We start from the raw sequence: 72089 nt of genomic DNA on the forward strand, positions 1-72089 counted from the left end.
TAAACTGTCATGCCATTTAGTCCAGGGTATTCTGTTCCTTTTACACAGCGCCCTCGCAGGTTGGGAGGGAGATCTAACACCAAGAATCATCCGATCTCTGTCACAGTACCCCATGCACTTAGCACACAATGTTGTGATTGTGAGTATGGATACATTAATAGCATATATTTAACAAAGTCATTTTTCCTGATCATATAATTGTGTTGTAAGTACATGTTACATGTATGAAATACATGGCAGCCCATTCATAGGATTGCATAGGAGTAACATCTAAAAAAAAAACATTGTTGTTTTGTAATGCTTTTCATAGCCCTGAAGATAATTTAAAAATGGCCACAAATTCATAATGAATGGAAGTGGAATAGCTGCTAATGCATTGGAATTGAGAGGAATTTGTGGCCATTAGTGTAACTAAATAATAATAATAATGTATTTATTAAAAGCAAGAAAGGTCTTTTTTCATAAACAGTAAAGAGCAAGACAGCACAACCAATACAGGTCTTGCCACTCTTAATGGCGTCAATGGATGTTCCTGGGTGAGCTGCAAGGTGTCAGTAGATGTTGTCTGAGCACACAAATCACTTCGTACAGCAGATATACAGTTAACTTACATAACTTCCATGCCCATGTGTGGCAGTGTAGTACACGTGTGTGGAATAATGGGTTGGCATGGAGTGGGGGATTATGCCCTGTCAAAACATGTGAGAATGTGGCTGGAGTCCTGAATTGAATAAGTGATTACATGATTAATGAAGGCTTCAGCCACAGGTGTATAAATAGGGTGATCACGGGTGTTAGTTAGGTAAATTTTGGTGAAGGTGAGGGTCTGTGTTCTGTCGGGGTTTGTTTACGTTTGTAAGTGTTTTGTATACCCTTTGGTTTTGGCCCTTGTGCCTTTTGTTTTGTTCCAGTGTTTGTTTAGTGTTTATTTGTTATAATTAAAGTGTGCCTTTGCGCTTTGAAACTGCATCTTCTGTGTCTGAGTCTCCCTTCCTGGTCGTAACAGCCTGGCCAGTGACGCTGTCCTGTCACACCATGTTTGGTTTATATTTCCCTAGCATGATACATGATACACAGTGCAAGACAAAACAAGCATATTTCAAGCACACTGACAGTTAACATCTGCTTTCCCTCAAGATCAACAGAAACTGGATAACAAAAAGTTACACTAAGTACAGGATAAATCACAGAAGGTTCCGGACACCAAGAAAAACTCCTGCACATCCATCATTATATGAACCTAGATAATATTCTTGTGCAACCTTTCACTGACCCCCAGAACAGATAAGAGTGTGTTGCTAATCATATCTGTCTGAACCCTGAGCATCAATCACAGACAAAGAGTTTCAGTGATCTCCCATGTCTTACACCCTATTAAGGGTACATGTATCTGTATAAAACCTTACATAGTCTCCAGTAAGTAATAATGTTACAGTGAAGCTACAATGAATGATGTGTATTCTTCTATTCTAAAATGTTTATGTGCTTAAACTAAAACTTGATATTCTGTATTATTGAAAGCTTTAAATGTCTCTTGAGGCTAAACACAATTTAGGTTGCATTTATCAGCAGTCAAAGATCACTAGTAAACAATTGTCATGCTTGACTCATACCATGCCCACACTGACATTCACACGGGTGCTTTTACAACTCACAGGTGAAGGGCATGAGAATGTGTTGCTTGGTTTAAATCCATGACAGTACATATGGGACCCAATTCACAAACTGTTTTTATTCTTGTTAGTACCATTTCTGATTTAATATCAGTGTTAATATCCTTCAGCAATTGATCTAATCCACAAAGGTCAGTCTGCTTGAATTAGTGCCATTAACACTTTTTCTTAATAGCGCTTAGTGAACACAATTGGCGCGTTCCCATGTAATTATATACTCTGTGCAATCCACAAAGCTGTAAAACAGCATGCTAGCCCCTTCTCAATGGAGCATTATTAAAACCAAGAGAGGTCAACAATGAGGTATTAACCCCTGTAACGGGGGGGGGAACTGTGCTAACTATTTGACGCATGCGTGGTACTTCAGGAAGGGGGTAGCTGCCTCGTAGATCCGCCTGTCAGTCATGGCAGTGACAAGGAGATGTGGGGAAGAGGGTGTGTTGGCTTTCCCTCTCTCTGAGTGGCTGAGAGGAGGGCCTTGGGGGATTGCTCGGCCCATAAGAATTGCGCTTGGTTATGCATTCGGGTGGCCGTGATTGGGAATACACAGAAACGCTGGCTGAGAAGGCCAGTGTAAACATAGACCAGACAAGTACGCCAGTGGTTGGAGTGAGTGACCAAAACAGGCAAGCATGGCTGAGGAAGACAGCCCGCCTTAAACAAGTAAACAAAGAATTAAAATAAATAATTACGTACCCAAAGGGACGTGTGTAGTTATATGCGGAACTCTGGCCACCCCAGTGTATAGGGAATAGCCGAGTGTAGGTCGGAGACCCGAACTGACCGGCTTAGCGGCAGTGGGGGCACTGCATAAGCAGCACCTTTATTTTTTAGTTTTATTACTGTGTTTTATTTTCCTTTTTTTCTTTCGCCTTTGGTTTTCATCATTAATTATTCATTATTCATTATTTTTGAGCATTTTGAGTGCGCCTGCAAGTACCTGTATTGGTATTACTGTGGACCTGACTACAGTTGTCGGTACTTAGGCCTCTGCGGGCTAAAAAAATTATAATATAACTGCGCACCAACTTCTGTCTCCCATGTGTGTGAGTTAATTGCCCACCACCCTTCCACAACCCCATTCTTATACACAGGGGTAGTAGGAAAAAATCATACACAGCATGTAATAACACATTTCAGATTACTGTTGCTTGTAACTCATGTAGCAAACTTAAAATGTGCTCCCCTTTATTTATTTACATTTATATAGCGCCTTTAGCCATGGCACTTTACAACATTATAACAAAATGGTACAATCAAGAAAAGTGGGTGAAGAAAGAGGGTAGGTTTATTGGGCTAGGATGGTGGACACAAATTTGTTGCTTTAGGAGAGCAGAGGGCCAGATGCTAGGTCAGGGCTGGGGCAAGCAGGGTCATAACAGGAAGTCAGGGACATGGAGTATCAGTAGAATGGGCTAGGGAGAAGAGATGAGTTTTGAGGGAGGAGCAGAAACTATGGTGGCTGTTTTATGTCAAGTGGGAGTTTATTTCAATGAAGGGAAGCAAGAAGGGTAAAGGAATGAAAACAGGATTGGGCACAAGGCGAGGGTGGGACTGAGAGGGACTGAGAGGGACATGAGGGAACATAGCAGGTGATCTGTGCAGCCAGATAAGGTGGGACAAGACCATGGAGAGATTTGTACAAAAGGGTAAGGAATTTGAACAGGCATCGATAATAGACAGGGAGCCAGTGTAGCTGGAGGAGGAGAGGGGAGGTATGGAAGGAGTGGGGGAGGCCAAGGAGGAGCGGTTACAGTAGTCGAGGTGGGTGAAGATGAGAGAGTGGACCAGAAGTTTAGTAGCAGAAAACGAAATGGAGGGGCGTATTTTGCGGACGTTGAATAGGTGAAAACGGCAGGTGCGTGTTATGGCCAGAAAAGGAGAGGGCAGAGTCGAAGATGACGCTGAGGTTACGAGCAGAGAGGGATGGAATGAGGGGCAAGGGAGGGAATGAGATGGTGGGGCAGGGTGGGGGAAAAGAGGGGGAGGGGAAAAAAAGGATTTCAGTTTTTGATGGGTTGATGAGGAGGTATCGGTTCGCCATCCAAGATTGGATAGCAGCCAAGCAAGCTGATATACGGGCGGCAAGGTCGGGGGTAAAGGAGGGAAACAAAAAGAACATCTGGGTGTCATCAGCAAAGAAATGATTGGGAAATTAAATGAGAAAATAAGAGCTTCAAGGGGTGAGGTGTACAGGAAGAATAGCAGGGGCCCGAGTGTGAAAGAATGAATGCACAGATATTTATATAAAAATCAGTGACATACTTTAACATACTCAGAAATATGTGAACCATATATAATGAATCATTTAATTAGCTTTAACCCTTTTAAAAAATACTACAGCCTCTGATAGTTACACCAGAGCTTGTAATCAACTCAAACTGTATAACTTGGACCAGGTATTTTTTATTTTTTTTTTAAAGTCAAGTCTATAGATTTGCAGTGCTGTATAACTTAACAATATTTCTATCCTAGCAGTAATGAATTTTAACAGCTCTCAAGCTGAAATGGAAAGGCCTTTAATCCGATGGGACCTGGGCATTATTGTGCTGGTTTCAAAGTCTTATTCTGTGGTTTCCTTCAATAATTTATTGGCAATGTAGAGCAGAACTGTTGACAACACTAAATTCAGCCAGTTTAGAGAGGGGTTTCTGTGGAATATTCTATTGGGTTGCAATGTTTGGTTTACCTCCAGTTGTGTTATGAGCCAGGGTTAATGTGTAAGAAAGACTCAAACCGAGCAAGGGGCTACCTTATTACAGTGAATATTTATACTTTAACAAAACCCAGCTTGCCCTCATTTTTTTAACATTTCTATTATGTCAATTCATTTCTTTAGGTTTGTATATGCAGTTTTTAAAGCACCTCTCCTCAAAAATTGTAATTGAAATATCCCACATGGTTGTGTAATGTTTCTTACTCTGACATAATGTTTTCCTGACCCCAAGCAAAGCCACAGTGATCCCGTGCAAGCTGACCCCTTCGCGATCAGGTGGGTGTGCACAAAACTCAGGGAGAGGTTATTGACAGACAGATAGGCTAAACATCCCTTCAGTCACGCAAAGGCCTTCTGCAGCGCCTGCGTCTAAAACAGCCACTATTTACATCTGAAATCTGCTTTTTGTATCCCTGGGACTTCACTTTCAATTGTTATCCCAGGGGGGGACGATAAAAGATTTTGAATTTACAGTGACTTTCTTCAGGACATTTTAAACACCTGATATTTAAGATATGTGATTCCTAAAGATTTTTTTAGCAGTTGATGCTGTATAAATAAGTAACTTGGTGATTCTCTTAACTGTTTAAATTGTGTACCACAGATGTATTAAGGTTTGCCATGATGTTTTGTTGTTTGTCTATTTTATTCCCCCCTCTGGAAATTTGACAAATCTTACCATGTGTCTGGGATCTAAAAATTGGGATCTGTTGAATAGTGTGGGTGAACTAAAGTAGCTAAACAGTTTATTAATCTCATAGACAAAACCATGTAATTGACTGCTCAATGCTTTTCATCTGCAATCTCAGAACTGGAGAGCTACTGTATGTCACAGTAAAATAACAAAATCAACATTATTTGCTATTAATATTGAAATGAATAAAGTGCCATTACCTAGGAGCCCTGGTGGTTATACGTTTGGTTTGCTGCAAGCAGGGAGACATAGTCTTGAAAAAATAAATAAAGAATATATAAATATAATAATTTCTCAGAACCTTGTAACCCTGGTCTACTGTAATAACATGCTTATTTTCTGTTACATTGTTTTGGCACTGGATTTTGATGATATAAGCCAGTAGCATCTGTTGTACCACACCTAACATCCATCATCTCTGACTGTTTCAACAGAATGCCATGACTGTTCCAGGAGAATGGCTTGGGCCATACTTAATATTTGTCAGTGTCTCCTTTTCGGTATTGTTGTTTCAGCTTGCTGGTATGGATTTAACATCCATTACTTAAAAACCACTGCAGTTAAAAGTCACTGACCCTTAACATGCATTTCATCAGAAGCTTGTGTAAAATACATTCATTTAAATCTAGAATGGTGTATCATAAATCCTGGGGGCGCCCCTTAAACAAACAATTACTCCTATTATTTAGAAATATATTAGTAATATATTTTCAAGTCACGTAACATACTGTATGCATTTTATATATTTGAAATCTAGAATCACCGTACCAGTCGTGAAGTTTTATATTTAAAATGCATGGTCAGTTTATTAGGACCTGTACCTATTATCAGGTCTGACCACAGTTTGCCCTGATCACAGACACAGCATGGCACAGACTCCACAAGGTGGTGGGAGCTGTCTTGAGGGGTGTTAATCCAGTCACTCATTAATACTTCACGCAATTGGTGCTAAGGGTTAGGCAGAGGATTGTGATGATGAACGCTCTGTTCAAGTTCATCCCAAATGTGCTCAATTGGATTGAGATCCTGGGATTTTGGTGGCCATGGAAGATGCCTGAAGTCTCTGTCCCCAAGCCATTCATGCACACTTCTAGCATTATTGTCTTGAAATCAGCCATCAGCATTAGGGAACAAGGGCAGCATTGCTGGGTGGACTTGATCCACAACAACTCTTAATTAAACTACAACATTGGTTTGACTTTCTAAAGTAATCAAGGGACACCGGGTATACCAGAAGACAATACGGCAAAAGACAATAAGTTATTAGTGAGGGTTTTAGCATAATCAGCTTATCTTTCTAACAGCTAAATATCTCAACTCAGCTAATCAACAGTACACACACATGGGGACTGGAGGCCATGTACTGTACCTTATCTGCATTGTTCAAAATGAGAAAATTCCACCTGCTGATCATAAAACAAACACCTGTTCTCATGTGTTTACAGAAGATTCACGATATTTTAGATACAACTTGTATTAAAGCATGGGGATAGAATGATTTAGCCCTTTGAAGGGTAACAAGTTGAAAATGATTGCTTATGGATTGCTAATAAAGGCTATACATAATATTTCATTTACTGTATATACAACTTAACTATAGATGCAATACCGCATCTGTGTAATATGGGGGACCCAAATAAACAGAGAAAAGGCTATGTAAAAGAATGTGATAGTGGCACCCAAAGTGAATTCTTAATAAAGCCTTGCCTAGCTTACCAGAGACAAGCTAATGAATTAAACAAGCGTAATGCACACACTGCTGACCCCTCATTAAGTGTATTTTAGTTCTTGAAGAGTTGCTGTATAATCCCTTAGTGATGCAAGTAAGTCAATCATATGCATGTGGCTAAGTTTACATCGACTGCTGGCACCCAGAATGAAATGTTCTTTTGTACAATTTTGATACCATTGTACTGCCATCGTACTATACCTTCTAGATTTTGATACCATCGTACTGTCATCGTAGTATACTTTCTAGATTTACAAATTCAAGGACAAATGCAATAATTGGTATTTTACTGAGATAGAAATACACTTCAGAACAAATAATGCAAGGGCCAATGAAACTTGGTATATTAAAAAATGTCAACCAGCAAAAGCACACAGAGCTACATTAGTGCCTCCCCACGATTGTGAAAAGTACATTGTTATTGAATAATCTCAGAACAGAGTAATCTGTTTATACTGTTCGTTTTTTTAGACATATATCAATTATTAAAACGATATACAAGTTGATGTACATCTTTCCAGACTGGGTGATAAATCACTGAAATCTTAGCAACGAGTGGAGCTCACACTTAGAAGTGTGCTTAGAAGGAAAACCCCCCTCTGTTAGAAGGAAACCTGCGGTGGCCCTGGCGGGAAGGGTGCCCCCACTCCGCTAAATGCTTGGGAAAATAAAGTACAGGAGCAAGGTGTTTTGTTTGTTTGTTTGTTTTATAAACAGTTTTAATGGGGAGGAAGCTTGTGTCCCTACATTTATGTTAACTTTAAAGTGGAGTTCGGGGGCAGGAGCTGGAGTGGCTCTCCTGCCTATTTTCCTCCTGCCTATCAAAATTATAAGAAGAACATAAGAAGAACATAAGAAAGGGCCATTCAGCCCATCTTGCTCGTTTGGTTTTGGTAGCTTATTGATCCCAGAATCTCATCAAGCAGCTTCTTGAAGGATCCCAGGATGTCAGCTTCAACAACATTACTGGGGAGTTGGTTCCAGACCCTCACAATTCTCTGTGTGAAAAAGTGCCTCCTATTTTCTGTTCTGAATGCCCCTTTATCTAATCTCCATTTGTGACCCCTGGTCCTTGTTTCTTTTTTCAGGTCAAAGAAGTCCCCTGGGTTGACATTGTCTATACCTTTTAGGATTTTGAATGTTTGAATCAGATCGCCGCGTAGTCTTCTTTGTTCAAGACTGCCTATTTAAGCCACGTGACATCTATGTTCCTTCTCTTGTGTTTTGCTTTTTTGCATACGTTGCTGGAAACCTTCCTACCGGATTCCACTCAAAATGTCTCATTAATTTCTCTGATGGACCGTCTACTTCTAATGCAGACCTCTACCCAGCAACCAGACCTGCTGCCCCGGCACTACGGAGATCGAACTCTTAAAAACCCTGCACAACAACAATATCAACATCCCGTCTGGAAGTGAGCATATGGCATTGCTCACAATAAACTGAACCTTTATATCTGCTATATCCATGTAGCTGCAGCTCCCAGAACAGGCTGCAGCAGTCCCTCCTCTCCAGTCATAGTCGTCGCCTACTCTCAGCACAGAAACGCAGCAACCAGAAGACGCACCCAAACTTATCCTTCAGCTTCAATTGTAAATGAAGCCCATGCTGCTCAAATGTCCAATTCATGTCATTTTGATTATTATTATTTGTTTATTTAGCAGACGCCTTTATCCAAGGCGACTTACAGAGACTAGGGTGTGTGAACTATGCATCAGCTGCAGAGTCACTTCCAACTACGTCTCCCCCTCGAAAGACGGAGCACAAGGAGGTTAAGTGACTTGCTTAGGGTCACACAATGAGTCAGTGGCTGAGGTGGGATTTGAACCGGGGACCTCCTGGTTACAAGCCCTTTTCTTTAACCACTGGACCACACAGCCTCCGGGATGTCTGTACATAAACACAGCTTCGGTTGCGTATATGTGCTTTGTTATGTAGGCAATATATACCCATTTAGTTAAAAAAAAAAAAAAAAAGATACTTATCGATATTTATCGTTTCAGTTTTACAGTTTTGTATGTACATTACATAAATGTATATAAACACATTTATTTTCAAATATTTATTTCATTTTTTACAGTTTTTTGAGGATTTTTCATTTTTTCAATTGTTTGTCCTTTCATTATAATATTTATGTTGTTTTTAATATGCCGGTCAAATTGACCGGCCATGGTTGTTCTAGGTATGCCTATAAACACGGTCGTCCTAGTGTTAATAGAACACCAGGCAGATATTCAAACAGTACAAGAGAGTCTAAGGTTGTTTGAAGCAATTTCCTCAGCTATAAAGTGGGCCAATAGCAATGCTTTTTTCATGGGGGACTGAGAGTTCAGCAGAACACAAGGTTTACCACCAGGGCTTCAGTGGAATCAGGGTGTGTTCAGGTACTTGGGAGTGTCCTTAGGAGGAAAGGGGGTGGCAAAGAAGAACTGGGACGGAGAAGTAAACCAGGTGAAAGGCGGTCTGGAGAAGTGGTGCTGGCTTCTGACTAAGTGTTGGGCATTAATAATTTAGTCACTTCCACAGATATCCCTCTCTGTCTCTGTTGATAGAAGTACAGAAAATGTTACTGGGGGCTTTCTGAGAAGGACTGAACTGGATAAAGCAAGGGGTGCTGTATTTGCCTGTTAATGGATATAAATAATTGAGTAGTAGTGTTTCGACTCCAGTCTTTACAGAAGCTGCTGTACACCCCTGAGTCTCTTCTTAAGGGTTTTTGAAGGTTGCCAATTGAATTCATTTAAAAACCAAGCTTGGAAAACCTCTGAATCGCTAGCAAGTGAGTTGGGAATCAAGTCAGGTACAGGCGTATAGATACACACCAGAGCTGCCTTGTCCAGGGAGGGATTGCAGCTGCTGAGGCAGGTTTTTACAGGGGACGGTCAGGTGGAATCTCTATAGTCTTCTGGTATGTTTGATAAAATAAGGCAAACTAATTATGTGTTTGTATGTGAGGGAGGAGTATCTGTAGATCTGGAGATTTACTGCAAATGTTTTTAAATTGTTTTTGTATTGTGTTGCTGATCCTTGTGTCTAGTAAGAAAAAAACAAACAAACAAACAAAAAAAAACAACTTCACTTACCTGTTGTATGGGGACTGGAGGCCTGTGGTTGGAAGTGTCCTGAAAAACAAAAAACCAAAAGAAAGATAAATCAAGAGTACTGTTTACATAGTTGGTTTGGAAGGGTGCACACTTCCAGAACAATGTATTGCAGTACTATTGTTAAGATAAACTTTAAAATGAACAACAGCTATTTTAATGTGCATGTTTTTTGATATGCAACGGTTTAGGTAACCTGAGTTGGGTGTCGTGGTGTGGTCCTCCATCTTGGCAGGAAGTGGGGAACCAGCCATGTTCGTGAGGGAAGCTTTTACTGACTTCCCTGGGTACTGACTTCCTGTAGTCAGAGCAGTACCTGTAGAAGATATTGAAAGGGGGGTAGCTGATTTTAATTAAGTTTCCCTCTGCTTGTTTTAAAGCATAGTTTTAATGCAGATGCCAGATTAATATTTAGTTATATATATATTCATTGATTTATGTTTCTTTTTGAATACTTTGATATCTATTATTAATAACTGCTTGCTGGTTTGTTTCTATATAACCACCTGCACAATGGTTTATTCTGGGGGAGGGGTAGGTCTGGAAGGGTATAAAGGCTGTTAGTTTGGTCAGTAATGATCTTCCTTTTGTGTAGATCAGAGGGCAGTTTTACAGCTCTGTGGTTGGACTCAGTCATTTGAGTTAATACCTGTGATTAGATGACTGTAAATAGTTATTTTTGACTTTCCCTTTTTCGTTCTTCAAATTGTTTGATATTTTGTTCAATTAGCTTTTTGTTTATTATTGTACTTAAATAAAAATAATTGGTTTTGCACCAAACTTCTCTGTGATCTGTGTGCTTCCCTGCAAATCAACACCAGCCGCTGGCTGCACTCTCCAACATTGTAAATTGGGTAATTTTAATGTTGCATTATAATTTTTTTTACATATAAAGTTATTTAAAAAATCTATCTATCGATCTATATCAGTACAGGTACAGGCGTATATATATACACACCTACACATATACAGTATTAGTATTAGTTAATACTGTAAGCTATCAAGCAACACAAGTGGTAGAATTTTCTTTACCTCAAGTGAACCTCATTTTCTATGGACATATGAAGATACTTGTCAGTATGTTTTACAGTATGCCACAATTATAACACTTTGCACAATTGTAACCATTTTTTAAATGTGTGAGCCGTTGTGACGGAAATATAATGAGTTCTGGTTGTAAATCTCCCTCTCGACCTGTGAGGATACGAAGTAACGAAAGGGAAAGGCTTTGGACAGGTTGTCCTGACAGTTCATTCTCTGGGTCGGGAAGTCAATCAGCCTGGAAAAAGACGAGACTCCAGTGCGAGAATGTATTGACCTGGAAGGTAAACGAGGTAGCAGCTGCAGGCAATAGAGTCAGCTGTAATCGTTTACCAAGGGGTCATGCATAATCACATAAAAGGGGCTGGAGAATTGTAAATCTTTTCCTTTGCTTGGGTTTTTGTTACGAGGAAACTGGAAGGACCAGGAGATTGCCCAAAATAAATAACGAAAGGAGTTTGTGAGTGTTTTGTTTGTTTGTTTGTCTGTTTAGTAATTGTCTGTGTTTGTTATCACTAGACGGCTAAACACAGATCCAGAGCTGTCGAAAAGGCCAGCACGAAACCAGATCATCACTGCACTACCGTCACGAATAAACATTGTTATCAGCACTTGTTTCACTAATAGCACGTATTATATTGTACTTCACCACAAGCACTGAGAGCACTCACTTTGGAACAGTGATCATGTGTGTCTAATTGTGTGTGTTTTGTACCGTGTCTATTATTTGCGGGGCTGCAACCCTTTGTTTCATTACTGTGCAATACACATTGTTGTGTATTGCCAGCTCTTTATTATTTACTGGCGGGTCATCAGACCATTGGATTATAAACCATTAAAACAATGGAATTACTGTATCCGCACTGCACCTCCTATACACCTGTTACCACTTACCACTTTGCCACAGCCATCTTTAAACATTATGCGTTTTTTAATATTTATTATATTACATAATGCTTGGAATTATAGTGTCTGTGTTTAAATAATAAAGAAATAAGTCCAAGGCTAAGAATCATTATCATTTTCATGGGAACATGTAAAGAACAAAAGTTTATAAGATGGGGATTTTTCCTACAAGTGACAAAAAATAGAATATTTACTATGGAAGTGATTTTACCTTTATGGAAGCTATATTGTATGGAAGTGCTTTTACTTGATGGAAGTTATATTGTATGGAAGTGCTTTTACTTGATTGAAGTTATATTGTATGGAAGTACTTTTACTTTATAGAAGTTATATTGTATGGAAGTGCATTTACTTGATGGAAGTTATATTGTATGGAAGTGCTTTTACTTGATTGAAGTTATATTGTATGGAAGTACTTTTACTTTATAGAAGTTATATTGTATGGATGTGCTTTTACTTGATGGAAGTTATATTGTATGGAAGTGCATTTACTTGATGGAAGTTATATTGTATGGAAGTACTTTTACTTTATAGAAGTTATATTGTATGGAAGTGCATTTACTTGATGGAAGTTATATTGTATGGAAGTGCTTTTACTTGATTGAAGTTATATTGTATGGAAGTACTTTTACTTTATAGAAGTTATATTGTATGGATGTGCTTTTACTTGATGGAAGTTATATTGTATGGAAGTGCATTTACTTGATGGAAGTTATATTGTATGGAAGTACTTTTACTTTATAGAAGTTATATTGTATGGATGTGCTTTTACTTTATAGAAGTTATATTGTATGGAAGTACTTTTACTTTATAGAAGTTATATTGTATGGAAGTGCATTTACTTGATGGAAGTTATATTGTATGGAAGTGCTTTTACTTGATTGAAGTTATATTGTATGGAAGTACTTTTACTTTATAGAAGTTATATTGTATGGATGTGCTTTTACTTTATAGAAGTTATATTGTATGGAAGTGCATTTACTTGATGGAAGTTATATTGTATGGAAGTACTTTTACTTTATAGAAGTTATATTGTATGGAAGTGATTTTACTTTATGGATGTTAAATTGGATTGTATGTCTCCCATCCTTCAAAGAAAATTAAGAACAAAGGTATTGACATTATTGATGTTTTTTCCAAATTAGTGGCTGTATCAAATAACCACTATTGACGTGTTTGGTGGTTTTCCCTCAAACTGATGTGTGTCTCATTACATTGGACAGTAGTTCTAATATTTCCTACGGGGACACATTGAGCACCTAAAGCATTGAGAAAGTCAATTAAAGGACAAATATTGGATTGGAAATCGACTCTACAATCTTGACTCTGTGACGTTGTCACGTAAAACAGCAAAAGAACGTCCTTTTGTCAGCGCAACTTTCAGGGCAGGGTCAATCGCTTTCTCATGATAAAAATAGCTGTAAAAACCCATGTAAACCGGAGTAGGAATCGTGCTTGTGGCTCACAAGGTTTCAGCAGTCAAGATCCCGTTCTACTGAACTTAATCTCATGTAATCTCCAACAGAAAGGCCGTATAAAACATAGACACACACACACACACACACACACACACACACACACACACACACACACACACACACACACACACACACTGTACATTTATGGACTACCTCAACACTAGAACCGCCTCGGTTATACTCATACCTACAACCGCTGGTACATTTTAAACAACATCACTATTAAATGCAAGACAAACTATCGGATACAACTCAAAAGTTTTATTCAAGCACATCATACCAAACATCTGCACAGTATTTAAATGAACAATTAAACATAAAGGGGTTTATTTCCTAACATTTCAACAGTTATATGCACATCAAAACTGTAAAAACAAAAGTAGTTTTTAATCTAAAACAAATGTCCCTGCTATTAAGTATGTCCTTCATCATTCACTATGTCTTCATAAATGTATTCAACCACTGGGTCTACTTCTGAAGAGATAGTTCCACACCCCTAATGGTCACTTCTATGTAAGCAATAAGACAGGGTGTGGGATATACTCTAATATCCACACACCCCGGGTGTGTATAAGTCATGAGGCAAAGCCAAGTGAATATTAGAGTATATCCCACACCCTGAACTGCCTTATTGCGCTTATAAAATGGGTAAATTAAAAAAACTAAATTAAAAATATTTTTTTTTTTGTAAAAACATGTTTTAATTAACAAAAAAGTAATTTTTATTAAATATTCTTACGCCTCTGACCTAAAAAATAGTCCCTTAAAACTTAAAAAAATAAAACCAATAATGTATTCATTAAAACATTATTATTATTATTATTATTATTATTATTATTATTATTATTATTATTAATAATAATAAACATTGAACTGATTAAAAACAAGAAGCACTATTTATAGATGTTAAATTGAACACTGTCATTGAAACTGCAGCTTTGAAGATTTACAGGCCCTTTTTTAGATGTTCATTCTAAACAGTAGGTGGAGCTGCAGCAAGCGATTTCGAGCAACATCATGCAGACCTTCTTTGCCATGTCTGGCCATATTTAGTTGCACATCAAACACAACAAACCTTTCTCACAAGACCTGCGGAAGTGTCAGGTGACAGTGTTGGGGAAGATTTATTTATTTATTTATTTTTCGTCCTTTGTGATCTGGGAGTAGTGATAAGAGGTATCCATGCCAGATTTGCGGTACCATTTCCAGTGGCAACAAAGATGTTTTTGATATACTTGGACAGTGGCATAAAAAAGAACACCCGATGCCACATCTGTGTATCTTTTTTCCTTTTTTCCTGTTCTTTTTCTATGTCCAGAAGCTGTGCTTCAGTAAGTTTGATGCCTAGCAATATTATTTTTTCATCCAAAATCTCATCGGGTTTGGTTTCCCAAAAGACCAAAATTGATATACCATCTTTATTGTGAATTAATATGGCTACCGTTTTTTTTTCAAAATTTTATATTAAATGTGGTTAGTCGTGTTTATTAATACAAATTCTAGTGGCGTATGGATATTTACAAGTGATTTGCCCCTTTTTTAAAAAAAGTTTCAATCCATGGGAATATGCTGTAATATTCACACCCCCATGTGACCTGTTTTGACCAATCAGGATACAGTATTTGAAAGACCCATTTTATAATTATTTATATGTGTGCATTGACTGAATATTTTATTGGAAAATAAATAGAATAAGAAACTAAAATAACAAATCCAAGAGTCTTTTCAGAAGCAGTCCTGGTGGTTGACATTAGTTAACAAACCCAGTAAAAGCATGTAATCTGATATTTAACAGATAACAAATGAAATATTCTGAAAATAGAGACAGCATCTCTTATACACGTGAAACACAGACCAGTTTATATCCCGTGTACCAATGACTATACACCAACATTAACACACGCAACATACAACACATAACACACAAAATACACACAGGGGCGGGCACTTCGTCACAATTACCCATTGTGCATTTCCATTCAGAAGGTCTCAAACATGCAGTTTGTAAAGAAACACACATTATAGTATTTTCATTTTAAAAAAGATTTCTGATATTACACTTGATTCAATAAAATTCTCAGTTTGCTTACCTTCCTTTGTCATTTCATCCCCAGCAGTGTCTTCTGGGTGAAAGCATGTTATTATTTATGGTAGCTGTCTACACCACTGAAGGCACTACCTTCAGATTAAGTTATTATTATTTATTTCTTAGCAGACGCCCTTATCCAGGGCAACTTACAATTGTTACAAGATATCACATTATACTGATAATATATTATTTTTTACATACAATTACTCATTTATACAGCTGGGTTGTTAGTGGAGCAATCTTGGTAAAGTACCTTACTCAGGGGTACAACAGCAGTGTCCCCCACCGGGGATTGAACCCACGATCCTCCGGTCAAGAGTCCAGCGCCCTAACCACTACTCCACACTGCTGCTATTAGCAAATAGGGTGAGTATCCCTTATGAAAAAAACATATATGTTAAAAATATTAATCCATATAAAATAAATATAAGGATTGCAGACTAAAATATATTTTAAATATATCTAAACAGTACATAAAAAGGGGCCAATTTCTATATATGAAAAATATAAGGATCATACTTTTCTACCATATATTAGAAAGATATGTTTGTTCCTGAGTGATTGTTCACAGGAAATGACCTGGGAAGTGCAAGACATTTTAAAAGCATGTCTTGCAAACAGAGATTTCTTTAACCTAGTCTGGTACCAGATTTCATGTGTATCTTGCATTTTTGAGAAACTATATGGAACTGTTTTTTTTTTTTCGCAACAAATACTTAAAGTGTGTCTTTAAGCAATGCCTTGTATGCAGTTGACAGGGTATGGATTACTACTGTACTGTAACACATGCTAGTAAAAGTGACTTTATTTCAGTCAGGTAGGTCACAGACTAATAACTCATCTATAGAAGTATTGCCGTCAAAAACACTCTCGGGACCATTAACATTACTTAATAATACCTTCAGCCTACGACGCATGGTATCAGCTTACTCTGGTCCATCGACTGCAATTAATTAAATGAAGCGTGAATATTTGAAATTGAATTAATAATGTGTGAAATTCAAAACTGCTTAAACAACGACACATTCTCAAAAAGGCGTCGAGATAATCTATATAAAAATTGTGACTCCTATCTTTGCATCCCACTGACAGTCCTTTTTTATTAAAGTGTTTTTGAAGGAAGAAGATTATAATTCCGTACATTTGACCTGTTATGTAAATCACATAAGTGCAGTTTTAATTTAAGCACATGTTATGCCAGACGTGTATTTTCATTTACTTGGAGATAGTCTGTTACCCCTACACTTCCTACTGTAGGTACAAGTGTGTGTGTGTATGATCAAAGCATGTCATTGGCTGCGCAGCAAGTCAGTCATTAGAGGAAGCAACTGTTTGGTTAATGACAAAGAGTGAAGCAGATTCCGGACATACTTTCAAAGCGTTTCCTCCAAGCTTTATTTAACTCCTATTTATTTTAAATCCCACATTAATATTAAAACAGGAAACAAAAAATAGGGCTCTTGTGTACCAAGGCCAAGGGGTTGGAGAATTGCTGATTTTAGGTTGTTTATTTTTTTTAAAGGTTCATTCATGGGACTGGAGCAAGGGCTGCGTGGAGGAGAACCAAGTAGGAGAGAAGTGCTTTGTGACTCAGAGATTGCTTTGAGAGTACATGGTTTTCCCCTTGGCTTGTGGAGAGCCATCCTCACGGAGGTGAGACCGAACCAATCGGCCTCCAAGGCTGGGAAGCAACTGATATTTCCCCCAAGGGAATGGGAAAACGAGAGAGAGTTTGATAGGTTTAGCTGCGGGTCCCCTTTGGCTTGCGGAGGACGAGGCCAGCGTGGCTGGGCCTCTAAGGTTCGGAAGTGAGCTCCACTTCCCCACCAGAGGGAACTTGTTGCAGAGGTGGAGCGGCATAAAGAGGATGAGATTGTAGTGGAGAAGGAGGGGAGGATGGGGGAAAATAAAAAATGCAAGATGGAGAACAAGTTCATGACCTGAGGTTTAAATAGGGATTTAGCGAGTGTTATTGGCAGGATGGAATGGGGGGGGGGGGTTCTGCCCCCGAACCACACACAAGGTTACAATTATGTAATTAATATTCATTAACATATATTTATAAAACATCAAAAATGGCTCTGTTGTGTTGAAATTCATTTTTACATCACTGGTCTCAGGTATCATTTTTCAAAGCTCAAACAGCTATAGTCCGATTCTCCTGTTGACAGGCAGCATCTTCCTCGAGGGCATTTTACCGATCAAGTATTGGTTTATTTCCTTGTACACTTTACCAGTTAAAGTTGTCACTTAATTTAACATGAATCTGTAAGATCTTTACATTGTTCTGCACCACAATTACCACCTCTGATTCCTTGTGCAGTCCAGGATACGGAAGCATGTGCCAACCGAACACCTGCTTATTTGCTTCTCTTTAAGGTATTGTAGCTAACAAAATAGTTCCATACATTTTCTCCACCTTGCACACCCATTCATTGTATAGATCTCAATGTGCAGCTTTCATTTTAAATCATACTATCTGGAACTAGACTAGATTAAAGAAATCTGTTTGTAAACCATGCTTTTAAACTGCTTTGCACTTCCTGGGTCATTTCACCTGGAGGCCAAAATTGGTCCTACCCCTTCACTCGGTTCTTTCCTGTCAATAACTAATCAGCTGCTTCCTCCATTGACTGACGTGCTTTCAGTCAGTAACATGCTTTGACCCAGAACACACTGCTGGGGGAAAATGTTCAAAGAAGTAAAGCAGTAATAGACTTCCTAGAAGGCATGGCTTGCAAACAGAGATTTCTTTAACCTAGAGTAGTACCAGAGATCATATTTTACTTTAAAAACTGCACATTTGAGACATATGTAGCGAATGAAAGTGCAACGTAGGTAAATGCTTTTTGTTTATCATAACTCTAACCGGCTTGCAAGAAAGAGGTGCAGATTTTATACTGTATTTGACAGATTTCAGAGAAATGCTAATGTTAGTACCTCCTCTTGCAATTGGTAATAATAACTATTCTTTTTCCTTTGATCACATTCAAGCAATGATCTCAGAGCAGCATTCGTCCAAATCGAATGTAGTTTGTCTAGTGCAGCACTAAGGGAGTACCTGCTTCCCTCCCATATTTATTACAGCAACAGTACAGCAGTGTATGAGAGGACAATTGATTTCTCCATAAAAATGAAACAAATTCTGTTTTATTACTGCATTTAAGTCTCCAACATAACATGGCATACAACTTTATTGATTGACAAATGAAACATGAAAATCAAATTACAAACTAAATCAAAATGCTAAGATAACTTTTGAAAATAATTGATTCTGTATAATGTGACATGGTGCTACTCCTAAAATTGACATGGAATATTGTGTAGTATGCTAGTTGATAAAATAAATAAATAAATAAATAAATAAATAACAGTACATTTGATATTGCAATGTTGGTAAATTTACAGCACAGCAATTACTTAGCCGAGGCAATACAATCACTGCGGTGATAACACATTGACAAGCTAAAAAGTTTTGAGAAGAAACATACACCACTCAAAATACCTGCATAGCTGCGTCATGTTATGACTATTATGCATTTAATATGGTTTTCCTTTGTCATGTGCTTTACAATACTTACCTTCTTTTCTTTGTGCTGTACAATACTTACCTATGCATTGCCATGCTTTCAGTGTGCTTTATTACACTTTGCCACGCTTTTACTATTGGAGACTTTTATAAGGGTTCCCAGAGGGAAGGGATAGCGTGAAATTGGGGTTATTTTAGGAGCCTGATGCAATAGGGTAGCAGAGAATTCATTACAGCAGCTGGAGTCAGCTACAGCTATTCCACTGACCTTGCACCAGCCAGTGTGCTCTATAGGTAAAGAGCACACAGCTATCAGAAACAGAAACAAGAGTTTGTGTGAACAAAAACAAAGCACCCCTAGGGCTTGTTTGGTATTTTACATTTCACAATTTGATCAAAATAATTTGCTCAATGACCGAAATAACCTTTTATTTTGTTCTTTGATAATTTGTAAATGCTCAAATTGCACTGACTATGAGTGTAACACATATAAACATATCATAAGACAAGAAATCTAAATAAAACAAAATTAAACTGCAAAGTTGATACTGTGTTAACATATTTAATCTGTTTCTATAGAACTTCTTGTGGTTTCACAGACCCCAATTCGCACTGGTATTGGATTAGCACTACTTTACCTAAATTAACATTAGTTAGTCCAAGATTAGAGTTAATTGGGGTCTGTGAAACAAGCCTGTAGCAGGATAGCTTGTGGGTGACGTCAGATAGGAAGTAGAAATGCAGGACTGGGGTATGGAAGTGCTGAAGCGCATGTTTACTAACAAAATAAAAAGACTGAACAAAGAAAACACTTATACAAAACAAAACGGCACAGTTGCCAAAACAAACAGACAAATAGACACGGAACAAAACAAGTATTGTGCTAGTCTAAAACTAGCACGAGTAGCAATTGTTGTCTTTATGGTTTATTTTGCTTTACCTCCCGACTCTCGTTCCACCTCTGAACACACTCAACCCGTTCAACCAAAGCTGCTTGTTTTTATATTGTGACTAAGGGATTAACTGGCTATTAATTACCTGACAGCGTACAGGCTGGCTCCTCCATCTTGGGCAATCCTGGCAGTGGAAATGCTGCTCTTGGCCACGCTGGCAGTGGCTAGGCTGACAGTGGCAATGCCGTCAGCATAAATGCTTACAGTGCCAAGGCTGGATCCTCCAGCAACAGCAGATCTTGCAGCAGTACAGTGTACTCCGGAAGTAGCGGTGGTGCTGGCAGCATCCAGCATCGCAACTGCTGCGAGTGTAGATGGTCGCCTTATATCTCCTCCCTTCTCTGTAGCCGACGGATCCTTTTTCTTGGGCTCTGGTCCCAGAATTTCCAGCACCGCAACTGCTGCTGCTGGACACAACAAAGCCCCAGGTGATGACAAGCAGGCATCACCAGGCGGTGACGTGCAGGCATCCCCAGGCGATGGTGAACTGGCCTACCTGGGCGGTGCGGAACTGGCCTCCCCGGGCGATGGTGAACTGGCCCCCTGGGCAGTGCGGAACAGGCCACAAAACGGGCCTTGCAGGCATGGCAGCACTAGGCATTACAGACTCGGCAGGCCTAGGCGTTGCAGGCTTGGTAGCCCTAGGCAATGCAGGCTCGGCAGCCCTAGGCGTTGCAGGACAGGGCAGGAGTTGACAGTTGGGAGGCAATGGCAGGAGCTGACCTTAGGGAGGTAGCTTCAGTTCCTCTAGTGGTGGAGGCAGGAGCAACAGGAGGTCTCCCTCTGGTGGCTGAGGTGGGAGCAGCAGGTAGTCTAGCTTTATCACTGGGGACTGCAGCGGATCTCCTTTGGTCGCGGGGACTGGTGCAGCTCTCCCTCAGTCGCGGGGGACTGGTGCAGCTCTCCCTTGGTCGCGGGGGACTGGTGCGGCTCTCCTTTGGTTGCGGGGGACTGGTGCAGCTCTCCCTCAGTCGCGGGGGACTGGTGCAGCTCTCCCTCGGTCGCGGGGGACTGGTGCAGCTCTCCCTCGGTCGCGGGGGACTGGTGCAGCTCTCCTTTGGTCGCGGGGGACTGGTGCATCTCTCCCTCGGTCACAGGGGACTGGTGCAGCTCTCCCTTGGTCGCGGGGGACTGGTGTGGCTCTCCTTTGGTCGTGGGGGACTGGTGGAGCTCTCCTTTGGTCGCAGGGGACTGGTGCAGCTCTCCTTTGGTCGCGGGGGACTGGTGCGGCTCTCCTTTGGTCGCGGGGGACTGGTGCAGCTCTCCCTCAGTCGCGGGGGACTGGTGCAGCTCTCCCTCGGTCATGGGGGACTGGTGCGGCTGACCTTCAGTCGCTGGGGACTGTGGTGTGGCTCTCCTTTGGTCGTGGGGGACTGGTGCAGCTCTCTTTTGGTCGCAGGGGACTGGTGCGGCTCTCCCTCGGTCGTGGAGGACTGGTGCGGCTCTCCTTTGGTCGCGGGGGACTGGTGCAGCTCTCCCTCGGTCGTGGGGGACTGGTGCGGCTGACCTTCAGTCGCTGGGGACTGTGGTGTGGCTCTCCCTCGGTCACTGAGGACTGGTGCAGCTCTCCCCTGCCTCCAGTTTTAGGCCTGGCGATGCTAAGTACTCCTGCTGTGGGGATGGTGGCTCCACACTCTGGGGTTCTGGAGATCGCACTGGCTTCTTCGCAGTCTTCCTGGGACGGCCACTCCTCCCCTTCCTTCTGGCAGGTGGCTGGGGTTGAGTTTTTTCCCGGAGGAACCAGTCCTCCGCCGACTCCACCTCACCCCGACTGCGAGCTTCCCAGAATATGGCGAAGGGGGGCGTGAACAAGGCCGCCTATGGTGGAGTGCTCGGGCTCGGCACAGGTGAAGCACCACTCTTCCCTTTTCAGGCAGGTGAGGCAGCCGTCCAGCCCTTGGTCCATTTCCTCCCCTCGGGCAGGGAGCACCTCCCTCGCTTCATTTATTTTATAATTCCTGTTAGTGTAATTGCTGTTAATAGGTTCCTATGGGGATGGGACTTATAATGAACAACAGTTACCCACTGGGAGGGGCCTGCATTCTAAGCATAAACAGGAACAGAGAATTTTACAAAACACCAAAAATAACATATTAAACAGGTAAGAAATGAAACATTCTGATATTGTAGATGGGATATACCTTTAACTAAATAAAAGACAGCATGGCTCTTCAGTGATTTAAATTGAAGTCAGGACAGTATGACATTCCATTGTTCTCATTCTAATACATCTTCTAAATTTCACGAGATAGGTACTATCTTCATTGTGATTGGTTAGTTAATTACTGTCACACCATACAGGTTCTGTGACATTTTCATGTTTTCCGTAATCTCACTTTATAATGATGTCTTTGTGAAAATGAATTTACAAATCCACAACAAAGAATTCATTTACAGGGACTACATCTACTGCTTTCAATTATTACAAAGGTGTAGACAAAGAAATTCAATATTCAGACTGCATTAAGTTGTGTAATCATTCATTTCTAACTGCAAGGCATATTATATATTTTAGAGAAGTAGTTCAAACACAGAACAACCAGTGAATACAGTGGACATTGACTTAACAATACAGGGCAATGATACATTGATGGATGCTGATTGGGTGCATGACTATTTAACTCATGGGGATTAGGAGCAAGGCCTAAAAGCATTATAAAGAAGCTTGAATAAGGGCAAAACCTTGCTTGTAAAAATAATAAACTACTGCCAGGCTTATTTTCTTTGTCAACTTCAATTCAGTTCAAATCAGAATTCTAAGTCAAAACTATAGGAAATGAAGTCAATTTAGTAGAATGGCTACTGGTACAGTGAAGGCAGTAGCCACAATGTTTGTCTACTTTACTTTGTATATCTGTATACTGGATATTTATATACACAATTACAATTATATATCTATTTGGAAAGCAATCATGACAAAATACCAAAGAATAGATATATCGTTTTTTATGTATTTTATTATAACTAGCTCACTGCTTATACACAACTGGCCTCTATTTTTACATTTTAACAATTAACATTGTGTAAACCACAGTGCTTTTATTTCTGTTTAACAAGATTTGTGTGTTATTGAACGGCTTTCACTGTAAATGGCTTAACCTGATAAGAAATTATTTTGAGGACAGCTTGAATTGTTTTAGGAGGTTTATATGTAGAGGCTTTTATTAGAGGGCGAGTTCAGTTGGATAAAATATGGTAGTGTGCCTCCAAAAAACTGAATTCATCAAGGTGTGCCGCAGCAGAGAAAAGGTTATATAAAGTGGGGTTTGTTTTACTTGGGATTCTCGATGCTGGTTTTAGTTGGAGTCCTACAGGCTGAGACTGGCAAACCTCAACTCAATATATGGCTGAGCTAGTTTAACACTATTGGACTTTATTATTTAACACTAGAACCGTCACGGCAGTCATTTTGCAGGTTTGAGATTTTCAAATTTAAATTACTCTGCGTGTCTGAAAGTTATGCGGTTGTCCGTTTATGACTTTTCCCAAATACATGTATTAAATACCCTGACGGCGTTTGAAAGGCAGGATCACGAAAATATGGACGTTGTAATCCCGCCCACCTAGAACCGCCAAAGCAGTAATTTTGACTGCCTTTTACAATGCATGTTTTTATTTTGATTATAACCTACAATATTCTATTTATATATTGCTGCCTTGCGTAGCTTTCCCTGATAGTAGAGAGGCTGTTGTCCTTCTTTGACATTTCTGTTTATTTGATGGTAACCTCTTTCACTTTGTGTGGACTAGGTCGCCACCTCTTGACCACACATAGTTCCCTATGCACTGAATAGCATGAGAGTGGAATATAAGGGTTAGGAGGGTTTTAGTAAAAGTTTAACAGGGTGAACAACCGTGTCCAGGGAGACTGGCACATGTATACCGTGTTTCCTTGTCCTTCAGAATGATGACAGCACTGCAGTATCGCCATTAACTGCTATTGTTTTATTTTGTGTTCCCTTGCCTGATCACAGAAGAAGAAGGACAATTATTCCTTTTTTTTACAAATACCTTTTCATAATCATTTGTAACCACACCTGGACTCCAAATGAATGTGTTTCTGACAGTGACCTCACTGTTTTTTGTTTACTATGACCTGGAAAGAGCCCAATAACAGTAACACAAGAAGAGTGCTGGCCATATAAATCCTGGAAATTCTGGAAAACAAAAAGACCAAAAACAAACCAGCAGATATGTCATTAACCTACAGCGGCAGCCACAGCCAGCTATTTAAATGTTGTGGTACTGTCGCAGTGCGGCAACGTAAAAGTTAAATGAGCTGCACTTCATTAGTCCTGCCACCAGGTGAAACATGGAAGCAGAAAATGCATTTCACAAACTAGAGTCCTGCATCTGGTCGGGTGCCCGCGGGTGATCTGCAAAAGCAGGTCGGGTTCGGGTCGGAACGTTAACTTTTTCGCAGTGTGCGGTTCGGGTGCGAGTCAAAAAATATAATTTTCGGGTCAGGCTCGGGTCTGAATTTGAATCACCAAAAACGTTTTTTGTCCTGTCAGTGTACTCGTCTGTAATCCTTTCCCAAATAATGTATAAGAAGGTAAATGTAACGGTATTTTCTGCACTAAAGCAGGAGGCGATTAGAGTCAGCTGACTCAGCAGTGTTCTCGGTTTGTTTTGCCGCTTGTTTGATACGTCGCAAGATCCTTTTATCACGTCTGCTTGGTGATATTAAAAATGTCTGTGGACGAGGTGAAACAAAAAGATAGCGCAGAGTTTATATCATGTAGCGGACAATATTTTAAGAGGTAAATCAGAAATCTTTATAAATCATAGTGAAAGAAAATAATGAGTATGCGACTGGATTCGTTGCTTGTAAAATCTGTCCTTATGTTTTTGTGTATGACAGCCACAAAACTGGTACATCATCTCTGCAAAAGCACAGATGTAGCTCCCTTTCAACTGGTGATATGAAAGGAATAGACAGGTATTTTATATTAAAGTAAGTAGATAGTTAATATGTTACAATGTTAAAATATATAGACTGCTAGAACGAGCTACCACTCTGTATAACCTATTGTGTAAAAGTCTGTGGAGAATGATAGAGATATCTGTGTGTGAATGTGAGAGCGCGAGTGAGTCAGTGGGCGCAGGCAGTATTATTATTATTATTATTATTATTATTATTATTATTATTATTATTATTATTATTATTATTATTATTATTATTTATTTCTTAGCAGACACCCTTATCCAGGGTGACTTACAATCGTAAGCAAATACATTTCAAGTGTTACAATACAAGTAATACAATAAGAGCAAGAAATACAATAACTTTTGTTCAAGCAAAGTACAAGTATGACAAACCACAATTCAATAATACAGTAGGTAAAGGACAAACACCTTCGGGTTGAGGTCGGGTTGCAGGTCTTATTAAAGCGGGTCAGGTCGGGTCGCGGGTAAGAAGACGGCGCAGGACTCTAACACAAACTAGTGTAACAAGTGTAATTTGTTATTTTATTTTTTGAATTTCACCAAAGTTTCATGTTAATTTGTTGTTTTGTTTCAAAGGAAAATGTTCGTTTCCTTTAATTGTAGTCGGAGGTCATTAATAGGGAATACGACTTTAAGAACAAGCACATGTAAGAATTACCCAGTAATCCCTCAGTCGCCCTGTTGTTAATGCTGAGGGTAAGTCATGTTTCATGTTCTCTCTCTTTTATAGACTAGAATCTTTATTTAAAATACATTTGTACATGGAGAAAACTGTTGTAACTCATGTTGTAATATGTATTCATGATGTGTTAATAATAACTCGCTCATCAAATCGTGTTAAAACTTTTTTTTTTTCTGATAACTCGTGTTGTACTATTGAGAGTGTAGTGTTGCGCACTTCTAATGGTTGTTGTTTTATATAGGGAGAGAACGTCTGGAGTGATCTGCATGTGCTGGTATTCTTTTTATTTTCTGTTAAACATGTATGTTTCCGACTAGTTATTTTGTGGTCTAAAAAAAAATATTGGAAATTGTCAAAATAAAAGGGGAAGCTGGAAGAATTTACCAGTGAGGACAACGGCATTTAAATACTACTACTATTAAACTGTATCTGTTGGTAATGTGGTTTCTTCTAGCAGTTTTCAATCGCTAACGTTTAATCGCTAACACCAGACTGATGTGCTGTGACAGAGCGTTCAGTGCACACACGGCTAATTTACATATTAAATATGTACATTTTAAATAAGCCCTGTTGTTTAAATGTAATATAAACAGTTGGGCGGTTACTGCAGTCTGTCTGGGATACAAAAAGTTAAAAAAAACTTTTAAGTTAAAAAAACTAAAAGCCTAGTCTTTAACCCATTTTATCTCCTGTGTGCGTTCATGCCTGCAAGTCGATATTTATTCTTTTCAATGACCCAATTAAAGTTTATTGTAACGTAAGTACTACATTTCAAACTACAGAATGTTTGGCCAGTCAGAAACCGCAGTATTGCCATGCGGTCTAGTTTGACAAGCTGTTACGTCTGGTGTGAGAGTAGTAAGAGTTTTTAGCTTTCAATCCAGTGAAAAAATGTGGGTTGTTTGTTCAATACTAGTACATTACTAGCAAAGGGCGATCAAGACGAAATACCATCAAAGATTAAAAACGCCAAAAATGTCTTGCGACTGAAGCTCTCTCCAATTTCTCTGCCATCATCAGTGATTTGTGTGGTAACAAGCAGGGACATCCATCACACTGATACTAGGTAAGCGTTTTATTATTCTTTTTTAATTAGCACAAGTACTGCACGTTTTAGTCACCAATAATTTAAAAATGCCAGTAATATGTTTTTGTATTGAGGTCAGCTGTAGAGATGCGTAGATAGTGAATTTTTCTTTGCCTTCTTTTCTATAACTTTATCATCAATATAAATACATGATTGCGGTAAACTTGTGCGCGCGAATTAAAAAAACAAAACTGTTAGCCAATACTGTAAAATGTCGCAGAAGAAAATCCACTCGTTTTTTCAGCAAGAGTGAAACAGAACAAACAGAACAACAAGTTGTAGAAAGTGAAGACTTGGATTCGGAACACCAGACAACAAAGAACAAACAAAGCTCACAAGCGTCAGATAACAGAAAAAGAAAACAAGCAGCAAAGTTTCAGCCTTATTGCAAAACTCTGTTTCCATGGGTTGTATATAATATTCTAACACTGTTTTTTTTCTTTTTATTATTAAAAGACATACATGGTATAAGTAATTCATAATGCATTCTGTGTCTGTATGTAGCTTTTCAGGGCAAATAAATCTGGTTCTTGAATTTTAATGTTCTAAAACTTTACAGCTGTAAATTACCAATTTATTTAAACTGTAGAGCATTATTAAAATGGTTTAATTAAGTAATTGTTTTGGTCAATACAGTGATTTAACACCCTTGAAAACTTGAGCTGTGCGCCAGTAGTGACTATTGAATATCTTGAGTGACTAATGTTTTTAGAAAGTATTAGTCACTAGTGACTACAAAAATCTAGAACCCAGGGGAAACCCTGATATATATATATATATATATAAACACACACACACACACACACACAGTGGTTTGCAGAAATATTCACCCCTCTGCAAAGTTTTCACATTTTGTTGGCACCTGAGTGTACTCCACAACGCTTTCAAATTAGACTTTACATGTAGAATCTACACAAACTACTCCACATTGATAAAGTTAAAAAATGCATATAGAATATAAATAAGTAAGATTTACAGAGAAAAAACAGATTAATCTCAGTTGCATAAGTATTCAACACCTTTGCTACTGCAGCCTTAAATCAGGTGCAAATGATTTGTTTGAAAGGTCACAAAATTAGTGAGTTAACAAACCGACATATCGCATTGAGTTTTAAAACTTTTATCATACCATATTTTTACATTCTTATTGTTGGCTGTGGCTACCACTGTACATCCCCTATTGCCACGACTTTAAATCCTTGACCATCATATTCAGTAAGCAAATAAGCCTCATGGTAAAGTACATTAAAATTACATTTTTTTACAGTGTGTAATAACTTCTTGTGTTCTTAAGATGCATGTAAAAATGTGAGTGTAACACAGACAGACTGATGTGCAGACAGTGGGCTCTATTCATCCGTGTCGGTGTTTAGAATGTTTAAGAAATCTTTTCCGAACATTCCATGTTTACACCTTTTCTTTAAATCATGAGTGATACATGAAAGTTTTATTTTGAAAAACCGACAGTCTGAATGCGCTTTCTGTTGGATTTTCATATATAAATTAAAATAGACGCTACCCACGGACCGCCCACGAGACAGAACAATTGGAATGAAAAGAGACCCAAGTCAATCCACGAATTGTGGATGGAACGCAAAAAACTGCATACTACGTAAAGTATTTTACCTGTGAAATACAAACATGTCATAATTACATATGTTTATGTAGGTCATGACTACTGTCACAGACACCCATAGTTATGTATTATGTATGTATTTTATTTTGTTATGCTACAGAATTAGTGTAATGATCATGAACCATGTAATATGTATCCATACAAGTATGGCAAGTTTCATGAGAATATTTGATTTTTATTTTGATTTATTGTCAAGGTTAGGAAACCTCATGAAATAATTGTACCTAGGTGGCAGTAGTTTAAAAATATATTTAATTCCTTTGGAAATCGTATGTATTATCGATGTTTTTAACATGGGCGTTTTGCCCCATCCAACTCGTGAAACTTTGTTTTTGTAACTTGTAAGGTATGAATAGTTGGCAAATAGTGTTTTCTATTGTAAGCATTATCTGACATTGCGAAGCTCTAATAAATAAAACTGCTAAGCTTTATTTAAACCAATGGTTATAGTTTTCAATCTAGATGTTTTCAGGAAATAAATTAAAGAATACACCTTGGTTAATGAATATGAATCTATATTCATGTAAGATATGAAAACCTAGTTTAATATTAGCCATTTAATAAGCTAATATGGGGACATGCATTTTGGTTACATTTTATGCACATTTAAACCTTAGGCATTGACATACAGCTATGGCCAAAAGTTTTGCATCCCCCTATAGAATTAATACATTTTGCTTCATAAAGTCGAATGAAACCTGCTGAATAATGTTACGTTAACATATTGAATTACATACCGCTTTGTAGTTTTCCATATATGGACAAAAATGTAAAAATGTGACCTATGACAGAGACAGAATGATTCTTGGTGATAACATCTCCCCTCAAACTGGTAGAGAAGACTGCAGAAGCATCACATTCCAGCAAAGATGCAGAATCTTATTATGGATTATTATAATGACTTTCATATGCGTATATCAGTTCAATTACATCAGAATGGCAGAGGCTTGAAGTAGGTATTATCACAGGGTGTACTATCTCTATGATCCTCTTCGCCCTCACTATGAATATGCTGATTAAGTCTGCAGAGATAGAGTGTCGGGGACTGCAGTCAGAGTCAGGCATTCGGCAGCCACCGATAAGAGCTTTTATGGATGACCTGACTGTCACTACTAAGGCAGTACCAGGCGGAAGATGGATTCTTCGCGGCCTGGAGAAGCTCGTTGGATGGACATATACGAAATTCAAACCAGCAAAATTGCGTAGTTTAGTACTGAAGAAAGGGAAGGTCACAAATAACTTCTGTTTTACTGTAGCAGATGAAGTTATCCCTTCAATTACGGAGAAACCCGTGAAGAGCTTGGGGAAGATGTTTAACCCTTTGCGGTCCGGTCCGACATTGCAATTATTCCTATCCGGTCCAATGTCGGACCCTGTCCGACATCATCAAAAAGACGCAAAAAAATGGTTTCTAGTCATTTTTTCTCCGGAAAAAGCTGAGAACCATTCAATGGCCGAGTGGGAGCGACAGGAGCCGAGACAAGCCGAAAAAAAAGGGGCGTATCTCATGAATAGTCATACTTGCCCCTGGCATAAGATAACGGCGGCCATAAGGAAACAAGCTGGCTGTTACTGCATCAACGCTCAGAGAATATCACGGACATTTGCAGAGCTTTTTTGAGATGTTATAGTAATAAAATAATGACTTGGATCGCATTATTGAGGCGTTTGGTGATAAAACGAGTGATCAGGAGATGACTGATTGGTATGTACGACTATTATTATTATTATTATTATTTATTTCTTAGCATATATGAAAGCTATAGCGAACGAAAGGGTGGGGCGAGGCTGGAGATTTCTAGTGAGTGCTTTGTTGATATGCAGGGCCTTTTAAACCCGTTTGACTGTGGAAAAAAATACTTTTAAACAGCGTGTCTAAAATAAACTGCGTGTGTGAAAATAAATTGGACCTGATGCGCCTGACACGCACTTAATAAATGGACTGCAATGGGTTAACAGTAGTCTCAGGGACACAGAGAGTATTCGGGCCACCAATCTGCAATTAGAAAGTTGGCTAGCCTCTGTGGATAAGTCTGGGTTACCAGGAAAGTTTAAGGCCTGGATATATCAGCACGGAATCCTCCTGCGAATTTTGTGGCCTTTACTCATCTATGAGGTAGCTGTTTCAACAGTTGAAGGCTTTGAGAGGAAAGTCAGTAGCTACCTACGAAGATGGCTTGGTCTGCCAAGAAGTCTTAGCAGCATTGCTCTTTATGGCAGGACCAGTAAGTTACAACTGCTATTCAGCACTATCACAGAGGAGTTCAAGGTCACTAGAGCAAGGGAGGTATTGCAGTACAGGGACTCGAGCGACAGCAAGGTGTCCCAAGCAGGCATTAAAGTGAAGACAGGCAGAAAGTGGAATGCCCTAGAAGCAGTATGCCAGGCTGAGTCTCGCCTGTGACACAGCATCATGGTGGGAAGACTAGCACAAGGAAGAGCAGGACTTGGTACTGTCTCAACTCCCAGATATGACACGGCATTAAGAAAGGAGAGACGAAAGCTGGTGTAAGATGAGGTGTGAGCTGCAGTGGAGGAGGAAAGATCATGCAGAGCAGTGTCAATGAAGCAGCAGGGTGCCTGGTCTAGATTGGTTGGGGCAAAGGAGCGGAAAATCACCTGGACAGACCTGTGGCAAACAGAACCTTACCAGTTTTCAGTCTATGTGCTCCCGAGCCCTTCTAACCTATTTATCTGGGGCAAGGCAGAATCATCAGCGTGCCCACTTTGCTCAAACTGTGGCAGTCTCGAGCACATTCTTAGCTGTTGCACAAAGGCCCTTGGTGATGGGCGGTACCGTTGGCGGCATGACCAGGTCCTCAAATCGGTTGCTGCAGCCATAGAGAAGGGAATTGAGTCTGGCAGGAATGCCTGCCAGGTAACATCTTTCATTTCCTTCGTTGGAGCAGGGGCCCCACCAAGCACCAACGTAACAGCAGTATCTGGAGCTCTGGCATCTGCACAAGACTGGCAAATGAGCGTAGACTTGGAGAAACAGTTAAGGTTTCCTCAATATATTGCACAGTCTTCACTTAGACCAGATATCGTGCTAGTGTCTACATCAACAAAGCAGGTTATAATGCTGGAGCTTACAGTTACATGGGAAGATCGGCTGGAGGAGGCAAATGAAAGAAAGGTCAAAATATGAGGACCTAGTATAGCAGTGATGCAAGAACGTTGGAAAACAAAATGTGAGCCAATAGAAGTGGGCTGTAGGGGTTTTGCAGGGCAATCTCTGTGGAAAGCTTTGGGGTCACGTGGTATCACAGGGGCCACTCGAACAAAAACCATCAATAACATCTGTGAGGCAGCAGAGAAAGCCTCTAGATGGCTGTGGTTCAAAAGTCGACATCAGTGGATGTCAGGTTAGCACAACGCCATTTGAACACAGGTTGGGGCCTGATCAGCCTCAGTTGGGTTTCCTGGGCGAGGGTGTCTGGTGTTAAAAGACACAAAACACCTGTTGGCCCCAGGTATATCACTGATAATGTGTCCAAGAGCATCTTGCAGATGTAGCCAATAAGCAAGTGTATACCCTGAGAATAAGGCATAATGTAGTACCAGCTATCATGTTTTAAATTGAAAATCCATGTTTGCTAAAAACATGTTTTTCTTTCAAAACTGCATATTGGAGACGTACATAGTAAATGGAAGTGGAACACAGATTTATGGAATTATTTTAATTGCTACAATCACTTTAAACCCCTGTACAATTATTCTGTATGCTATTCTTACTGGTTAAGTTCTCGATCCCCCCATCAGAGTTTAGTGACTTTGTCTGTATCCTCTAAATGCATCAGAATCGGAATTTAACCATGCTCTCTCTCTCTCTCTCGCTCTCTGTGTCAATGATTGCATGTTCTAATTACATTAAAACCTTTTATTTTTTATATGCTGAACCTGATTAGGCAACAACACTTAGCATTAATTGCAATACTGAAATTAATTTAAAAAAATAAGGTTGTAAATTGTTAATTCAATTTAATACACTAACATCGTTTTACATTAATCAGCAGATTGGTGTGTGTTTTGCTCAGATGAGGTAATTTGCAGGTCAGCTGGTTAATTAGCTAATTGGATAAATGGTTTGCATGCTGGAACAGGTTTACTGGTTCCCTACCAGCCCCTGTGTAAGATGACGTGGTGGATCATTTTGAACTAATGTTGAAAGAGTGGCAGGATTAGAATTGTTTAGTCTTCTCTGGGGATTCCAAAGGGAGCGTCACACTGGCTCTAGTTAGTGAGGCAAAATCTGATGGGACTGTTTTTCCTCAGTGAGCTACATAAGACTGGACAGGTGCCTGGTAAGCATAAGCAGACACCTACAGGGCTGACCTTTGTGCTCCAGAGGCCAGTGGTTCTCTGACATCCGCTTGGCCATGGGATTGCTCAGTCTCTATGGGCATCATTTTACAACACCTACACAGTCCAGTAATTTGAGGAACCAGAGCAGGCACATTCACACAATACCTGAAAGATGTATATAACAGTTACCATTTCCTTATTTATAATTTATTTGAAATATGTAATTTTGTAAGGCAAGGTAGAGTTGAGGTAGAGCAACAGCAGTTTCAACATTTGGTGAGGGGCCCTTGGCAGTCGTCCATCAGCGGGAGGTTCAGCTGCAGGTTTTATAAGAGGCCACAAACACACAGACATGCAGCGCTTCAGGGAATCCAACTTAAGACGTTTATGATATCTAATGAGTTAAACATAACTCTGTTCCCTTCTGTAGCAGTGACATAGAGGTGTTGGGCTTACTGTCTCTACACGATAATATAAAGGAGGTACGGAACAACACAACACATGTCCTCCATCTACACCAAACTCGCTCTCTCTCTCCTCTCATCTGAATCTGACGTGACCTTTAGTCTTAAAAGTCCAGCACTCAAAACACAATAACATCATAGTCACAAGCGCAACAGTAAGAATGTGAGAGAGTGAGTGAACAGGTTCAATATATTTGTAAAATCAAAGCAGTCATCGTGTTCCCCAGGCATGTTGGGACGGACTGACGGATGGGCGAGATCTGCAGTGGCTTCCCCTCATTCTGTTGTGTTTCGGAGGCACTTCATTAGAACTGGAAGTTCATTTTTATAAACCTTAAAGACTAAGTAGCTTCCCTTTTCTTACTTTATTATTGTCCCCATGTTATTATTGCTATTAATACTGTTTTGGGTTTTTTTTGAGAAGGCTGCCATTTTGGAATTACCTTTTGTTTTGCAGGCAATACACTGCTGTGTACTAAATTGTGCGGGAGCTTACAAATATAAAAATAGAAAACACTCTACCTACATATGTGTATGGCAGGCAACCAGACCCGAACAGCAGCTCTGAAAGCCAGAGCACCACAACACAGACCTAGTATGTGAATGATTGCAAAAATAACCACTCAGAATGATTGCAAACATCCTAAAAAGGCAAAGGGGAAGTAAGAAGCTACTTACTCTTTTAAATATAGCCAGTTGTTCAGATGCTGTTATTATTAACAGCAAAATGTTGAGGGTTTGTATTGGTAAATAAAGTTCTTCATTGTTGGAAGCGTAACATTTTGTTTATAAAGAATACTTTGCCATTAAGGGATCCAATATTACAACATAATAAGATAATATTCTGAATACATTTCGAATGCCCTGTTAAAAATACATTTATTCTGTATAAGGATTCAAGCATGAATTGGAAGTTAAAATAGACACACTCACTGTGTACGTACGCCTTTATCTACCCTGAAGGTCTAATGGAATTAGCAATTTAGACAAAGGTTGAGTTCATTTGATTAAGAAAGACGGGGCAAAGTTTATTTGTAGGCATATATTGTTGAACATATATTGTTGCACATGTAGTTCATTAGGTTGCATGAAGTTATCCTTTTCGCTATAATTGCATTCTGGTTTAGGCTTGTTCCAGGCCATTGTCCTCCTAACAGTGGTTAAGTTAAGCACAATACAGAAATTACCTTGAAAGAAGCACAATCAATTGAAGCACGGACAAGCTCAATAACCTTCAATTATACAGCCTGCCCTCGTTATTAAACTCTATGTTGTATCCCAGTTTTTTAATAACAGGCTTTTATGCCATGGCTCCCGTAATGGCTGTGGGCAATTACAGAACAATTTCTGGAAGAGTGGCTCTGAAACCTATTGGATATGTGTAATTGCTATGTATGTCATGTGCTTTAACCATGACAGAAAGCTAAGTTAGGTAATCCATGTAAGTAAGCCATTATCATTGTCTACCTGGAAATTATATAGGGGCAGGCAAATGTGCCGCTTACTGCGTGCGAGGTTGTATAACGAATAATCATGGATTAGCCATATAAATACAAATACAACCAAGTAATAATAATAAAAAAAAAAATCTACTGCAACAGGAGCAACTCGCAACACGAATAAAAAAAAACAGTATCCATTCAGTAAAGTAAATAAGTTAGATGGAAAAAAAATATATGTATCAACAATAAAGAAACACGAAGATAAACAAATTCAAACGTTTCAACGAGAATTCTTTCAATGTCTTCAAAATGTCAAGATATTGAAGACATTGAAAAAGACTTCTAGTTGTAGTAGCTACAGTCTTTTTTTATAACCTTGCTTATAAAAAAAAAAAAAAAACTATAAATAGGCTTGGCAGAATTCGATTTTTATTTTTTGAAGAATTTCGACGGATAATAACAATGCTTATTTTTAAGCATTTATTTCGATTTTTATCAATTAAAATGTTCAGGATTGCGAGAAATTAGGGGTGTGGGGGGGGCTGACAATTTATTAATGACAGACGGTATACTGTTAAAAGCTTTATAAAATCACGTCCACATATATAAAGTAAATATCCATAAATCAATAAATCATACCTGCTTTAAATTATTTTCTTCATTTGGTAGTAGATTCGTTAAAAAAAAAAAAGAGGTCTCTAAACCCCTCGTACTGTGTGCTTATTGTTTCCTATTTGGTCAAAGACGCTTGCCAGGGCTACTTCCAGCAGATCTCAGTTGTTAACAAAGAATTGCTTGGTACAGCCTTTAGTTATAGTAGAAAGTTGCGTGAGGTTGTGTCACAAGTGCTTTTTACTGTGAGAAGGTGATTTACCTACCTTTTTAAGTCGTGCCATGTTTTGGCCGCACACTTCCTATAGCGTGATATGTGCATGTTACGTCACATTCTCATGACAATGGAGAAACTGCATGGAAACTCTGCTATTGATGATGCACAAAGCCCTTGTGAGATACCGAACTAAGACTAGTTGAAATGGTCTTCAGCAGCTTAGCTTGTGGAAATGACCCTTGATGAGCTTAAACTTTTTAAAAATAAGTCAGCCATGTAATAAAAAAACAGGAATAATACAGCAATTGGAAACATGGGTAAACAATTTTTTAAAGCCTTTTCATTCTACTTTGAAGGCTTTGTGTGGGAAATTATTGCTCTGAAAACTGACCGACAACATGCTATGTGAAAACTGAAGCCAGAGCCCGGAGTGGTTGAGCTAGTTAAGGCCTGAGGGAAGGAGGAGTGAGCCATGCTATTGGGAGCTTACAAGTTCATATGTCGGTTCATTGACCTTTGCAATCTTGCAGGCGAGTGAATAGTCTGGGGCCACAGGAACCTCTACTAGTCAGACGCCAGACGTGGCCAGAATGAAACCGGACAATGATCTCTCGGCTTCAGTCAAGCACACGTCTCAACTGTTTTCATTCAGAGATCCTGTTGATCGTAAAACACAAGAACAAAAAAAAACACACACCTTTTCATGAAGTACAAATTGTAACTATGGTACATCCATTTTCTATAACATTTATATACAAATGTTCCAATAAATGTGGATGTATACAAAATAGGACATACAGTGTTGTAGAAACACAACATCATTTGTGTCCAAGATGAATGATATGTACTCCCAGGTTCCTTTCTAAATGCAGGACTGTGAGATCACATTGCACATGACGGACAGAAGGTAGACATATGATTTTTGCACAGATACTTTCTGCATTTCACTCAGTTAGTGTTTATCTTATTGTCATTGCTTGAAGGGCAAAAGTTGAATTTTGCTAATTTTTTGCAAATGCCAGTTACTGCAGGCAGAGATGCACCAGCTCCTTCTGCCTGTACATTCTGGATAAGAGCAATTGCTGCAGGTGCTCTGGGAATTCCTGATTTTCTTTGAATGATGGGTAGCACTAGTACACTGAAGTTAACAACAGTAACCCAATGTATGCATGCACATAAACATGATCAAGTTCTTACTTTGCACCACGTACATGCCTGCCTCCCATGTTGGTCATTTCCAGTATTATATGTTCGATTGCTGATGGCATGAAAAGATCAAATGCTGATGCTATATCATTACTGCAAGTAACAGCATATCTAGTCGGCTCAGGATCCCTTTTGATGACATTGGAATTTGACTCATGCATGGAGATGCTGCCCATTTTATAAAAGACCAAGTGAAAGCATTTTCTTTTCTTTATGCATACAAAGCTACATAGATAAATGTCTCGGGTCATATTGGCCAAGGCATTATATTTGTATACATGATCAGTTATTTTCTGTTTTTAAGTTTGTGAATCCAAACTAGGAAAAGTCATAAAATATTATAGGGGGAAAAAGTTACATTTAAGGTCAATCAAAACCAGTACTGGGTCAAATAAACTTGAAACATAATAGGAGGGCTCACTAAGGCTTGAAAAAAAAGCAAAAAATAAAACAACGCCATGGCAATCAATAACCGATTCATTGATTAATTGTTGCACCTTCTATATAAATGAATCCAGTTTTGGAAATGTATGGAAAACAAGGCCAACATGTAAAGGGAAATGGACAAGCCTGAACAAGGTCAATTTAATACCAAATGGTAAAAGGGTATTTCTAGTGTGTTCCCAGGATTCCTCTAACAGTAATGTTAAGTAATGTTTGCTGTACAGTAACGCAGTCGTGCACAGAAACTACACTTAGTGTGATGCCGCTGTTGTGACACTTCAAATGCCAAGCACAACTGACTAGAAAATAAGAATAGACGTGCGTCCTATCAGCCTGGCTTGCCAGGCCACTTGCACTTACAAACTGTTTAATATTGCATTTCCTTATTTTATTAATCTGTATAGCTTTAAGGCTTTATATTGAAGTTTTAACAAGTTCACTGAGTTTAAGAATTTAATGTTAAAATATAAGTAATGTAATTAATTTGCAGAGTCAGTGTGATACCTCGAAAAAAAATACGCTGAGCCAGACCGGACCTGAACACCTGGTTGTGCAGCAGTTACAAAGTAACATTGCAGTTAAAATGGAAGGCTGTTTTTTAATGTTGCATTTTACCCTCTGAAAATACATTTTAATCCCTCCTTAAAATTAAAGGGTGAGTTACTCCCAGACCCAAAACCTTATGTGGAGCGCTGACTGTACCACAGAGCAAGCATCAGATACTGGATTTCTATTGGTGCCTCTGTGTACCATCATATTCAACAGGACGGGCAGCACTGAAACAATGGTAGCTCTCTACAGAAACCAATAAATATGTATTAGTATTACTTATGGAAGCTGCTAATTTCACCAATGGTTTTGTTACATCACCTTAATGTATGTGGACACACTTATACAATTCATATTAAACACAATGCTACACAAACATACATATTTTATTTGTGCTGATTTTGTGAATCCAGTATTTTTATTTTTTTGTATGAATATTTTATACTATAGAAGGATTACACCACATGACAAATGGTCTGCAGTCATCAGTCAACATAACCATATGTTTAAGTTTGCAGGTGTGTAGGTGTGGCATGTATAGTTCTCTAAAGCGCAGTCTTTTTTATCAATATTATTTACAACTGTGTCGACTAAGTTAGTAAATAGAAAATCCTTATAGAAAGTCACAGTTGTCAGAAGCAAAGCAATGGTTAAATAGGACATAAAGTTGAACCTCAGCGTTACGAACACCTTGGGAAGGGAGGCTGTTCGGAAGTCTGAAATGTCTTTAACTCTGAAAATGAGTTTCCAATGGTTTTAATAAATGTGTACGCCCCTTATGGAGTGCTTTGTCAAAATCAGCAGCAGCAGCTTTGCGTATGATACATCTGTTTTTATTTCCCTGTTGCCTTTTGTCTCCATTGCAAAAATCTTCTTGACCTTTTTTAATATCACTGCAATTTCATGATACTGTGTTCCCATTGCTGAGGATGATATCGCTATTCACATTGCTGAGATGATATCGCTATTCACATTGCTGAGATGATATCGCTATTCACATTACTGAGGATGATATCGCTATTCCCATTGCTGAGGATGATATCGCGGTCATTGTTTTTTAAAAATATGTTTTCTTTCAACTGAAAGTGCAACATGTTTGCATTTCCAGTTCTTACCATTTCAGTAGGATAACCTTATGCTTTTTAAAAAGGTTCTGGTTGCATTGCACACTTGGTGAGTGATTGCACACTTCCAGCTCAAAGTGGGGTGTTCGTTTGACCGGTCAGTTTGTAAGTTTGGTGTTCGTAACTCTGAGGTTCTACTGTATAGGAGTATTGAAACCCTACTATCATTGAAAAGCAAAATTCTGACATTCATGTTTATGATACGAAAAAATAAAGAATGCTTTGAACGAGTGCGTAAAACCCCCCAAAAAACAGCAAAGACGCAGAGAGAGAGAGAGAGAGAGAGAGAGAGAGAGAGAATAACAGGTACAGGCACTGTATTATAATGCTAGAGGATCTGATAGATGACGTGTGCTGTAACCTTTTAAACTTTGATTCTATGTATTTCCAAAACCGCATGGTTAGTAGGAGAGAGGAATACGTTACACATGAGCACCTTTCCCCTCTATTAACTCAGCTTGTCCATTAGAATGATATGCACTGTTCTTGTCTTGTCTACAACCGAAAACATATACATCTTTTAATAAGTGAATCGCTGCAGGTTTAATATATTGCATTTGTTCAGTATCTAAAAAGGTATGATTCAGAATTCATTATTGTCAAGACATTTACTTTCTTCTAGAAGAAGCATACTAGTAAACATTGTACAGCTGAATGCACAAGGCTTGCTGGCATGTACAGTATTGGATCAATGCATCAATAACAATATTCCTGTTTCATCCTCCCAGGGCTTAATGTTAGTCCATATTACTCAATTACTATTGTAGATTATAATAACCAAGCCATAAGACTGTGAGTTAATATACTATGATATGATACATAATTACTCATCTGAACTCCCTACATATTTTTTTATAGGACAGGGGGCTATAACATGGAAATTCCACCTTCCAAATGAAATATTTACTATGGAAGTAGGGTATATTCTCAGAAATGAACTTGTTTATTATTTGTTTATTTAGCAGACGCCTTTATCCAAGGCAACTTACAGAGACTAGGGTGTGTGAACTATGCATCAGCTGCAGAGTCACTTACAATTACGTCTCACCCGAAAGACGGAGCACAAGGAGGTTAAGTGACTTGCTCAGGGTCACACAATGAGTCAGTGGCTGAGGTGGGATTTGAACCGGGGACCTACTGGTTACAAGCCAGTTTCTTTAACCACTGGACCACACAGCCTCCTTATTGTCACATTCCTATTTTTGCCATGTGTACCAAATCCTATTCACAGCTATGGACAAAAGTTTTGCATCACCCAATAGAATTAACAAATTTTGCTTCATAAAGTCAAATGAAACCTGCTGAATAATGGAAACAGACTTTTGCGATATCATTTTGTAGTGTGTTTCACGTTGTTAAATGTAAGATTTCAATTATGTTCATATCCTAAAATTCTAGGTGATGCAAAGCTTTTGCCCATAGCTGTAAAGCCGCTTGTGCACATTTTAAGATAGACAGAGCTTTTAGTTAATAATGACTGTGGAACGCATTGCCATCTCATATCAGACGTGCTATATCACTTAAATGGGTTGAAGTCAAAATTAAAAATATACTTTTACATACTTTTTAAAAATGAACTTTTAATCTGTTGTTTTAAAACCTGTACACTTGTTTCTTTTTTTACATTTCATTTTAACGTGATATTGTACCAAACTGTTTTTATTTTTGATCTTGCTTGCTTACTTTTTACTCCATTTCTCTATACAAATGTATGTTATTGTTACTTTGTTTTGTCTTGTACAGTGCTTTGAGATACTTTTTGATTTCCTTTCATTTGCATCCTTCTTTTAACGTGAGCGCCAAATTTAACAATATCATCTATTAATATTGATCACATCTCGTAATGGTAAACATACTGAAGAATGAAATTGTATCTTAAAATATAACTCAATAAACATGGAAAAAATTAGATTTACACTCTAAGTACATTGTAACTATGCATAATAACATTGTAAATAACAGTAATTAGACACACAATGGAAAGCATTACCCAGTTTTAGTTCTTCACATGACAGGCTGGCACCAATGTATTGCAGTCTTGAATGGTTCAAAAGTTCAAATATCAAGACACGAATAAGCACCGCAAATGAGGATTTCATGTTTAAATGAGTGGACAGAAGAAGCCTGCTTTCTCAAATCCAGAAGGAAATCTCTTTCAGAGTGCTGTGTAGGAAAGAAATGTATGGAATAAATACCAGGCATGGAGGCGACAGACAGACAAGCCTCTAGTACCTCCAGGATCATTGTGGACCATCAGTGAATCAGTCTGAGGGCTTTCTCTGGGGATTCAGGTAATCCGATCAATTGACTAGCTCTGTTAATACTTGTGGCAGGTACTGTATCTAAACAATAACGTTCAATGTAGAATGTAATGTGGGTATTTGGAACTGATAAATGGTAAGCATTGTTAAAATTTAAAACATCTGGTCTCACCCTGATAGCATAACAGAGTAGTTAGTTTCATGTTTACCTTCATGCATAACCCTTACAACCGATCATTACATTTTCACTAGCAGGAATATGAAAACCCATTATAAGACAGGGTTAAGGAAAGACAAAGTGTCAACTGAAAGAGGCAAGGGGAATATAGGGATCTGTGACAAAGAGAGTGAACTCTTGTTTTAGATCTCCCTTCCGACGGATGAGGGCACTGGGGAGGAGGAGCAGTCGGAGCCGCGGTGCGCAACGTCACAGACCCGGTCGGGAAGCGCGGTGGCAATCACACATTGGCTGACGGCGGTTGCCCTCGCTGACCAATGGGGACAGGACGGGGCGTACAAAAGGGGGCGTGGCCCGGGGTTCTGTTCCTTCTGACAAAGTACAGTGTGTGTGTGTGAGAGAGAGAGAAACAGAGATACAAACAGGGAATTAAAGAGGGAGACGGGGAGCAAGGAAGCGGGTGGTTGTGATTGTGCATACCTGCTAACCTCTGTGTCTTTTTGTGTATTTTATAGAGCACTAACGGGACACTCCGGGAATACGTCGGAGGAGTGCGAACCCGGAAGTGCTGGATTTTTACCCCGTTGTTTTCATTCCCGGATCAAAGGGACGGATTGACTTTATTTTTGTGTTTCTCCTCGTTTGGGACTGCAACCCCTCGTTATTGTTATTTTGTCAGGTTACACATTGCTGTGTACCCCGGCTCCCCTTTATTTTGTTTATTCTCCTTGACTTTTTGGTGCCCATCTGATGTTGGTTTTACATTCAATAAAACCGGGGGCTTGTTAAGGAAAACCTGATTCGTTGTCATTCTTTTACACCACATTCCGCCATCTTGATCACAGGATCCTATTAGGACTATAAAGTTAAACATTCCTACTGCAATCTTTACACAACTGATCCCTTTTTTGTATATAACTTGGCCCCTTTTGCAGAGCAGATATCAAATCTTTACATGGTTGGACCCTTTATTTGTACGTAACTTTGCCATTTTTTGATACATGTCAATGTCTTTGGACAGATACTATTTACAGGTGCTTCCTGTAAAATGTTGAAACAGCTTGGTTCCTTGTAATTACAGAAATCTCCCTAGGCCCACTCACCAATAGTCTCCACCTTATATACTAGTAATGTAAACTCCTGCAGTGTACAGATATAATTAGAAGTAAACATTTCCATATGTATGAACTACAGGAGTCCACAGTGTTATTATTTATAGATGTTACATGACCCTGTAAAATGATAAGACTGCAAAAGCCATCTGTAGTCAATAAACATCTTCCTTGACTCTAAACAGCTGTAAAATAAGCAGATCAAAATGACGTCTAAATATCCAATTATTTAGATTTATGAGGAGGAAGAAAGTATGTATTCAGAGAAAATGGCAATGAAAAAAACTTTGAGCAGTATACAAATTTAATACAAATGCAAAAAAACCTGAGGAATGAAGTCGTTTACTAATTTTAACAAATAAATGACACCCTGCTGTACAATGTGAGGCTGTAATTCCATCTCAGGTTTCTGGATAAGCACAGCGTACATGGATGGGGAAAGGGGTGGTAAACTGCTAAATGACCATGCCAATTTACAATGGTGAACACGATGAGGAATACGGGACAAATAGGATGGCCATAACTTTTGCATATACAGACATACTGTATGTAACCAAGGATACATTTATATGGGTACTGTAGCTTTAAATCCTGACCTGTTGAGTCTTGCATGTCAAGGTAGTTTTATTTCAATAAAGATGAACTTTTGGGTCCTGCCACTGACTCTGATAGGAGTGTAAACCTTTTAAATCCATGTATATATCCATGTATATATTGATGGACAATATCCATGTGAAATATTATTATGCTTTTTTTAATATAAATGTGTTTTTGTATGTAAGGTAAAAATGAAAAGCTCACTTCTGCAAGGTAGTGAGTTTGTTTGTTTATTTTTTTAAGTTATGTTGAATTCATATTATTTAGTGAAGATGTAGTGATTTGTTTATTAAGAAGCACTTAGATAAATGGATGCATTATATGCATTTGTATGCTGTATAAAGTATTTAAAATATGTGTATTGGTATATTTTGATTGAAACTTGACTGCCACTTGGAACAAAGTAATATTGGTATTGTAGGGGGTCCCCGAGTGGCTCACGTGGTAGAAGCACAACAGTGTGGTGTACAGGGTGAGTCTTACACCGCTGGTTCACATCCTGGCTGTGTGGAGTCACCAGTCTTTGCTAGAGAATCTGAAGGAAGCGACACATTGGCTCTGGTGCCCCCGTGAGTTAGGGAGGCTAAACCGGCAGTGGCTGCTTCTCCTCATCGCGCTACAGCAAACCCTGCTGGCCAGGCGGCAAGGGAGCTCAGTCCGGACACCTGCAGGGCTGGCCTTTGTCCTCCAGAGGCCGGTAGCTTGCTGACATCCGCTCTCGAGTTCCTGTGTGTAGAAGAGGAAGCTGGCTTGGTCGTGGAATTGGAGGACACCCACTGAATCTCCTGAGCTGTGTGAAGAATTGCTGCGGTGAGGAGAAAAGAAATTGGACATTCCAAATAAGGGAGAAAATTGGGGGCAAAATAATTGGGTACACTAAATAAAAAAAAAAAATAATTAGTATTGTGCAGTACTAGGCATGTAATATGAAAGTGCTGCAGCATTGTTTTTAACTCTGTTTGATTTCTATGCATTGATCCCAGGCTTGCTGTTTGAAGAAAAACCTAAAGACCTTGCAGCACCATGCCCCGTCGTCTCCTGTATGTGTGACTGAATGTCCAATGGGCCGAGGTGCCGATTCATTACAGTTAGCTTATTAAGGGACAGAGGGGGCAATTTTCCTGACTAGAATGGGGCATAACTTAACAAATACCAAAGCAAAACACCCTTCGCAAAGAACGTTCTCATTACCGCTTAACGAACAGCATGCTGTTGCTCTCAGTCCGTAAACATTTAGCAATTTCATTCAAACGCCTGATTTACTCGATTAAGTGATGTTTATACAATGTAATGTGCCTTCACATAAACAGCTGGTGTACAAGGTCTTTGAAAACAGAATCACATCTTTTAATGTAGGCTTATAGTGCTTATTTAAAGATTTACATCAATCTCACTATTTACTTTTATAAGAACCTTGATGCTGTTAATTCTGGGTTGTAAATGCTGACTGTTATTCTGTTTGGGTTTGGTTTCCTGGCTTCCAATCAGATTAATACAGCCACTAAAAGCCACTCAACCACCAAAATAAATGACATATGATATGCTAGGAAGCATAACTAATGCCGGTCTGCCAGAGACTGTCTGAATAATAAAACACCATACGTGGGGAGGAAGGGAAGGAGGGGGGTTACAAGTAGGGGAGGGGGAGTTTTTGTCCTCTATTGTAAAACCTGTAATCTACAAATTAAAGTTTTTAGCTAAAACAATCATGAGGGTAATTGTGTTTTACTAACAAATAAAAGGTGATATTAATATTTTAGGTTAGTTTTATTTGAAAATGATTATACTGAAGCGTAGGGGGTTTCCAGGAATACAAGCCGGGACCACGTTTCATATTTTGAAATGACAATTCACTTTTATTGTTGTTATAACTCACTAATACACAAACGGAGTCCCCTGCAGCGGGCCTCGGCGTGCGCGCACACACACACACACGCAGTTCAACACTCTGGGTAGGTGAACTGGCCCCCCCTTAAACGTTCCCCACAGTAAAAGCATGTAAAGCATAATAAAAAAAAAACATGTCAAACCATTGTAAACTATGGTAAATGGACAGCATAACCACAGGAAAACATGGGAAAACTGCAATATTACCATGCAAACTTGCTGTGCTGAAACTTTTATTTTTTAAAAGAATCAGTACGTTACAATACTACCAGAAAGAAATGTCCTTCATACGTAAAATACACATGAAATACACATTATGTTTTTCTGTATATTTTGGATCAATGTTATGCCTGTTTTTCACCCAGTTGGAATGTCTCCTCACCGCTCTAACCCCCTTACCGATCAGGAGCCCTATTCATGTGTGATTCCACTTCACTTGTAGAACTGAGTTTGTCACGATGGGTAACTGAATAGAAGTTATGAGATCAAACTATTACTGCCTTATCTGATAAAAGGTTGATTAAAGGGTGTAGTGTAACTAGTAGATGGTTAGTTCCCCCTCTACACCATCACTATAATTGCACATAAATAAGACCACGCCCAGAATGTTATGCCAATGAGTGGCATGAGAGCTGAAGGAAAAATATATGCATTACAGGGTAAAGGCAGTTTGCTGAGAGTTTATTTTTATTAAAATCAGGAGTGTTTTGTGTTGGAGTTAGAGGATTGCCTTGTCAAAATGGGGCCTATGTGTTATAACGCCTCTGTGATAGAGAGAGAAAGGATCGATGCTGTAAATCTCCCTCCCGATTAGATAGGGCGCTGTGTAAGGGGGAAGGTATGCTGCCTCCTAGATCTACCACCTCGGTGGTAGGTGGAAACCGGAAGGTGACCATATTAGGAGGGGCGTGTAGCTGCAAGTACTCAGGACGATTCCATTGCAGTCAGCTGCGGGGCAGCCCTCTATTGGAGACACCATGGTGACGCGTTGGCTGCAGGGAGGGGTTTGCTGGGTACAAAGGGGAAGCAGCTACGTCAAAACCTCCCCTTGTGCTGAGAATTAAAACAGACGGCCGGAGCCTGTATTGTTTTATTGTTTTTGGATTACGTGTGTTTTGTGTTGCAGAGGAGGAGTGAGCCACGGACCGGCAATATATAGAGCACGTCCCTTCACTGCACCACTGCACCTGACCACAGCCTCCCCCAAAAACAACCCTTACATTATTAAATAGTAAAAATGTGCCGAATATTCACATTAATATTGCAGAGCTTAAAACATGCAAATAAACATTTATTTCAATGTGTAAACACCGAAATTAATACACATAAAGTGACTTCACAGTGCTCTACGTGGCGGGGTGATTTCAGATGCAATGTTATGAGGGATGTAGCTAGGATTAGATTTTTACTGAGGCAAAAAAGTTGAACAAACCTCTTGCAGATCATGTTCATGTTACAAAGGTAAAAGTAATCATCTTATAAAGCCTGGAGACTGTTCATGCAAACTGCAAAGCAATATTAAGTCCCTTGGATGATGATGTTAATGTTAAAATTTGATGACCCATATTATTTCAAAGATTAAAACTAATTGTCTCCCAGCAAAACACAGCAACCTAAAATGACCATATTGACACTGTCAGAAATATGCTATTTTAAAAGGATAAGAATATAACATCAGTATTAATAAGTAGATGGGTTCATACCTTTATTGACATGCATTTGGTTCACTGCTACTTAAGTTGCCTTACACTGCTGGGACTGGTAGCTGTGGCTGACTGGTAAGACTGGTGCTGACACTGACTGGTGCTGACACTGTGACTGGTGCTGACACTGCTGGGACTGGTGCTGACTCTGCTGGGACTGGTGCTGACATTGACTGGTGCTGACACTGCTGGGACTGGTGCTGACACTGCTAGGACTGGTGCTGACACTGACTGGGACTGGTGCTGACACTATGACTGGTGCTGACACTGCTGAGAATGGTGCTGACACTGATTGGTGCTGACACTGCTGGGACTGGTGCTGACACTGACTGGTGCTGACACTGCTGGGACTGGTGCTGACACTGACTGGTGCTGACACTGTGACTGGTGCTGACACTGCAGGACTGGTGCTGACACTGACTGGTGCTGACACTGCTAGGACTGGTGCTGACACTGACTGGGACTGGTGCTGACACTGTGACTGGTGCTGACACTGCTGAGACTGGTGCTGACACTGTGACTGGTGCTGACACTGCTGGGGCTGGTGCTGACACTGACTGGTGCTGACACTGCTGGGACTGGTGCTGACACTGACTGGTGCTGACACTGCTGGGACTGGTGCTGACACTGACTGGTGCTGACACTGTGACTGGTGCTGACACTGCAGGACTGGTGCTGACACTGACTGGTGCTGACACTGACTGATGCTGACACTGGGACTGGTGCTGACACTGCTGGGACTGGTGCTGACACTGGGACTGGTGCTGACACTGCTGGGACTGGTGCTGACACTTTCTGGTGCTGACACTGCTGGGACTGGTGCTGACACTGACTGGTGCTGACACTGTGACTGGTGCTGACACTGCAGGACTGGTGCTGACACTGACTGGTGCTGACACTGCAAGACTGGTGCTGACACTGACTGGTGCTGACACTGACTGGTGCTGACACTGTGACTGGTGCTGACACTGCAGGACTGGTGCTGACACTGACTGGTGCTGACACTGTGACTGGTGCTGACACTGCTGAGACTGGTGCTTACACTGTGACTGGTGGTGGCACTGACTGGTGCTGACACTGCTGGGACTGATGCTGACACTGGGACTGGTGCTGACACTGCTGGGACTGGTGCTGACACTGACTGGTGCTGACACTGTGACTGGTGCTGACACTGCTGGGACTGGTGCTGACACTGACTGGTGCTGACACTGTGACTGGTGCTGACACTGCTGGGGCTGGTGCTAACACTGACTGGTGCTGACACTGACTGATGCTGACACTGCTGGGACTGATACTGACACTGGGACTGGTGCTGACACTGCTGGGACTGGTGCTGACACTGGGACTGGTGCTGACACTGCTGGGGCTGGTGCTGACACTGCTGGGACTGGTGCTGACACTGACTGGTGCTGACACGGTGACTGGTGCTGACACTGCTGAGACTGGTGCTGACACTGGGACTGGTGCTGACACTGCTGGGGCTGGTGCTGACACTGACTGGTGCTGACACTGCTGGGACTGGTGCTGACACTGTCTGGTGCTGACACTGCTGGGACTGGTGCTGACACTGACTGGTGCTGACACTGTGACTGGTGCTGACACTGCTGGGGCTGGTGCTGACACTGACTGGTGCTGACACTGCTGAGACTGGTGCTAACATTGTGACTGGTGCTGACACTGGTGCTGACACTGGGACTGGTGCTGACACTGCTGGGACTGGTGCTGACACTGTCTGGTGCTGACACTGCTGGGACTGGTGCTGACACTGCTGGGACTGGTGCTGACACTGTGACTGGTGCTGACACTGCTGGGACTGGTGCTGACACCGACTGGTGCTGACACTGTGACTGGTGCTGACACTGCTGGGGCTGGTGCTAACACTGACTGGTGCTGACACTGTGACTGGTGCTGACACTGCTGAGACTGGTGCTGATACTGACTGGTGCTGACACTGCTGGGACTGGTGCTGACACTGTGACTGGTGCTGACACTGCTGGGACTGGTGCTGACACTGTGACTGGTGCTGACACTGCTGGGACTGGTGCTGACACTGTGACTGGTGCTGACACTGACTGGTGCTGACACTGACTGGTGCTGACACTGCTGGGACTGATGCTGACACTGGGACTGGTGCTGACACTGCTGGGACTGGTGCTGACACTGGGACTGGTGCTGACACTGCTGGGACTGGTGCTGACACTGTGACTGGTGCTGACACTGACTGGTGCTGACACTGACTGGTGCTGACACTGCTGGGACTGATGCTGACACTGGGACTGGTGCTGACACTGCTGGGACTGGTGCTGACACTGGGACTGGTGCTGACACTGCTGGGACTGGTGCTGACACTGACTGGTGCTGACACTGTGACTGGTGCTGACACTGCTGGGGCTGGTGCTGACACTGACTGGTGCTGACACTGTGACTGGTGCTGACACTGCTGAGACTGGTGCTGACACTGTGACTGGTGCTGACACTGCAGGACTGGTGATGACACTGACTGGTGCTGACACTGTGACTGGTGCTGACACTGACTGATGCTGACACTGCTGGGACTGATGCTGACACTGGGACTGGTGCTGACACTGCTGGGACTGGTGCTGACACTGGGACTGGTGCTGACACTGCTAGGACTGGTGTTGACACTGCTGGGACTGGTGCTGACACTGACTGTTGCTGACACGGTGACTGGTGCTGACACTGCTGAGACTGGTGCTGACACTGACTGGTGCTGACACTGTGACTGGTGCTGACACTGCTGGGACTGGTGCTGACACTGACTGATGCTGACACTGGGACTGGTGCTGACACTGCTGGGACTGATGCTGACACTGGGACTGGTGCTGACACTGTTGGGACTGGTGCTGACACTGCTGGGACTGGTGCTGACACTGTAACTGGTGCTGACACTGCTGGGACTGGTGCTGACACTGACTGATGCTGACACTGGGACTGGTGCTGACACTGCTGACACTGGTGCTGACACTGGGACTGGTGCTGACACTGCTGGGACTGGTGCTGACACTTTCTGGTGCTGACACTGCTGGGACTGGTGCTGACACTGTGACTGGTGCTGACACTGCTGGGGCTGGTGCTGACACTGACTGGTGCTGACACTGCTGAGACTGGTGCTAACATTGTGACTGGTGCTGACACTGGTGCTGACACTGGGACTGGTGCTGACACTGCTGGGACTGGTGCTGACACTGGGACTGGTGCTGACACTGCTGGGACTGGTGCTGACACTGGGACTGGTGCTGACACTGCTGGGACTGGTGCTGACACTGACTGGTGCTGACACTGTGACTGGTGCTGACACTGCTGGGGCTGGTGCTGACACTGACTGGTGCTGACACTGTGACTGGTGCTGACACTGCTGAGACTGGTGCTGACACTGTGACTGGTGCTGACACTGCAGGACTGGTGATGACACTGACTGGTGCTGACACTGTGACTGGTGCTGACACTGACTGATGCTGACACTGCTGGGACTGATGCTGACACTGGGACTGGTGCTGACACTGCTGGGACTGGTGCTGACACTGGGACTGGTGCTGACACTGCTAGGACTGGTGTTGACACTGCTGGGACTGGTGCTGACACTGACTGTTGCTGACACGGTGACTGGTGCTGACACTGCTGAGACTGGTGCTGACACTGACTGGTGCTGACACTGTGACTGGTGCTGACACTGCTGGGGCTGGTGCTGACACTGACTGGTGCTGACACTGCTGGGACTGGTGCTGACACTGACTGGTGCTGACACTGCTGGGACTGGTGCTGACACTGACTGGTGCTGACACTGTGACTGGTGCTGACACTGCAGGACTGGTGCTGACACTGACTGGTGCTGACACTGCAAGACTGGTGCTGACACTGACTGGTGCTGACACTGACTGGTGCTGACACTGTGACTGGTGCTGACACTGCAGGACTGGTGCTGACACTGACTGGTGCTGACACTGTGACTGGTGCTGACACTGCTGAGACTGGTGCTTACACTGTGACTGGTGGTGGCACTGACTGGTGCTGACACTGCTGGGACTGATGCTGACACTGGGACTGGTGCTGACACTGCTGGGACTGGTGCTGACACTGACTGGTGCTGACACTGTGACTGGTGCTGACACTGCTGGGACTGGTGCTGACACTGACTGGTGCTGACACTGTGACTGGTGCTGACACTGCTGGGGCTGGTGCTAACACTGACTGGTGCTGACACTGACTGATGCTGACACTGCTGGGACTGATACTGACACTGGGACTGGTGCTGACACTGCTGGGACTGGTGCTGACACTGGGACTGGTGCTGACACTGCTGGGGCTGGTGCTGACACTGCTGGGACTGGTGCTGACACTGACTGGTGCTGACACGGTGACTGGTGCTGACACTGCTGAGACTGGTGCTGACACTGGGACTGGTGCTGACACTGCTGGGGCTGGTGCTGACACTGACTGGTGCTGACACTGCTGGGACTGGTGCTGACACTGTCTGGTGCTGACACTGCTGGGACTGGTGCTGACACTGACTGGTGCTGACACTGTGACTGGTGCTGACACTGCTGGGGCTGGTGCTGACACTGACTGGTGCTGACACTGCTGAGACTGGTGCTAACATTGTGACTGGTGCTGACACTGGTGCTGACACTGGGACTGGTGCTGACACTGCTGGGACTGGTGCTGACACTGTCTGGTGCTGACACTGCTGGGACTGGTGCTGACACTGCTGGGACTGGTGCTGACACTGTGACTGGTGCTGACACTGCTGGGACTGGTGCTGACACCGACTGGTGCTGACACTGTGACTGGTGCTGACACTGCTGGGGCTGGTGCTAACACTGACTGGTGCTGACACTGTGACTGGTGCTGACACTGCTGAGACTGGTGCTGATACTGACTGGTGCTGACACTGCTGGGACTGGTGCTGACACTGTGACTGGTGCTGACACTGCTGGTACTGGTGCTGACACTGTGACTGGTGCTGACACTGCTGGGACTGGTGCTGACACTGTGACTGGTGCTGACACTGACTGGTGCTGACACTGACTGGTGCTGACACTGCTGGGACTGATGCTGACACTGGGACTGGTGCTGACACTGCTGGGACTGGTGCTGACACTGGGACTGGTGCTGACACTGCTGGGACTGGTGCTGACACTGTGACTGGTGCTGACACTGCTGGGACTGATGCTGACACTGGGACTGGTGCTGACACTGCTGGGACTGGTGCTGACACTGGGACTGGTGCTGACACTGCTGGGACTGGTGCTGACACTGACTGGTGCTGACACTGTGACTGGTGCTGACACTGCTGGGGCTGGTGCTGACACTGACTGGTGCTGACACTGTGACTGGTGCTGACACTGCTGAGACTGGTGCTGACACTGTGACTGGTGCTGACACTGCAGGACTGGTGATGACACTGACTGGTGCTGACACTGTGACTGGTGCTGACACTGACTGATGCTGACACTGCTGGGACTGATGCTGACACTGGGACTGGTGCTGACACTGCTGGGACTGGTGCTGACACTGGGACTGGTGCTGACACTGCTAGGACTGGTGTTGACACTGCTGGGACTGGTGCTGACACTGACTGTTGCTGACACGGTGACTGGTGCTGACACTGCTGTGACTGGTGCTGACACTGACTGGTGCTGACACTGTGACTGGTGCTGACACTGCTGGGACTGGTGCTGACACTGACTGATGCTGACACTGGGACTGGTGCTGACACTGCTGGGACTGATGCTGACACTGGGACTGGTGCTGACACTGTTGGGACTGGTGCTGACACTGCTGGGACTGGTGCTGACACTGTAACTGGTGCTGACACTGCTGGGACTGGTGCTGACACTGACTGATGCTGACACTGGGACTGGTGCTGACACTGCTGGGACTGGTGCTGACACTGGGACTGGTGCTGACACTGCTGGGACTGGTGCTGACACTTTCTGGTGCTGACACTGCTGGGACTGGTGCTGACACTGTGACTGGTGCTGACACTGCTGGGGCTGGTGCTGACACTGACTGGTGCTGACACTGCTGAGACTGGTGCTAACATTGTGACTGGTGCTGACACTGGTGCTGACACTGGGACTGGTGCTGACACTGCTGGGACTGGTGCTGACACTGGGACTGGTGCTGACACTGCTGGGACTGGTGCTGACACTGGGACTGGTGCTGACACTGCTGGGACTGGTGCTGACACTGACTGGTGCTGACACTGTGACTGGTGCTGACACTGCTGGGGCTGGTGCTAACACTGACTGGTGCTGACACTGACTGATGCTGACACTGCTGGGACTGATACTGACACTGGGACTGGTGCTGACACTGCTGGGACTGGTGCTGACACTGACTGATGCTGACACTGGGACTGGTGCTGACACTGCTGGGACTGATGCTGACACTGGGACTGGTGCTGACACTGTTGGGACTGGTGCTGACACTGCTGGGACTGGTGCTGACACTGTAACTGGTGCTGACACTGCTGGGACTGGTGCTGACACTGACTGATGCTGACACTGGGACTGGTGCTGACACTGCTGGGACTGGTGCTGACACTGGGACTGGTGCTGACACTGCTGGGACTGGTGCTGACACTTTCTGGTGCTGACACTGCTGGGACTGGTGCTGACACTGTGACTGGTGCTGACACTACTGGGACTGGTGCTGACACTGCTGGGACTGGTGCTGACACTTTCTGGTGCTGACACTGCTGGGACTGGTGCTGACATTGTGACTGGTGCTGACACTGGTGCTGACACTGGGACTGGTGCTGACACTGCTGGGACTGGTGCTGACACTGACTGATGCTGACACTGGGACTGGTGCTGACACTGCTGGGGCTGGTGCTGACACTGACTGGTGCTGACACTGCTGAGACTGGTGCTAACATTGTGACTGGTGCTGACACTGGTGCTGACACTGGGACTGGTGCTGACACTGCTGGGACTGGTGCTGACACTGTCTGGTGCTGACACTGCTGGGACTGGTGCTGACACTGACTGGTGCTGACACTGCTGGGGCTGGTGCTGACACTGACTGGTGCTGCCACTGCTGGGACTGGTGCTCACACTGTGACTGGTGCTGACACTGGTGCTGACACTGTGACTGGTGCTGACACTGCTGGGGCTGGTGCTGACACTGTGACACTGACTGGTGCTGACACTGTGACTGGTGCTGACACTGCTGGGGCTGGTGCTGACACTGTGACGTGGTGACACTGACTGGTGCTGACACTGCTGGGGATGGTGCTTGCACTGCTGGGACTGGTGCTTGCACTGCTCGGACTGGTGATTGCACACTGGGACTGGTGCTGACACTGACTGGTGCTGACACTGTTGGGACTGGTGCTGACATTGACTGGTGATGACACTGCTGGGACTGGTGCTGACACTGACTGGTGCTGACACTGCTGGGACTGGTGCTCACACTGTGACTGGTGCCGACACTGGTGCTGACACTGTGACTGGTGCTGACACTGTGACACTGACTGGTGCTGTCACTGTGACTGGTGCTGACACTGCTGGGGCTGATGCTGACACTGTTGGGACTGGTGCTCACACTGTGACTGGTGCTGACACTGTGACTGGTGCTGACACTGCTGGGGCTGGTGCTGACACTGTGACACTGACTGGTGCTGACACTGTGACTGGTGCTGACACTGCAGGACTGGTGCTGACACTGACTGGTGCTGACACTGTGACTGGTGCTGACACTGCTGGGACTGGTACTGATACTGTGACTGGTACTGATACTGTGACTGGTGCTGACACTGGGACTGGTACTGACACTGCTGGGACTGGTGCTTGCACACTGGGAGTGGTGCTGACACTGTGACTGGTGCTGACACTGACTGGTGCTGACACTGCTGGGACTGGTGCTGACACTGGGACTGGTGCTGACACTGCTGGGGCTGGTGCTGACACTGACTGGTGGTGACACTGACTGGTGCTTGCACTGCTGGGGCTGGTGCTTGCACTGCTGGGACTGGTGCTGACACTGACTGGTGCTGACATTGCTGGGGCTGGTGCTGACACTGACTGGTGCTGACATTGCTGGGACTGGTGCTTGCACTGCTGGGACTGGTCCTTGCACTGCTGGGACTCATGCTGACACTGTGACTGGTGGAAAAGGAGAGCCCAGTTATATATCAAACAGGAAATACCCAGATGCACTTAAAGGGTGGAAGAAAGGCTAATTTTTGGAGACAGTGCCAGCGTTTTTTCATTACATGGGCTAACTAATGTACAAACACAAGGTACACAAAAAACGACAAAGGTGAGCCACAAAATTGACACATTCTATCAGTATGTACATCAGTATGTTACTATTTGTTATAATATTAATTAAACCTTTTTGTTCATTAAAAAAAGTTGTATTAAACAAGATAACATATTCAAAATGTGTTGTATAGTGAAAAAAATGTGTAATCCCTCGAGAATGATTGTTGTTTTTGAAGCAAAGGAATTCAAACTAGTATGCTTGAAAGAAGGCATTCATTAGCCATAGATTCCAATTTACTGTATTCATCTGTGTGTGTGTTTCCATATGTAGTACTGTTTTTTTGTGTATTGTTAATTTTGGTAATTTTTATTTTTTGTTTGCTTTGTATTTCAACTCCGTATTTTGATATACAATACATTTGTACACTTACAGTTTCTATTGGTACATTGTTATGTTAGTTAATTCAATTTGCTTTAGCTGAAAAACGTTTGGGGGAAATACAAATGTTATACCATAACTGTAAAAAGCAATGTGTTTTGAGCTTGAAAGTGTTTTGAAAGCATCTAGTAGTGTGTTTTGAGTGTACACTACAGGTGTATTGCCTGTGCATGCACTGTTTCAGAGCGGGAGAGTAAACATCAAGGAACAAGTGATGATGAAAATGATGAAAAAAATGTAAGTGGTGCTCAAAAACGTGATGTGTCAAAGACAACTTATGTGTCAATCCCCTGTCTTGACGTCTGATACTCTACCATGCATCCCTGCTTTGGAGTCTCTTCACAACCTGGCTAAAACACAGTCCTCATCTTGCATCTACACTCACGTTCATAAATAAAACACACTTCTCATCTTGCATCTACACTCATGCTCATTAATAAAACACACTTCTCATCTTGCATCTTCACTCACGTTCATTAATAAAACACACTTCTCATCTTGCATCTTCACTCATGCTCATTAATAGAACACACTTCTCATCTTGCATCTTCACTCATGCTCATTAATAAAACACACTTCTCATCTTGCATCTTCACTCATGCTCATTAATAAAACACACTTCTCATCTTGCAACTACACTCACGCTCATTAATAAAACACACTTCTCATCTTGCAACTACACTCACGCTCATTAATAAAACACACTTCTCATCTTGCAACTACACTCACGCTCATTAATAAAACACGCTTCTCATCTTGCAACTACACTCACGCTCATTAAACGCTGAATACATTCCATTTTCATTAGTTCCTTGAAACTTATTTTTTAAAAGTTTCAGCTGAGCATGATTCATAGCAATATTTCTCTGTTGAAGATCATTACAAGATGCTTCTAGTTATGTGAGACTAAAAGTAATAGGGTGAAACTAATTTGATTATGAGTCTCACCTTCAACACCTGTGCAGGCTTCCATGTAATGAAAAAAAACCATCAGACTCAATGTATCTCATTAGCAGTAGCATTTAACTCAACTGCCGCATCACTACATAATTGTCAGCAGGGAAGCTCACACTCTTTTATGATACACATAGGACATTTTGGTTTGTGTATGAAATACCAGAATGATCTGAACACATTTATACTTTGTGTTTAGATTTCACTTTGTATATAATTGTTTGTTTCAGTCAACATAGCTAGGTGACTTTAAGCACTGGATCTCTAAGCAGTGGTGTAGTCCTAAATCTGAAAGTACCAATTAAAATATCGCTTTTTCTCAAACAAATTATACAAATTTCGCGTTTTCTTTGTACATTGAAGTTGAGGTAACATTTAACAGGTCATGCACATGTCTCGCATGCAACTTTTAGTCTACTCCCCCTTGATTGGTGCTGCCAGATTGGTGTTTTCCCTGATGAATTTGGCTTGTTTTGAAAGCATGTAAAAGCGGGTAAATGTTGTCTTTGGTGGTTTGGTTATTTTTTGTCTATTTGTATCGCATGTATTTTTCTATTCCTTTCGATTATGAGGTCATCACCAGGGCAGAACTTCAATCCCCACAATGCCCTGTATAGTACATCACGTCCTCACCGCAGTCTTTTTTCTGGAGCTCTGCATCCAATAAAGTTACGAATCACACAAACACTGTTATTTTTTATTTGTCACCAATTTAAGAACTTTATCAGTACAATTAGAATTTGTAAGTTCGATTTCTTACAAAACTAATAAGCCAGTCTTCTTCAGGAGGTTTCAATCAAAAGAGCTGTATTCAGCAAATCAAAGGCAATACAAAAGTGATCAGGCCTATTCTGAGCTGCCCTGGTAGAGAGATGGTATTCTGAGCTGCCTTGGTACAAAGATGGTATTCTGAGCTGGCCTGGTACAGAGATGGTATTCTGAGCTGCCCTGGTACAGAGATGGTATTCTGAGCTGCCCTGGTAGAGAGATGGTATTTTGAGCTGCCCTGGTAGAGAGATGGTATTCTGAGCTGGCCTGGTAGAGAGATGGTATTCTGAGCTGGCCTGGTACAGAGATAGTATTCTGAGCTGCCCTTGTACAGAGATGGTATTCTGAGCTGCCCTTGTACACAGAGATGGTTTTGTGAGCTACCCTGGTAGAGAGATGGTATTCTGAGCTGGCCTGGTACAGAGATGGTATTCTGAGCTGCCCTTATACACAGAGATGGTATTGTGAGCTACCCTGGTAGAGAGATGGTATTCTGAGCTGCCCTGGTAGAGAGATGGTATTCTGAGCTGCCCTGGTAGAGAGATGGTATTCTGAGCTGCCTTGGTACAAAGATGGTATTCTGAGCTGCCCTGGTACAGAGATGGTATTCTGAGCTGCCTTGGTACAAAGATGGTATTCTGAGCTGCCCTGGTACAGAGATGGTATTCTGAGCTGCCCTGGTACACAGAGATGGTATTGTGAGCTACCCTGGTACAGAGATGGTATTCTGAGCTGGCCTAGTACAGAGATGGTATTCTGAGCTGCCCTGGTAGAGAGATGGTATTCTGAGCTGGCCTGTTACAGAGATGGTATTCTGAGCTGCCCTGGTACAGAGATGGTATTCTGAGCTGCCCTGGTACAGAGATGGTATTCTGAGCTGCCCTGGTAGAGAGATGGTATTCTGAGCTGCCCTGGTACAGAGATGGTATTCTGAGCTGCCCTGGTACACAGAGATGGTATTGTGAGCTACCCCGGTACAGAGATGGTATTCTGAGCTGGCCTAGTACAGAGATGGTATTCTGAGCTGCCCTGGTACAGAGATGGTATTCTGAGCTGCCTTGGTAGAGAGATGGTATTCTGAGCTGCCCTGGTACAGAGATGGTATTCTGAGCTGCCCTGGTAGAGAGATGGTATTCTGAGCTGCCCTGGTAGAGAGATGGTATTCTGAGCTGCCCTGGTAGAGAGATGGTATTCTGAGCTGCCCTGGTAGAGAGATGGTATTCTGAGCTGCCTTGGTACAAAGATGGTATTCTGAGCTGCCCTGGTACAGAGATGGTATTCTGAGCTGGCCTGGTACAGAGATGGTATTCTGAGCTGCCCTTGTACAGAGATGGTATTCTGAGCTGCCCTTGTACACAGAGATGGTTTTGTGAGCTACCCTGGTAGAGAGATGGTATTCTGAGCTGGCCTGGTACAGAGATGGTATTCTGAGCTGCCCTTGTACACAGAGATGGTATTGTGAGCTACCCTGGTACAGAGATGGTATTCTGAGCTGCCCTGGTAGAGAGATGGTATTCTGAGCTGCCCTGGAAGAGAGATGGTATTCTGAGCTGCCCTGGTACAGAGATGGTATTCTGAGCTGCCCTGGTAGAGAGATGGTATTCTGAGCTGCCTTGGTACAAAGATGGTATTCTGAGCTGCCCTGGTACAGAGATGGTATTCTGAGCTGGCCTGGTACAGAGATGGTATTCTGAGCTGCCCTGGTACAGAGATGGTATTCTGAGCTGCCCTGGTAGAGAGATGGTATTTTGAGCTGGCCTGGTACAGAGATGGTATTCTGAGCTGGCCTGGTACAGAGATGGTATTCTGAGCTGCCCTGGTACAGAGATGGTATTCTGAGCTGCCCTTGTACACAGAGATGGTTTTGTGAGCTACCCTGGTAGAGAGATGGTATTCTGAGCTGCCCTGGTAGAGAGATGGTATTCTGAGCTGCCCTGGTACAGAGATGGTATTCTGAGCTGGCCTGGTACAGAGATGGTATTCTGAGCTGCCTTGGTAGAGAGATGGTATTCTGAGCTCCCTTGGTACAAAGATGGTATTCTGAGCTGCCCTGGTACAGAGATGGTATTCTGAGCTGCCCTGGTAGAGAGATGGTATTCTGAGCTGCCCTGGTACAGAGATGGTATTCTGTGCTGCTCTGGTAGAGAGATGGTATTCTGAGCTGCCCTGGTACAGTGATGGTATTCTGAGCTGCCCTGGTACACAGAGATGGTATTGTGAGCTACCCTGGTACAGAGATGGTATTCTGAGCTGCCCTGGTAGAGAGATGGTATTCTGAGCTGCCCTGGTACAGAGATGGTATTCTGAGCTGCCCTGGTACACAGAGATGGTATTGTGAGCTGCCCTGGTACAGAGATGGTATGTCATCAGCCTAGATGTTAGTCTCTGAGCTGTGCTTTCATGGAATGATGCATGGTGTGAGACAAAGCACATTAATAGTTAACATCTGCGTTTCTTCACTTCACCAATGTCAGCAGAAACCCAAACAACAAGAAGTTACATTTAAGAGTTTTGCTTAATTCTCACAAACAGCAAAGCGCTACAGCCACACATCACAAAGTCGAAACGACAAGGCTGAGGATTGCAAACTGCTGATGTAAAGCTTCATTTTAAGAGTTCATTAACCCTGCGTTGATTCAGAACTTACATTAAACACAGAAAAATCACAGAAGGTTTACAGACAGTTGCAATGATTTCTTTACCATTTAAAGGGGCAACATAAGCAAGGGGGTTCATAATGGAAAGGAACAAACGGCTGATGAATCAATAAGAACTTGTACATTTTAACTGGAAACAGCTAGTGTTCCATTTGTATAATGTGTTATTAGGCGTGAAACTTTACCTAAAGTTATAGCGTGTCACTTTTAACAGAAGTAGTTTTAGAACCCGTTTTAATTGGTTTGATTATGGTTTGTACACAGGCTCAAAACAGCTTTCTAAGCAGGAACAATTTATACGAAAACAAAAGTGTTATCATCACAGCTGCACTCTGAATTATAAAAAGCTAGTTACTGGCATGGGTGTCTTCCGAGCCACGTGCTACAAAGAGCTACAAGGTCAGGGAAGCAAGAGTTTCAAAAGCCGTACAGATTGCTTTTCAATTTATTTCCATTTATTTTTATCTGCTGACAGTTCTGGACAATTAAATGTTACACTACATTCTGAATACATTTTATTTCCCCCTGGACCTACCACATTTGATCTGATCAGATAAAAAACAGTGGTTCTACTTTAAATTCTTAGAAAAATAGTAAATAGTTTACAACATTGCTTAGCTGTGTTTTTAAATAAATCTGTAGCACTTATTTATGCTTTTGTAATATATATTAAATCTAAGCAAGGTTTTTGGCAAGTTTTAAAAAACACAATTTGGCTGATTACTTCCAGAATTTGGTGGGGCGTTGCAAAAAAAAAAAAAAAAAAAAAAAAATCCTATGGCTGTGCCTGATTAACCTCCCCCACCTAAGTCAGAGACACAGGAAAAGCATGGACACACATTCCAGCCCACCGGCACCTCATTCCTCTCCCACCAAATCATAGCTGAGACACCTTGTTTCCCTGCACATTTACAATGCTACCCCCAGGGCACAAAGTGCCATACTACAAAAATCGGACAGTGTATGGTGGCCTTTACACCAGCAGCAACTGCACGTTTCATAATTTCATGTAAATGATTGGAATCAGCCATGATGTCTGTCTGAACGTGAACCTGACCAAGGACCGTGGATATACAGTGTTTCACCCGCCCCCCCTAAGGATGCTGATGTAAAGCACAAAGCGGGCGGAGCTCCAGATTTAGCTGGCCAATTAAATATTTAGCTAAATGTTAAATCTTTTTTAGAGATTTAAGATTTAGTTAAATATTTAGCTAAATCTTAAATATTTTTAGAGAGATAAGATTTAGTTAAATATTTAAGTTCACAAAATCCAGATTTATTTGTGAACAGCTAAAATACTTAAGAAAATATATATTTATTTTTAAAATACAGATTTAGCATTTAAATGTTGAAAACCTGCTATATAGGAGGCTGTGTGGTCCAGTGGTTAAAGAAAAGGACATGTAACCAGGAGGTCCCCAGTTCAAATCTCACCTCAGCCACTGACTCATTGTGTGACCCTGAACAAGTCACTTAACCTGCTTGTGCTCCGTCTTTTGGGTGAGATGTAATTGTAAGTGACTCTGCAGCTGATGCATTGTTCACACACCCTAGTCTCTGTAAGTTGCGTTGGATAAAGGCGTCTGCGAAATAAACAAATAATAATAGTGTAAGATTTATAAATTATATCTGAATGTACACATTTAATTTTTTTTTATTTATTTTCACAACATTTATACATCTGGGGAATAAATACAAGTTTTAAGTTAAATCTGTGGAAAAGTACAAGATTTAAGTTAAATCTGGAAAAAAAAAATATTAATGCTTTTTTTTTTACACATGACACCCCATAAACTAGCAGCATTTAAGAATTTGAACAGTCAGCAGCAAATAACAGCGGGAGAGCACCCCAAATGATTCAATTAAAATTGGAAGAAAACTCAAATATTTAACCCCTTCTCTGCTGAGGCCCTTCTGGGGTGCTACAAGACTTTGGTGATTTTGGGAATCAGCTGGTTTACATCAAAATTACCATATGTTCCCTTTCAGATATCCCAGGTAAATCTAACAGCTTTAGTTCCCATTTTGAAGTGACTTGATCCCTAAAATATTATTAAAATACATACAGTACAAACAACAGTCCAATTCTGACTTCCGTCACACATCAACATCTAGAGCCTGTCTCTAAATATGCAGCAACAATTTTCGACCTATGTGATTAAGCTAAAATTATCTGAGTGGCTGGAATATTATGGCCTGATTTTCCTCATTGGGCTTGTATGTCAGAATACCATAACCATATTGCACTCAATACCTCATGTGTTACTTTTGCTAGCCTGTTTTCACATACAGTCAATGGAGTTATTTGGTGTGCTACTTTTTCTGGTCCGTATATCTTTGCGGGCAGCAGCAGCCTGGATATAGTGGTGGAGCACCCCCGATACGGACCCTTTAATCCAATTCCCTGTGGTAGAAGGATTAAAAGGATCAACAGCTAATACAGTCCAGTTTTACAGCATGTCAGTGGGAAGACCCGTGCGCTAACCCGACATCTAAAAACAACCATGTGGATTGTGATTTTGAAGTGGAAGAACAAGGGGAATAATCACTAGCAGACAGAGGCAGGTACTGAACTAAAAGTCAAACATTCGCACTGTGTGAAAATGGAGAGAGACTACCCCAACAGCTTTTCGCGGTCATCTAAGCTAAACCTGGCCCCACACAAGGTGTACGGTTGGGCAGTGGTCCAACACCTTTCCCAGGACGCTGTACATACTCGATTGCTGATTGACAGAAGCACTTTAAAACTGGACTAAATCCCCCGGTCACGGATCACTCTTCCATAGTGCAGACTCATCAGACCTGTCCCCAGCACATTGATATTTTAGCTGCATGGGCTGCACTTGGGTTGTGGGTTGGCAGATTGCTTCAGTTCCCATTGCTTTCAACCTTGTCCTTTTTTGAGCACTGCAATTCATCACAAAAAAGTAATTATTGGTCATCCTTTAGTACAATGGAGAGCCGATGGAAGCAGCTTTTATATAGAAAATAAAATTACAGAAGGACGGGATGCACTGTCTATTTCTTGGGTTCCATTCAAGAGCTGTGCTTCCGCTAAGCCTTGTTCTGCCTACCTGAATCCTAATATTGTGCTCTCTATGGCTTGGAAGCTGCTCTTTTTGTTACAGCCAAACTAATAAGATTTCCAATAAAAGGATGCTTATTGGGTATTTACAGGATTGGGTCCCCCAGTAGCTGACAGTCCATTAATGCAAACAGCATTCACCTTTTTGGATCACAGAGTATTCTTTTTATCTGTGGCTTTGGGGACTTAAGAAAGTTATCATCACAACAGTGCTGCTTGTTTCACAGTTATATAATTTCCTGTTTAATTAGCTATTTGCTTAACCGGCTAAAGGCATTTTGAAGGAGAAAACTACTTACAATAGGAAAAGCATGGTTTTTGGCTTCTATCTCTTAAAGACAGAAGGCTCCAAACATGCCAGTGTGGCTCTCTCTCTGTATAATACAGATAAAGGTCAATTAAATGAGGTATGCAAAATAAACACAAGCAAGTGAGCTCACTTCATTGTCTATATTAAATGAATTATATCAATTTAGCTTCTAACTGAAAGTATTACAGTATGGTAATTTCATGCTACGGTTACTCTCTGATTAGTCAGTTCTCTCAAGGCAAGCTTGTATGCATAGGTGTTTTACGAGCTTGCCTGTTTACTATTTAAGAATGTTCTCCCATCTATGAGCAAAACTGTCTGTCTGTATGTGTTCAACCTTAACACTCGGAGTGAGACTGTACCATGAGACACCTTATCCCCCGCTGGGAAAGCGCATCCCGGGGGAGAGCCAGAGTTTTACACACATTTACAGAACTGCTTGTCCAATCATATCGACTTTTGCAAAGGACCTTCTTTGGCACCGTCTTTTAAGAGTTTAATAATCCTTGGTTATACAGAGGCTGTCTGTTCGACTGTCTTTTTTTATTGCATATATCTGAAGAAGAGATTGTCCATTTGGGATGAAACCTGCCAAGAACATTCTTTAGCACAATGTATTCATAATCTCAGGGTATACGGTGTCTGTCTGTCTGTCTGTCTGACTTTGTTACGCTTTCATTTTAACATATTTCTAAAGCACTGCTTGTCCAATTGTTTTGAGTGTATTATTATATGGGTGTATGTGGAGGCTGTCTGTCTACACATCCCACTGTCTGTATGTGACATTTTTACATACAGTATCTAGAGAGGTGCTTGTCCAATTAAGATGACACTTGAAAGTTCCTTAGCGCAGCTTATAAGAGTATAAGATTTAGAATGGGCATATCTCTTCAGCCATCACAAAGACTTATCTATAGAGTGCTTATTGAGTTGTATTGGTCTGGATAAGACCCAGACAGATAAACAATCTCTAGATTATACAAAAACATCTCCAATACGCCATATAGCACACGCTTATAACCTTGAACTGCAGACTTTAAAATAAACAGTAATGTCAATGGGCTCTATTTTCCACTGTGCTGTAACAATAAGGCATGACTTATTTAGTGAGGTGCTATAGTCACACTTTCTGTAATAGCGTCTGTTTTAAACATTCATTTTGATACTGAATGCACCTTAAACTGAGATGTTAAACATGATTGATGGAGCTTTTTCAACACAATTGTAAAATCTAGGCCATGGCCTCATAGTAGTGTGGCTTACAGTTAATGCAATGGAAACCTGTATACTCAATAAAAGAGGATGGTTGCGCTATACCGGAAAAAAGTTCTGTGTGCTGAAAAAAGTTAATCATGAGTTTGACAAACATCATTGGTTATCTTAAATCAAACACAGCCTTAGTAAAGACAAAGCCAGCAAACCACAAGTGATCCATATTTGAGCTACACAGAGACACCACCGTTATTGAATCTTGGCATCAAATATTAAGTTAAACGCGTTAACAAGAAGATTGTGACTTGCATACTTTTAACGAAAGGCAGAATTGCTTCCCAGGTTGCTATGGTAATGGGTAGTTAGTTGAAGCCTATGAACGTTTCACAGATGTCACATATTGTAATAATGTGAAGTTCAATTTAACCTTGTATAAAAATGGGGTTGGATCTAAATGAAGTGAGCTGGGATATTATTGATAATGAGGGTAAAGGTAATATCTGAATAAATTACATATTATGTTTTCAGCTGTAGTGTAGCACACTGATATTTGTTGGAAACCGATTGTCCTATTTTGATGAAGCAATGCATTGTGCAAAATGGGCATGGTGACCTACTTTTTCAATCAGGACAATTCTTGTGATTTAAAAAAAATGTTTTATTAAAGAACAAAAACAGTTGTATCACAGCTTTTTCACCTGCTTGGTTTTGGTGCTCAGCCATGCTTTTTCAAATGATTTAAACCCCAATTTTCTCCCTAATTTAGAATGTCCAATCATGTTCCCTCACAGCACCAATTCCTCACACAGCTCAGGAGAACTGAAGGGTCAGTGGGCGTCCTCCGATCCCACAACCGAGCCAGCTTCCTCTTTTACACCCAGGAACTCAATAGTTGTCAGCAAGCTGCTGCCTTTGGAGGACAAAGACAAGCCCTGCAGGTATCTGCCTGAGTTCACTAGGCGGCTGGCCAGCAGGGTCCACTGTAGTGCAATTAGAAGAAACAGTCCCTGTCTGCTTTGCCTCCCTCCCCCTGCACACCACGTGGCTGTGCTTTTTACCAGGTGAGCCACTCACGAATCCCACTGTTTTGAAATGTTGACTGTGCTGAGAGATAGGCAGGGAGGCAGTTCGACTACCAACCCTCTGGCAAGGTCAAAAATGAGGTGGAGGTTGGAGAAGTGGAGGATAACTCAAAGCACAACACAGTCTGCATAGAGAGATTTAAATTGACCTGACTTGAAGACTAATCATAAATGACACGGATTGAAGGCAGACATAAATGTGGGAGTTACCTCCTTAGTCCAATGACTGCTTGACTTTTGGTGATGGTTGCAAAGATGTTCCTGTCAATTAAATAATCATATTTGCAGGTGTATTTAGAGTTTCCTGTCTGAAACTTTACATAGCTTTTAAACTCGCAGCACTGGCATCTGATTGGGTTAGCTACTGGAGGCCTACTGATCATAGTACTGACACCTATGTTTTGTTTGTACAGCACCCTGGGATGTTTAAGTAATTGTAGGTAACAAAATGATTCCATCAATCTTACCCATTTCACACTTCCATTAGGTACATAGGTCTCAAATGTGCAATTTTTTTAAGAAACACATGTTATAACGAACACATTTTTTCATTTTCAAACAGACTTCTGGTACTACACTAGGTTAAAGACTGTTCCCAGTTTGTTTGCCATCCCTTTCTGGAAGTCTGCTACGGCTTTGTCATTTTAATCCAGCAGTGTCTTTGTCTGGGTCATGCTACTGGCTGAAGGGATATCAGTCAGTTGTGGAAAAGCTGACTGATTATTGACAGGAAAGAAGCCAATGAAGGGGTCGGTACATTTTCACTGTCCAAGTGAAATGACCCAGGACGTGCAAGACAGTCTGAAAGCATGGCTTGCAAACAGAGATTTGAAACCTAACAAAACTGAAATCCAAATAACTAATGGCATCTTATACAATGTTTGCATGGAAGAATTGCACACGGTGAATATTGTTTTTATTAATGGGCACTGTTTAAAAGTTGCTATAAGGATAGCAGCACCATCATTCAAATTTAATCCTGGGCTTACAGTAGCATGTTGCAAATGTATTTCACATTCACTTTCCATCTATACCACAGAAAGGAATTACATTTATTTAAAGGTATTGTTTTATATTCCAATTGGCTTTTGAATGTTTTCATGACGCATTTTTGCATCCAGTGGGTGGTGCCATTCACTGCAGACTCTGCAGTCTCTGTATGTATTGGATCTCCTCCACTACAGTATTTCTGTATAACGGCTGAAGTGACCCCAGGTATCTTCCTACCTGTTTGTTACTAGGTAACCCTGTGTCAAATATACAGCATTTACTTTTATCAGGATGGGCTGCAATTGCTTTTTTTGCTGCCATCTGTCCCTTTATAGGCAAATAAAGGGATGCCAGTTTTGTGACAGTTTGGGAATGATGTGGTGTTGTCTTCAGGATTGAAAAGAGTAGGGTTTTGGTGGAACAATTGTGTGACAGTGTCAGGGCACTGTGACCACCAGTAGCCTATGCCTTTTCTTAATACTCTGACAAAAATGCTTTCCTTATTAAGAAAAATTTTCTATATTAAGAATAAGAATAATTGATATGCATGTAAGTGTGAAATTCAGAGACTCATTAGCTATTTTGATTGTGATTATGGAATTGGCTCGTTAGCAGTGGTAATGCACACTAAGCTTGATAAACATGGCTGCTGTTTACAGGAAACAATAATCTTAGACAATGGCTCTGGGTGGCAGAGCCTTCTTTGTACAATATAACAAGTCCCTATGTAGCAAGAAGTGTTTCTGGCAGCTTGCTTGGAGCAGGCTGGTCTTTGACACTATCACTATCCCAGACATGTCAACCCCTAAGTGTCATACCAGTGAGACCCCAGCTGAAAAACCTTGAGATTGATGAAAAATCTTAACCTAGACCACTAGATTTTCTTTTGGGGGGGGGGGGGGGGGGCGCTGCTAGTGACGGATCAAGATTTTTGAATATGGCTGACAGCTACGCCACTGACCTAGACTTATGGGCTATGCACACCGGGAGCGAAGCAAACGACACAAATACAGCACGAGTACATAAAAATAAAGCACAACTGTAGCTAGTCATGAAAAGAAAATACTGTCTGCTTTTGCTCCTTTTGTGGAGATGAAATAAAATAAATAAAACAAAGAAATAGTCTGGGTACACCACACAATAAAAAATGGCATTTAACAGTGAGTGTTTCTTTGTGATCTGGTTTAACAATTAGGAGGCTGTGTGGTCCAGTGGTTAAAGAAAAGGGCTTGTAACCAGGAGGCCCCGGTTCAAATCCCACCTCAGCCACTGACTCATTGTGTGACCCTGAACAAGTCACTTGTGCTCCATCTTTCGGGTGAGATGTAGCTGTAAGTGACTCTGCAGCTGATGCATAGTTCACACACCCTAGTCTCTGTAAGTCGCCTTGGATAAAGGCGTCTGCTAAATAAACAAATAATAATACATTATTCAAAAATAATACATTTACACATATTTCTTTGTAAATACTGAGAATTAGTTTAATATACTTTTTTTTTCATTTAGTGTGTGAATATGATTATTATTATCGGTCATTATTAAAACAAAGAAGCGTCATTTTACAGAAATACGAAACCAGTGTGTGGCGCTCCCCGTCACTTTGACTAAAATTAAAGTGCAATAAAGACTGATAGACATACCATCAATTTCCAATTGTTCTGTTATTTCTTACCATATGGTGTCTTTCTTTTTATTGTCTTTATAACCACTGACACTGGCATCATAAAGAACATTATATTTTTTGTCCGAGTGAGTAATGACGTGTTGTGTACAGAAACATATAGGAGGCTTGCGTAGACAAACCGTCAGTTTGAGACAACAAGGCAATTCTATCTTTGGAGTAAGGGGGGAGTTTGCGTAGCAACTACAGGAATATAGAATGGTAACCCCCCCCCCCCCCCCCCCCCCAAATGAAATAATATGCTTGGACAGTTGTATTGGATTTACCGCTGTATCATGTATAAATGGTTTTGCAGCCTTGCAAACAATAATAAACTTATGCACATATGTGAGAATCCATTGCACGGCCGTGACTCTCAAAATTGTGAAAAACCGTGGGTTTCATGGGTAAACCTTGAGACTTGACATCCATGCTATCCTCCTCTCTGCCATGAAAAGCCTTTCAGCCTCACCGTTATACAGCTGTTCATCGATAATCCATTTCTAATCAAGATCCAATCAATGAACCCGTGCTCATTTGGGTTGCCAAGCAAAGAGCAACAAGGGTGACTGGGAGTTTTGTAATTGGAATAAACCCTTTACCTGCACAGCCATACACAATCCCCAGTATACTGAACTAAATACAGAGCATGCTATTTAATGAGGCACCATTTACTTTCTTAGCACATGCCTTGTTACTGGCACTGCCAGCTCCATGCAACTCAAACACTGTGCCGGGGACCACTCACCCTGCCACAGTCTAATTAATAAACAGTGCATGAGAGATGCCAGATTTCCATGTAAATATCATGGACAAAATACATTTCCCAACATTCACTTGGGAGCGCTCGCCAGGAGAAAAGAAAAAGTCTCAGGATCTCAGTGTATCCAGAACACGCTCTCTCCTGCAACAATGCTAGTTTTCTATTCCCACAATACGCCACTCATTTCAATCAGAGCACCAGTCTTGCTGCAGGAGGAAGAATTAACTGAATACACTGTGATGTTTAGAGTAAAAAAAAAACATCTCTTTCACCTGGTGAACATTGCAGAGCAAAAGCTGAACTGACTTAACGAAAGGTTCAGCATGCAAAACAATTCTCAATAAATAATTTCTTCGTTAAAAATAACTTGTGTTAGGACCCAGGACCTGATGAAACAAGTTGGGTTTGCTGACCTTAAAAGCTTTCCTTGCCATTGCATATTATTATTATTTGTTTATTTATTTAGCAGACACCTTTATCCAAGGTGACTTACAGAGACTAGGGTGTGTGAACTATGCATCAGCTGCAGAGTTACTTACAATTACATTCCACCTGAAATAGGGAGAACAAGGAGGTTAAGTGACTTGTTCAGGGTCACACAATGAGTCAGTGGCCGAGGTGGGATTTGAACCAGGGACCTCCTGGTTACAAGCCCTTTTCTTTAACCACTGGACCACACAGCCTCCATATTCATCTGTTTACCTTATATTCATTATATATTCATTATGCCCCCTACACACATGCTAATTCACATTTCATTAATAGTGAGAAACTATGACTCCTAAGGAAGAGGAACATGACCAACACACCCAGGTGAGTCCAGGGATCTTTGTAAATCCAGCCTTTGAAATGAATCCACCCCCTCAGCTCTAGACAAGCTTTATAACAACTTCATTAAAACCTACAACAAAATGATTTCAACTTAGGTAATTTAATTGCTGCCTTTGAAAGCAGGATCTTGACAGGGGAAGAAGAGGTTATTAAAATAAATTCAATATTGATCTTATCACTGTTACATGAATACTTTGTAGTTTTTACCTTTTTACCAGAGGTTCAAGCAGCAGTCTTCAAAGGGTTTCCGATCTGGAGGGATAAGACTAATTTGTCAAAAATACAAGTCTATCTTTTATGTTACCTGCCCCTGGATTGAAGAGACATCAATTGAACCGTACAGCGCAAGTCATTCAGTAACTGTACCAGTTGCTTAATAATGGATTGCACTCATATTCATTGTCTGGAACATGCTTACTTGGGATGTGGGTGATGATCTGGCTGCTGATCCTGCATCTGAAGGGGGAAGGGAGCCACTGTCCTGAGAGAGGGAACGGTTCTGACAAGGACAGCATTTTCCTTTCTGTAACATTAGAGATTAGTGTTTTGGGATTCAATATTTTTGTTTTATCTTACTGGCGTACTCACAGATGGAAACAAACAGGGTTTTAAATCAACTTTTTTTTTTCCAGTGTCAGATGTCATCTAATAACAACTTGTTTACCTCTATAACCTCTATAAATGCAGCCAGTGCACCAGTTTGTGTGAAATAAGAAAACTCACTTCACAGTACACAGCATATTGTAATGACTTCATGAATCACTTTAACAAAAAAGTTACTGACATCAGGAATCAGATATTCAACAGCGTACCACATTTACATGTGTCACCAAACTATGCTCCTTTTACCTTCAGTCACACTGCACCAATCCACATTTTTGAGCATTTTTCTTCGATTAGTCAAATGGATCTGGCTAATATATTTAAAATATCCACTACATGTGCTTTAGATCCTATCTCTACTCCACTTTTTAAAAAAGTATTCCCCCAAAATAAATACCACGGCATTAAATATTGTTGATAGCTCCCTTTTATCAGGTATTGTTCCTAACTGTTTCAAGACTGTAATAGTAAAACCACTGCTCAAGAAATCTACCTTAGATCACAATGTTCTTAATAACTAGAGGCCTCTTTTAAATCTTCCATTTCTGTCTAAAGTTTTAGAAAGAGTAGTTGTCGAGCAACTTAACACATTTCTTGCAGTTCATAACATATATGAGCAATTTCAGTATGGGTTTCAGCCTTATCATAGCACGAGACAGCGCTTATTAGAGTGGATAATGATGTGCTGATATCCTCTGACACGGGCTCACCTCCAGTTCTTATACTATTAGATTTAAGTGCTGTGTTTCACACTATTGATCATTCTATTTTAATTGATCGCCTTGAAAATCTGGTAGGATTGTCAGGTTGTTGTTCTGTCTTGGTTTCAATCCTATCTCTCGAAAAGGAAACCTCTTTTTTGTTACATGCAGGGTTACACGATTCTCAATTCTTGGCCCAACTCTATTTTCTTTGTATATGCTGCTTCAGGGCAATATTATGCGTAGCTGTAGGGTTAATTTTCATTGTTACACTGATGATACACAGCTATATCTATCCATGAAACAGGGTGACACTTCGGATGTAAATATTTTGAGCACCTATCTTGTTAACATAAAAAAATTGATGCTTGAAAACTTCTTAATGCTAAACTCAGATAAAACAGAAGTCATGATTCTGTGGTCTCAGAAGCAACAAAGTAATATATCTGATTTACTCCTTGGTGGCTTCACTTATGAGCTGGCAAATGAAATGAGACATTTGTGTGTGATCTTCGACCCAAATCTTTCTTTTTTTATGACACATCTCAGGAATATTACTAAAATGTATTATTATCATCTAAGAAATATCAGTAAATTGAGTATTCTTTCCCACTCAGATACTGAGAGATTGATGCATGCTTTTGTCTAGAATTGATTATTGTAATGCCCCATTCTCTGGTACTCCTAGCCATGTTATATCTCGACTGCAACTTATACAAAATGCTGCAGACAGAATTTTAACCGGGACTCAGAGACGAGATCTCTGCTCTGGCTTCCGGTCTGATTCAGGATAAATTTTAAGGTGTTGCTTTTAACTCATAAGGTATTAAATGGCCTTGCACCATCGTATTTAAATGATCTTTTAATACCATGTATTCCTAGACGCCCACTCAGATCACAGAATGCCACTGTACATTGTAACTATGCATAATAACATTGTAGTTATGTGTAAGTACTCATGTATTTCAATAGACAGTAATTAGAGACACTTAATGTGAAGGGTTTGATGAACTTTCTTTAACCTAAGGTAGTACCAGATATGCAGCCATATTTGTCGAGTTTACTGTAGTCTTTAATTAACTCTTATTTTTTTGAAAGAAGAAAAACACCTATTGACTACAAAACTAGTATCAACCATCTACAGTAAGTAATGTATTTGGAGTTCTCTACAGTAAGTAATGTATTGGGAGTTCTCTACAGTAAGTAATGTATTGGGAGTTCTCTACAGTAAGTAATGTACTTGGAGTTCTCTACAGTAAGTAATGTATTGTGGGTTCTCTACAGTAAGTAATGTATTGGGAGTTCTCTACAGTAAGTAATGTATTGGGAGTTCTCTACAGTAAGTAATGTACTTGGAGTTCTCTACAGTAAGTAATGAATTTGGAGTTCTCTACAGTAAGTAATGTATTGGGAGTTCTCTACAGTAAGTAATGTATTG

General features: G+C 41.4%; 1 long non-coding RNA gene across 2 annotated transcripts; it reads left to right on the plus strand.

Annotated features, from left to right (window-relative positions):
- Nucleotides 1–25523: 25523 nt before the first annotated feature.
- Nucleotides 25524–41861, plus strand: LOC131701539 (uncharacterized). Of its 2 annotated transcripts, none has more exons than XR_009308863.1 (2): nt 25524–25555; nt 40787–41861. It is a non-coding gene; the product is annotated as an uncharacterized LOC131701539 (long non-coding RNA). The 2 variants fall into 2 exon arrangements; XR_009308862.1 differs by lacking the exon at nt 25524–25555 and adding an exon at nt 25562–26607.
- Nucleotides 41862–72089: the final 30228 nt, after the last annotated feature.

Source organism: Acipenser ruthenus, chromosome 25 (assembly GCF_902713425.1).
Source record: "Acipenser ruthenus chromosome 25, fAciRut3.2 maternal haplotype, whole genome shotgun sequence".
Classification (NCBI taxonomy): Eukaryota; Metazoa; Chordata; class Actinopteri; order Acipenseriformes; family Acipenseridae; genus Acipenser; species Acipenser ruthenus.